The sequence below is a fragment of the Onthophagus taurus genome, chromosome 5 (genome assembly GCF_036711975.1).
Source record: "Onthophagus taurus isolate NC chromosome 5, IU_Otau_3.0, whole genome shotgun sequence".
Taxonomy (NCBI): Eukaryota; Metazoa; Arthropoda; class Insecta; order Coleoptera; family Scarabaeidae; genus Onthophagus; species Onthophagus taurus.
In genome coordinates, this window is record NC_091970.1 from 12,630,242 (window position 1) to 12,702,330 (window position 72,089).

At 35.7% G+C, this 72,089-nt stretch overlaps 2 protein-coding genes across 2 annotated transcripts; one reads left to right on the plus strand and one right to left on the minus strand.

The window, feature by feature from the left end:
• The first annotated feature begins 17,399 nt into the window (after positions 1–17,399).
• LOC139429815 (uncharacterized) lies at positions 17,400–48,676 on the plus strand. Its single transcript, XM_071196032.1, has 6 exons — positions 17,400–17,462; positions 19,553–19,813; positions 39,394–39,645; positions 40,657–41,251; positions 44,000–44,121; positions 48,551–48,676. The coding sequence occupies exons 1-6, from the start codon at positions 17,400–17,402 to the stop codon at positions 48,674–48,676; spliced, it is 1,419 nt and encodes a 472-aa protein (XP_071052133.1).
• Positions 48,677–64,968: 16,292 nt separating this feature from the next.
• On the minus strand, positions 64,969–65,616 carry LOC111416214 (uncharacterized). The gene has a single exon (XM_023048180.2). It carries the CDS (start codon positions 65,614–65,616, stop codon positions 64,969–64,971), a length of 648 nt encoding a protein of 215 aa, XP_022903948.2.
• Between the last annotated feature and the right edge of the window lie 6,473 nt (positions 65,617–72,089).

Sequence of the window (72,089 nt, forward strand, 5' to 3'; positions counted from 1 at the left end):
TGTTTTATGGCATCACATGGAGGAATCACCATCAACAGTAAATTTCTCTCTGCCAGACGTTTAGTCTCTCCTGCAAAACGGGTTATAATATCAAATGTTTCTCCCTCATTGCTTCATGATATTATTCAAGAGAAATTAAAATCTATTGGTCTCCAACTTGTGTCGCCAATCAGTTTTATTGGTGCTGGTATTAACAGACCTGAGTATCGGCATATTCAGAGTTTTCGCCGACAAGTTTACATTGGTTTAGAAAATGATACTCCTCTACCTAGTTCAGTTTTAATAGAACATCAAGAAAATATCTTTAGACTTTTCTTAGCAACTGATGAAATCAGATGTTTTGTTTGTAAAAAAGTGGGACATATTGCCAATAAGTGTCCTAATAAAATGGATGAGCAACATTCTATTATTACTACAGCTGATGTTCATAATGCAATGGAACAGCTTGAAAATACACTAGTCGTATAGTACTACTGAAGATAATGTTGTAGTACATAAAATGGATATAGTAACCTCAGCAGAGGACAGGAAAAGAAAAGTATCTTCGTCTACTAGTTCGGTTTTATCTATGGGTGAAGTATCTAGAGTTTCTCCGGAGAAAAAAATAGAATTTCTAAAACCGCTTCCGAAAAAACATAAGACAATCATAAATGACAAGCTAACTGATGACAATGAGATGTTTTTGGAATTCAAAGATTTATTTAGGGATGATATGTTTATTTCCTATGATAATTTTTGTCAATTCATAAGGAACTGTAAGGGTAGACAGGATATTTCTAATATTGTCAATCATTACTGTCAAGATCCGGCATCTCTACATGATTTGTTAATTATGGTTATCCGATCTGTGAAAACTAATGTATTGAAAGGTCGCTTGAAACGTTTGATCAAAAAGGTTAGAGCATGTGGTTTAACACCTAACATTGACCTCTCAGACTGTTCCCAAGAGGGTTCTTCTTCGGAAGCTTCAACTTACTAACTAATCGTTTTCTATTATCCTGTATTATCTAATTTTTTATTTTCTTATCAATGGCAAACATAATTCAATGGAACTGTAATGGCCTTATCCATCATTACTGTGATTTGAAGTTGTTGTTAAATCGATATTCCCCTGTATGCATTTGCTTGCAAGAAACCCATCTTCATCCTGGGCAGCCCTATTCCATCAAAGGATACTCTAGTTATAGGAAAGATTTTCCAAAAATTCTAAGAGCTAGTGGTGGTGTTGCTATCCTAGTTAATGAATCCATGAAGGCTGTTTCCATCAATTTATCAAGTAATATACAAGCGGTTGCAGTTCGTTTAGTAGTACCTTTTAACATTACTATATGTAATGTATACTTGCCTGAATTTGATTGGCAATTGCATGACTTACGTAACCTTATACAACAACTGCCACCTCCATTCTGTATTGTGGGTGATTTTAATGCTCATAGTCCCCTATGGGGATCTAATCGTACAGACGCCCGTGGTGCTATTATAGAAAGACTACTTGAGGATGACAATTTGGTTATTTTGAACACTGGTTCAATGACGCACCTCTCCGCGCGGTCTAGTTCCTTCTCAGCTATAGATTCGTCAATTGTCTCTCCCCAGATTGCTACACTTTTTACGTGGGAGGTAATAAATGATTTGCATAACAGTGATCACTTTCCAATAAGACTATTCACTACTGACTTTCCATATACCGATGCATGTTTTCAGCGTAAATGGTGTACTAAAAAAGCTAATTGGAAGTTATATCAGATGTCCATTAGAACGTCATCTGCTTCGGAAGCAATCGATAATGATATTGAATCCTTTTGTGCAATGATACTAGAGGCAGCCGAAAGATCAATTCCACGCTCATCAGGTATTCCTTTAAAGAAAGCTGTTCCCTGGTGGAATAAGGATGTAGCAATAGCAATTCGTAATAAAAAATCCGCCTTTAATTTGTTCCGTAGACATCCCACAGAAGAAAATCTTATCCACTTTAAAAAGCTAAGAGCGGTTGCTAGACGACAGATACTTGAAAGTAAAAGAAATTCATGGAATAACTATGTATCTTCCATAACTTCCAATACTCCAAGCTCACAGATATGGAAAATGGTAAAAAGTATTAATAATAGTGCATCCTTTTTTTCTATTAAATATCTCATGGAAGACAATGTTCTTGTATCATCTGTTGACAACATAACAGAATTACTCGCTAACACTTTTGCTGCTACTAGTTCTACTAATAATTATGATCCTAAATTCCTAACAACCAAAAGACAGAAAGAGACTCCTCTTGATTTCTGTACCAATGAACATTTCGATTATAATTCGCCATTCAATATGTGTGAGCTAAACCGTGTCCTGAATAAACCGAAACGATCATCTGCCGGACCTGATAATATTCCATATGAATTCCTTACCAATTTAACATGCGATGCAAAAACGTTCTTGTTAAATCTATATAATCGTATTTGGAGTAGTGGCACTTATCCTAATAACTGGAAAAAGGCCATAGTAGTTCCGTTGCTTAAAGAAAATAAAGACCCCACATTATCTAACAGTTACCGTCCTATAAGCTTAACGTGTTGCATTGGTAAAATACTAGAGAAAATGGTGAGCTATAGGTTGATGCATATAGTAGAACAGGAAAACCTACTTTCTAACTTCCAATTTGGATACAGACAAGGTCGCTCCACAATTGATAGTATTGTTTTGCTTGAGAATGCTATTCAGGAAGCCTTTCTACAAAAACAGGTTTTGGTAGCGGTGTTTTTTGACTTAGAAAAAGCATATGACATGACATGGCGCCATGGAATAATGATTCAATTGCACAGCTGGGGTTTACGTGGCATTTTGCCTATGTTTATTCAATCATTTCTTTCGGACCGTTCCTTTTGTGTCAGAGTAGGGAATGGGATCTCATCGGAGCATTTGTTGGAAAATGGCGTTCCTCAGGGTTCTACTTTAAGCGTGGCCCTTTTTCTCATTGCTATGAATGGTGTAATATCCAATCTTAACCCAGAAATAGGAAGATCTTTATACGTGGATGACCTTTGTATATATTTGAAAGGATCCACAGCACAACAACTTAATAATTCACTTCAGCCTGCCATCAACACTATATTAGAGAACACTATATCGATTGGTTATAAGGTATCTGTGCAAAAAACAAAGTGTGTTCTATTCTCTAGACGATATCGTCATCAAGAAAATCCTTCTTTGCATTTACAAAGTATCCGTATTGGTGTTGTTCCTGAAATTAAATTCTTAGGGATTATATTCGATGCCAAGTTACGATGGCAGAGCCATATTCAGTACATTATTTCGCGTTGTCGGAAATCATTAAATCTACTGCGCGTTTTATCTGGTACAAGGTGGGGGGCTGATACTACAGTGCTGAAGATGTTGTATAAAAGTGTGATATTGCCTGTTATTGATTATGGTAGTGTGGTGTATTCCTCTGCAAGAATAACCGTACTCAAAAAACTTAATGTAATACACAATCTGGCAATACGGTACATACTTGGGGCTTTTCCCACTAGTCCGGTTCATAGTTTGTATTGTGAGTCTGGTATTGCTCCTCTTCACCATCGGCGTAATTGGCAAATTCTTAATTATTTTGTAAAAAAACGCATACAACCTGAGCACCCAATCTCTATATTGTTTTCCCAACAGCCACCTGTCTACAGATTAACAGCCACAAGACCGGCAATAGTAAGAGCCAAAGAACTGCTGGGAACTTTAGATTTTACGACTTTCTTTATGCAGTATCGAATTTACTCCTTGGCAGTTAAATAAACCCGTTTTCAATTTAAATCTTACATGTTATGCTAAAGAGAGTACACCACGGGAATTACTTAGAGCTGAATTTAGAAATATAATCAATGCCTATGATGATGCTGTTTTTATTTATACTGATGGTTCCAAAAAGGAGAGTGGGGTTGGTTGCGCGTTTGTGGTTGGGGATAGTGATTATTCATGGAGCTTACAGAGTTTTGCGTCTATCTTCTTTGCGGAGTTGTATGCCATCTTCCAGGCTCTGTTATTCATCCGTATGAGTCATAATGGAAATAACTTTGTCATAGTTACAGACTCGTTGAGTGCTCTTAAATCATTACAAGCAATGTGTCCAAATGAACCGATGGTACGGATGGTTGGAGAATTGTTACATGTTATCTTGCTTTCTGGAAAACAGATCGTATTTATATGGGTGCCCGGTCATATCGGCATTGAGGGTAATGAAAGGGCAGATAAAGCAGCAGGACACGGGGTTGACGGTAACAGTGTTGACGTCAGTGTATGTCGTCATAAGGATGTCATAAGGCATCTTAAATCGCTGGTATATAACAAGTGGCAGAATGACTGGCAACACAATGAAAGTTTTCTACGCCGTATCAAACCCTTAATAAAACCTTGGAATCAGCCCATTATCTTCAATAGATTACAACAGGTGAAACTAGCGAGATTACATATAGGACATACACAACTAACTTCCGGTTATTTGTTAAAACGAGAACCAAGACCTGTATGTTTGGGCTGCGAAGTTCATCTCACGGTAATGCATATCCTGCTAGACTGTGAATTATATGCCAACGAGAGACAATTACATAATATCTCATGTCTGGATGATGCATACGCGAATCCTGTTAATTTGATTGAATTTTTTAAGTGCATTGATTTGTTCCATCAATTATAAATACGGTGAGCGCTAAAGATCTTCGCTATCGAAGCGCTTCTAATATCAATAATAATAATAATAATTGAAAGTTTTGGAAGATACCAAAAAGTAGAAAAAGACAACTTGTTCATCAAATTTTCATATTTTCGTATTTTTCTTGTTATTGACGCATCTGAGAGCAAAAATGCAAGAGAGCAATATTGTTAAGAATAAAATTTGCAACAACTTTTGATCAAAAACATTTTCTATAACATGCTCCGATTCCGAAGTGTTACCACTACCTACTTAAAACAACGAAATTCATTAAATTTTCCATAACTTCCTTCGTATTGAACAGCAAAGCGAAAGGTACTGTCCTCTAGAATATGGTGATATTATTCAGTCAGAGTCAGGGGAAATTATGAATGGTCAGTGGCGAGCTGAACCAATGTCACTGCAAAATATAGGATGGGTTGGAAGCAACAATGCGGCAAGAAGGTTCCAGAAGAACAGAGACTTGTGCGAATATTTTAACGGTGGAAGTGCCATGTTGGAACTGTAACATGGCAATATGACCATGTATCGCGCGTTAGACCTTATATTAATAAAGTATTCTCTATTAATTTTGAGTCAATTTGGTCCGCATTTGACTCCATTGAAATAATTGCCGAAACAATAACGCACAACAACCTTAATACAATAAAATACAAAACGCGCAAGCAAACGTAACGTGCGCATGCGTCACGTTACGACCAATTGTTTTAGCTTTAAGAAGTTAAAAGTTGGACAACTCTTGGGACTAGGACCAAAACCATTTTAGTCGTAAGGTGATGCATGAACAGTACCACTATAACACAATACCTTAACTTTTCACTCTTACGACTATGCCAACAACTACGACTAAAACACGTTGCATGAACCCACCTTAAACAACTTCATCCAAATGTTGAAGTAATATTTCTACCGCCGAATACAACTTCATTACTTCAACCACTAGATCAAGGTATTATATCTACGTTTAAATCTTATTACATAAGAACATCTTTGCAATGGATTTTGAATAAAGTTGAAGATGATTTTTACAATGTCAAGCAGGCTTGGAAACGCTTTACAATTTTGGACTGTATTAATCACATATCTTCATCCATTAAGGAATTAAAACCATCAACATTGAATAGTTGTTGGAAAAATCTATGGCCAGAGGCAGTTGAAAAGGATAACTTCATTGATGCAGATCATAAGAAGTATTAGATGCAGTTGTAGAAGTTGCTGAGTCTGTAGGAGGGGAAGGTTTTGACGACATGAATGTCGAAGATTACTGCTACAAGAAGAAATTGATATGGTAAGTTTGCTAGAAATGGCATCAGAAACAAACACAACTGATTTTGCTGATGATGACGATGAAAATAATACAGAGCAAGATGTTACTGTTATTTCAAACGATTTTACTGTAAAAGGTATAAAAAAAGGCCTAGATATTGGAAAGATATTTTGTCAGTGAGGATCCTTCCACTGAAAGAAGCACAAAATTTAAAAGAGAACTTCACAAATGCTTGGCTCCATACAACGAAATTTTTAAAGATCTGTCAGCCAACAAGAAACAACTCAAAATAACAGATTTTTCGCAAAAAAGAAATAATGAAACATCATTCTCTGCTGAACAAGGAGCAGAGGATACCAAAAAGAAAACGCCCTCGCGTGATTAGTAGTGATGACGAAGACATGTAGTATGTAATAATAATATTATGTTAACATTAATCTTTTTGTAAACTTGCTTTAGTAAGTAAATTTAATACTCCTTTATTTATTAATTAAACTAGTTTATTTATTTTTTAATTGCGAAACCTAATCCTATTTTTTGTATTAATTTTTGGTTCGTAAGTTTTTGTGTTAATTTTAAAAGATTTATCGACTGTTAAAATCCTGCTACAAAAAACCCGTGCGACGATAGCAACAAACTTTTACCCGTAATTTCCTATCTACTTTCTTAGCTGATATCTTCCTTATTATTAGAGATAGCGAAAAACTAAACGCACTACTTGAAAGCTTGAATCTTTCTCTATCTAAAACCGGGTTTTCGACTACCGATAAGATCAATCGATTGATATTAAGATCAATAAAAAATGAAGAACACCGCTGTACTTAAAATAGCTCAAAATTACCAAACTTCAAGGCCTTGTGCAATTGTTATGAAACCGAATTTCAGAAAACTGTTGTCACAGTCAGAAAGGGCGCTCCTTCAGCTATCTTAATCCGGGTTTTCGTCGGTCAATATCTATCGGCGTCATGCTTAAATCACTCTTAATAATTTTCTGAATCCAATGGTTCCGTTTTATTCTAATTAACCCGTCTAATGCTAGAAAAATCTAAATTCCGCCAAAAATACCAAATTACGTGATTTATGTGCAAATAAAGTTCATCAAAATGACGGAATTTAGATTTTTCTAACATTAGACGGGTTAATTAAAATAAAACGGAACTCTCATAGCACACTTAAATGGAAAATTAAACATTAAATTTTAAAAAATATTGACGTTTGAAATGTCACTTATGTGGTACCATTGGATTCAGAAAATTATTCAGATTTCAAAAATGTAATGATACAGGTTGTTCCATTTAAAAATCTAAAGTTAGTGTCACTTCCGTCGAAACAGGAATTGAAAAAAAAATTAATTGTATGTCAAAAAGTGTCTCTTATCATGTGTATAGGATGTCCCAAATTTGAATCAATTATCTTCAAAACTAAAGGACATACGGGGGGTGTACCATAATCCTGTTACACCCGGTAGATCTTCTGCAGGACAGAAGGTTTCCTCAACAGATCCAAAGCACTAAGAGGAAAAAAGTGAGCGTGCTACCTGGTAGAAGCATTTCGGTTTCGGATATTCAACCAGAAGCGATCGCTGGACCAAGTCAAGTCACGAAAATTTCTTCAGAAAAGGCAAGACGAAGAATTTCTTATGACTCTGAGTTCTCCTACAATATTTTCATTTTTTTCGGAGGATTACTGTGACCTTGATGAGGAAGTTGGCGTGGAAGGTCTGACAATACCATGCAATGACAACACGAAGAATTGAACATATTAATAACGGAAACTTTGTTTTATTTTTATATGAAAAGCAAGTTTACCCAGGACAAGTTATTCAAATTAAATTAAAGAATAACATGAAATCATTTAAGATTAAATCTCTTGAAAAAAGTGGACGAAATCAATGGAAGTGGCCTTCGTCTGAAGATATCCTTTGGTATGAAGCTGAAGACATTTTAGAGGTTATTAATATACCGCAGCTCTCCAAGAGAGTATAAATAATTACACATAATAATAATTATACAATATATAATATATATATGTATATATGTATAATAATTACAATAAATATAATTAAGTTGTTTTACCTACCTATTTGGTTTGTTTATTTTATATCCTCAAAGAGTTCATTTTGTTTTCTTATTCCAACATTTAATTACTTTTGTTATGTAAACAATAAAAATGTTATTTTCTTGCACATTTTTGTTGTTTTTTTTACTACCATGGGCCCTAAAATTATTAAACTATTATTAAAATTAGAGCACCTTTATTCTAAAAAAATTGCATTTTTCAAATTACGATAAATTTAGTTTTTGGCCTGCTGAAAGTACTATCAGTGGCATATCTTCTGCTGTAAAAACAAATAAATATCTTTCTCCTATCGAAAGTTGCAGGGTCCTAAAATTTGAAAGTGGACCAATGCCACCCAAGTTTACGGTATTTGTTTTAGGTGGCTTTTTTGTAGCCCACAACCGGGTTGGGGTTCAATGAAGGACGTTCTCGCTGCCTCTTTGGCCAGCTTGTCCGCCTTCTCATTGCCCTCAATGTTTCTGTGACCTGGAATTCACCATACAGTAGCATTATTGTTCCTAGCGAGTTCACTCAGGTCACTGGTAGGCCTGAATTACCTTTACAGCGGCCCAGCTGTCTGTGCAAATGTTTATGGACGCACCTTTCTGTCCCTTTTGTAGTTTTGTAGTTCAAGCGGTGCAGAAGTTTATAGCAAGAACTTCTACTTAAAAAATGGTTGTGTCCGAGCTGAGGGGCAATTTAGTGCAGCTATTTGGTCCACTAATGCCCATGCCTACTCCTGACCCAACTGTCTTTGAATCATCGGTGTACCAGGCAACGGCTCCTCTTTTTAGTTGTTCTTCGTCCAATCTGAGTGAAGAGCCTATTTTCAGTGATAAGGCACGTAAAGCTGCCTCCTATTGTATATACAGGGCGTTTCTGTAAGTAGTGGCATAATTTTAATCACAAATACTAGAGTCAAAATATTGACGATTCGTGTAAAAATTTTTTTTTTTTTAATGGCTAAGATATGGGCCTTCAAAGTTAAGAAATTTTTAAACAGAAAGATAAAATTTCGTAAACAATGCAATGTTATCATGAGAAATCGTTTAAGATCACTTTTGAAAATATGCAAACACGGGATCAATGCTATACAGAGTGTTGACAAAGGTTATTTCCTTAAAAGTTTTTCATTGTGTCATAAACCATTAAATTTTCCAACTGATTCTGAAAGCCTATTTCATTCTGAAATTCTTACAAATTTTTGATTAGACGCATCATTTTCGAGTCTTTTTGTGAATACACAAAAAGATTTAAATTCGTTTAAAAGAAATCTGTCAATCTTCAGTACAATTATTCTTCAGCATTTCTCAAATCAATGGTTATCTGTAAAAAGTAGTTTTTTCTAAAAACGTAGCATGAACAGATGATCAGCAATTTTAAATTCTTGTACCCTCGACAAAGGGATGGATATAATTGCTGTTCAGGACATGCCAAGACGTACCTTTGGATATTCTGAAATTTCTAAACTGTTGCTATCAACAGTACTAGTAACACTACGATTTGCCACAAAATCCAAAACGTTTTCTTCTATTTGGGGTGTACGAACTGACCTAAGATTCTCGTTATTTACGTACTTCTGTCTTGAATTTCTTGTCTCACGTAAATGTCTTTCGATACTTAGAAATGTTTTTCTATCAGGTTGTCTTTACTTACAATTTGTTTCCATAGGCACCTACGATTAATGAAAACAATCCAAAATCGAGGTTGTATCTTTTTGCAAATATCTCGAAAGCGATGCGTCTAATCAAAAATTTCTAAGTGTGAAAATAATTTTAAAATGAAATAAGCTTTTAGAATTAGTTGAAAAATTGGAATCATATTAACCAACAATATTCAATGGTATGGCATAACAGTTTACACTTTCTGAGATACCGTATTTTTTCGAATCTAATCCGCACCCTTTTTACAAATTTTGTATGCTCTAAAATCAAATGCGGATTACAATCGGATGTGGATTACATTGGAAAACCAACTTTTTTTACCATCATTGCATTTTTAAAATCGGGGTGCGGATTAGATTCGAGTGCGGATAAGATTCGAGAAAATACGGTACTTCTCATTCATTCAACTATGTTTAATAAGATATCGCCTTGAAGTTTAATATTCGTTAGTTGATATGATGGTTCTCGCCATCAGGACCGGCAGATTTAAATGGTGAGAACGACTGTATGGCCCAGCCAACTCTGGTTTTAGTCACCACAAGATTAGCTAGCCTCCAGTCCTCTACCGTTGTATTCCATACAGGTTCTTCTTCCCATATCCGGTTGTTGGTAAAAGTTTCTTTCGGAACACCAAAAGAATTTTTTTGTTTTGCAGCTCAGATTTAAGCTTTGTTGTGCCGTTTTAATTTCAATATCTATTGACAAAAGAAAAAGGTCAAGTTTCCGTGACGGGTCATCATGGAAACACCATAATTTTTTAGGAACATCTATGACTAAGGTCATCTATAACTAAGGTTTTTTTGTCTAACGATTCCGTCAGCGTAAGACTACTTGGTTTGACATCATGAATATGTTACGTTGATACTTTGATCCTGATATAGTTAGTTGTAATTGATATCATGTTAAAACAATGCTCTTCAGAACATTGCAACATCCCATCAAGTGTTGAGTGTTGACCAGGTCCAAATCAACAGTTACTCATACTTGTCTTCTTGACGTGGCAAAGTCAGCTCCTTTATTTACTAGAATATTTAAATGTAGAAACAGGATCAGTTTGATATCACTGAGTCTTGGAGAAGCTCACCAAAAATTGCGCTTGTGGCACATCTTGAATGGATACTTCAGCTCGAAATAAATCTTTCGTTCCCTTAATCAATTGTACGCTGTGTCGCTGGAGATTATTGACTTCATGATGTTCCAAAAGCCAACAAACAAAGTTTTGACGCTTTAATTTTTGAACCAATACATCATTTTTTATTGGGACCTAAATTTAGATTTCATTTATTTATAATAACATGATAAAACTTGAACAACCAAAGCTAAATAAGAAACGACATCAACGAAGAGAACATCATTGTGCTTCAACGTCTATATAAATGGGTAAATGTTACGTTAACGCGATAATAAACTAGGAATTAATTAAAATAGCTTTGAGTTGATGATGCTTGACTAGTTTCATATAATTTTTATTTGAAACTCTCAGTTGATTTTTTTAATGAAAATTCTATTTTATACAGATTATTATTTAGAATTTACGTGTTATCTCTTTTTAATCGTTTTCTCTCTGTTTATCTCTTTGTCTCGCTTTATAGCTCGTAATCTCTCACGAAGATCTCTCGCTTCGGCGTCGTTTCGATTAATTTTCAATTATCCCACAGCCCCAGTTAATTATCTCTCTCGGAGTTGGATTCTTTTTCATCTCTTTGTAAGGTTTTTATCTCCGTTTTTTAATCTGAACTCCGCCCCGAAATTGGAAATTCTTAAGAAGATCTTCATATAAAAAGAATGTTATTAAAAAAAAGGAAGTAATATTAAAATTAAAAGAAACAAGATTTTTATAATTTTAAATAATTTTATATTTTCTTTGTTTGTTTACTCATTAACTCGTTCATTCCCAGCACCAACATGGACAGTGAGATATACTGAGGGGCGAAGAATACCAGGTATGTTTGATCGGATTACTTAATTAACCATCAATATTTTTAGGGCGAAACGAGGAGTATTGAAGCAAATGGGTCAATCATTACTATTTGTTAATTAGCTATATCTAATTATCTTAAGTACTCTTAGAGCAAAAGTGGTGAAATTTGTCAAGAGAATACAAAGAGGTTGATATACTAATTATGACCGATAAGCTATTAAGTGAAATTGTCGATCATTGGCGGCAAGGTAATCTTAAATCTCGGTATTCATTAATTTTAATAGCACCCCGACAATCATCTCGCCAACAAGAAATTCCTCTTCACTTGAAAGAGAGAACACGTGAAGTGATAGAATGGTGCAAAATTAAGTAAATAAATTTAACAATTTTAAATAATGTCTAAATGAATAATAAAAGGAATTAAAGATGCTTATCAAAAACGTGTAGTAATTATTCAGCAGGTGTAGCACTCTATAACTGCAAAGAAAGGCAGTCTAATGCCATAGGAATCCAACCATAAAGTAATCCAACTCTATGGCAAGGAAACCTGAAAGCTACTCAAGCCCAAAGTACTCCAACTCCAAAGGAAGCCGATCCATTGCCAAAAGCAGTAACCCATCTGCAAATAAACTCAAACCAACCCTAAAAGAAATCAATCATAAAGTAATCCAATTCCATGGTAAGCAAACCTGAAAGATACTCAAGTCCAAAGGATTCCAACTCCAAAACAAACCAATCCATCTCCAAAGAAAGTCAACCAATCCATCAATTAATCCAACTTCGCAGCTAACAAACCAGAAAGTTACTAAAACTCAAAATATCCCAATTCCAGCGATAGCCAATACATCTTCATAGGAACTCACCAACACAGTAATACACCTTAATAGAAAATTAACCCAATTACAATGAAACTTAACCATAAAGTAATCCAACTCCACAGCAAGCAAACCTGAAAGTTACCCAAGCCTAAAGTAACTTAATTCCAGAGGAAGCCAATACATCTCCGAAAGAAGCTCATCCATTCTAAAGGAACACATCCGCAAAAGTAACGCATCTCTAAAGACAGTCAACTAAATTTGAAATGCATCACCATAAAATAATCACCATAAGTCACCCGATCGGGACCCAACCTTAAAGTAATTTAACTCCACAGTTGCAAATCTAAAAGCTACTCAAACTCAAAGTAACATAAATCCAAACAGAGTCAAACCATCTCCAAAGGAACTCGTCACGAAAGTAATGCATTTCTAATGAAAGCCAACCTAACTTTTCTTCTTCTTTAGGTGCCCGATTCGGAGGTTGGCAATCATCAAGGCAATTCTAACTTTTGAGACCACGGATCTGAATAGGTGCAGCCAAACCACTTCCGAAGGAACTTCAGCCAGGAATTACGTCTTCATCCTATAGACCTCTTTCCCAGAATTTTTCCCTGCATAATGATTTGCAAAAGTTGGTACTTCCCTCGCATGACATGGGCCATATACATATAAAAACTTCCTCTGTTTGCTTATCAGTACTATCTATCGTCACTTTCTCTATCCATGAAATCTTTAATATTCGTCGCTATATCCATGTCTCAAATGCCTCCAGTCTTTTCACATCAATCGTCTTAAGTGTCATTCACCTCATCATTCTCACTCTCAACTCCAGACTCAGATCCCGACAACAAAAAAGTTTCTTCATTCCATTAAACGTGCTTCTAGCTCGTTCAGTTCTAATGCGCACCTAGTAATGCGTCTAGATATATGAATTCTTTTGCTCTTTCTATAGGTTGACCTGTTACATATATCTTATTATTGTTTCTTGTTGTTTTTGTAATAATCATGTACTTTGTTCAACTTATTCTATTAACAAATTGTTTATTAGCGTGCCGTTGATATTAATGTTTAAGCACTTTACCAAGTGCTTTATTTATTATGTCCTTGTAGAACCCTTCTTTGAATTTCTATTTCATCAGATTCATCAGGATATTTCATCAGGTTCTTCAACAAAGTTTCTATGAGTAGGTAGTGTTGAACCCTTTCGCGACTTCCCTTTTGTCGCCCATATCAGGTTTCAAGAAATAAATGGACTCAATATGGCATAAGGGTCGCCAAAGGCTCCTCATTTCTTTTTATTTATTAACACGTTGGCTGCCACCATACAACCAATTAAGTAATTCCCTAGGGGATGTTGTAAAAAAAATGGTACATACACTAGAGTTTCTTTTTTACATGTAAATGGTATACCTATATGAGGGTAGAAAGCAAAAAAAATTGAGTTCACCGGTGATCCTCATGGCATTGCAGTAACAACTGTTTTACTTTAGTGCTATGAGGATCACCAGGATTACCCAAGTGCAATTGGGTTACAAAACACATATACTTGTCACAAACATGACATCTTGTGGAAACTAATTTTCCTTGTTTTTGTGCCACTGAACGTCCTTCTTTTGCAGCTTCTGCGTAATAATTTATACATCTTCTTCTTTTCGCCGATTGTTGTTATCCTTTTCTTCACTTTGCACTAAGCTGTGCTTCAGGGAATCTGAACGTTTTGGTGTAACGTCATTCTTTTCAATACTTAACATCTCAAGCACAAGCTGCTCCCTGAATGAGGCAATAAAAATTTTCCTTTTGTGAAAATGATTGTAAATGACTACAGCAGTATTCAATAGAACCTCAAAAGCTACTTTGTACCATCTGATAGTTTTTCTCAAGGGCGTAAAATAACTTGACATTTGGTCTGAAAGGTCTATCCCTTGCTTGCCCTTGTTGTATTCTAAAACAGCAACTGGTTTACAAACTTCCTCTCCCAACCTGTTTTTTCGTCCAGTTGTCATCTTTTCCAAAGTATGTTTTGTGCTAGGAAGTAAACATCGCGTTTGTCCTTCCACTTTCCAACAACAATTCCTTCCGAATTTTGTTTACCAAACACTTCTCCTTTTTTTAGTTTTTTGTCATGATATCCTTTGGTAAGTTCTTCCTGTTCTTCCTTGGGCTACCTAATAAATCGGTATCTCTTTGTAAAAGTGAAATTGCCAATGGCACTGATGTATAAAAGTTATTGACTACTATAAGCCTTCCTTCAGATAAATATGGCTCTGCAAGTTCCATAACTTCTCTTTCAGCAAGTCCAGCAGACTGCAGTCCAGTAACTATTTGTCCAGAATACAGTGATATGCTCAATGTATAACCAATTGGATTGCACAACTTGACCATTTTCACTCTATATTTCTGGCTTTTGTTGGGAATGTACTGTCTGAATAATAATCGGCCATGAAAAGGAATCAATGTTTCATCAACAGCTATCAGTTCTCCAGGCACATATTCGACATTGAATCGTTCCTTCATCATGTCAATTAGATTTCTAACTTTGTATAACCTATCTCTTTTGTTAGCCGGCGAATTATCAGCAAAATGAACGAATCTCAGCAATAGTTGAAATCTATTTCTGCTCATTACTTTTGGAATGACACAATTTTTGTATAAAATGCTGGTGGACCAATAATCAGCTATTTTAGGATACTTTATAAATCTCTTATAAAGAAAGACAGCAAAAAACTCAAAACTTTTGCGTCAAAAAACTTCCGGTATATCTGCATGGCAGTTACACTTTCTTGTTTTTATGTATCAATGTCATAAATTTTGTATGATTCTGAGCCTAAAAACTGTATATGAAGCGGTAATTTGTCCACACGTATCTCTCTCCATTCTTCTGTTTCCTCTTGCACAGCTTCCTCTTGAACTGACGTTTCAGGATCCACTTCATCCCCAGATTCCGATGACTCATCATCAACCTCAAATTCCGAGCAGGATGATGAGAAGAAGCTTTTTTCAGAATCATCATTACTCTCAAATGCGGCTGCAAGTTCATGTTCTTTCAATTTTTTAGTCTAGTTACACCACTGGGCCCAGGTATAGAATCCATGATGAAATTTGTAATATTATAAATAAATTTTAATTATCACTTCAGCACTTGGTCGATATAAATAAGAGAAAGTGAAGAAAACATTCAGGAACTAACCTCAAAACTGGTTTCGACTTGAGGATCCACTGTGATCCTCGTGGCATATTAGTGAAATTTTTCTGTGGAACAGCGGTGATGGCAGCCAACGTGCAGCAAATTTGACTCTGGGACATATTATCCCACCACTGTTTTGAATACTTTGAATACATATGTCCCAACAATTGCAAACGCTTTATTCAAAAACAAAATATTTCTATTACTTACAAACTAATGAAATATTATATATGGAACGGTATTCTGCAGCGACCATCTATGGCATCTTCTACGAGAAGTTTCGTCTACCGGCAAATGATCGCCGATATTTAGAAGGTGTCTTGCTGTAGCAGAAGGTCGTCCTAATCCTCTCTTTCTAACAACTTTCGCGTTTTCTTTTCCTTTTCCAATCAATTCCTCAGCCAAATCAATTAGAAGTGGGAGTACAGATTCCTTCCTATGGTGAACTTCATTGTATATTATGCAAGCATTTATAATGGAAGTCATGAGCAGCTTGTAAAACACCTTACGACACCATTTTCCGAAATCGATTTCATTTTCGGCAATCGTATATAGTGATAAGCTGATCGGACAGATCAACTCTTCACAACATTCTAAAGAAACTTTTTCGCCATTTTTTAATTTACGGTTCACTGAAGAAAATTCGTTCTTATGGCAATTGCGGAGGACTAGGACTTCCTTTGTGTGTTGCCAAAAACAAGCTAATATTCCAGATCCAGTACCAATAACTTTGACATCTCCTCGGGACAACTTTTCTCTATGATTTGGCATATTTTTCATATTTTGTATGCCAGTTCCCACAGTTGCAAATGTCAGATCATAAAGCAACCTTACTGAGGTAGAAAATCGGTCGAAGGAGACAAACACATCTTCATCACGCGGTATAAATCCCAGTAGTTTGTTTACTACCCGCTCTCGTAGTGTAGATGCTTGAGTACCTAAAGTATCCTTACCGACATATATATCAAAGTTGTAGACGAATGTTGTTTTCGAATCAAAAAGTTGCCAAATTTTTATTCCCCATTTCATGGGATTTAGTACCAATTCGTCTATACTTATATGTGAGCATATACTTCGAGCTGATTGAAACCTTTGCCTTAAGCATTCGACCAACTCATCGACATAGTACGTCTTGCTGGGGTTTTCTGTCTTTTCGGGTTTAGCGAAGTACATTTTAGAAAGGAGATATGTACAATGATCGCGGCTTGTCGCTTTTTTCATACAATTATTTCCCATGCTCGTCTTATTGGACCATTAGTCATGAAATGTTGGTTAGTGATTGTAGCTCATCACTAGCATACACCATGTTACTATGATCTCAGAGGCATCTGTTGCGGCACATTGTCTCCGATTTTTCGCATTCTCAATGTTGATTCGTTTATTTGTATTTTCAACAATGTACTTACAAGAATAAACTTTTTGGAAATAGTTGCAAAAAGCAATCAAGTTTGGATGAACTCCTATTCAGCTTTGCTAATACAATTGCATTCAGTGTACCATACCATCGTTATTCTTGTTATTTGGTTGGGGCTCTTCATCCGAATCGGGAGAGGAATTTGAAAAACTATTTGATGAACTTGATCTTCACTATGATCGTTGTTATTTTTTGGTCGTTTGGCTAGCATTTCTTCTTCAGAAGGATCAAAATCTGCATCCGAGTCATCACTACAATGAAAAGGATCCACATCTTCTTCGGAAAGATTGTCGATTTCTTCCTCCAACTCTTTCTGGATTATATATTTTTTAGGCATTCTGCAGGATAAAGAAAAGTTTTTGCACTTCAGCACTACTGGGACAGATATGACCAGTGTCACATTTTTTAGCGAAATTCAAAAGCCTTACTGTAGTCTACAAAACACACATGTAAGTCTTGATTCATATCTAAGCATCCCTGTGACAGAATGTTGAGTGCGAACAATGCCTCACTCGTTCCCAAGCCTTTTTGGAATCCAAATTATGTATTACCAATGTCTGCATTAGATTTTCCGAATATTCTGTTATCGATAACCTTCAGTAGGATTTTCAACGTGTGACTCATGAGGCTTATTGTGCGGTAGTCAGAGCAATACTTGACACATTTACTTTTTGGAAGAGTTATCAACGTTGACATAAGTCATTTGGTGTTATTCCCGATCTACCAATATGTGGATCTGGTAGATGGTCTGGACCCGACGCTTTTCTGTTCTTTAATGTGTTCAGTGCATGAACCACTTCTTTCTTGATTATGTCTGGTCCCAGTTCTTCTATTTTAGTATTTTCAAGGTTTTCAAGATTGATTCGCTGTCTATCATCTTTAAAAACTTGCTCAACATAGTTGTTCCATGTTTCTATTTTCTGAACTATTTCTGTGATTATTCTACCATTGTTGTCGTACAATGCTTTGACTTGTGGGCGCTTACTGGTATCAGCAAGTTCTTTTAACTGCGTGCTTAGCTTGCAGCTGCTCAATCTCTTTACATTTTTGATTATCTGTTGTATTTCTTTATATCTTTGCTCATATTTACCTTAAAAGCTTCTCAAGTAAATCTGATAGCTATTCAAACCCAAAGTACCCAAACTCCAAAGTAAGCCAACAATAAAGCAACTTAACCACAGTGTCTTTTAATTAAAAAGTAAACAAACCTCAAATACTAAATAGTGCATCCCCAAAGTAGTTCAACTTTAGAACACCACAACTATAAAGTAACCAATTTCACAAGAAGACAATACCACCCGAAAAACTTAACCCAACTCATTGTTATTCAATCTTGAGACGTGGTTAGGTTAGGTTGCTTTGGGGTCTCAAACCAATCACAAACCACGCCAGCCAAACTCAAAGCAAGCTCCGATGTAAAGGCCTGGTTACACAGTGCGAGCTAGCATCCGAGCTGGCCTGGTCAGTTACTGCAGTGCAGCTACTCGCACCGTGTGTCCGCATCATACGAGTTAATGTCATGTGCAAGTTGGTCAGTGTGGCACTGATGACATCTATAAACCATCCATCAAATGGTTTGATGCCATGGATTCCATTATTAAAATAATTAATCTAAAAGAAAAACAAACAACAAGTAATCCGGTACAAGTGATTTATTATTATATAATATTTTATTTCTAATCACACAATCATATTATTTTGCCAAGTAACTGCTCCCTCATTATTGAAGTAATTTTTATATTTCTGTCGTATTTTCTCTATTATTGTTTTCGATCTATTATTGATCCGCAAGCGATGGATGGTTTGTAATTCATCAATTTCTGACTTCCACTGCCCCAAATTGATTTGAAAGTTCACGATGTCTTCATAATCTGTCGTTCCTGGTGGTGTATAGGTTCTTGATGCAATAATACGTAACCAGTTGTGTAACGTACATGTGCATAAGACGATCTTTATCGCAGTGTCTTCTTTAACTTTAATTGGTGTTCCCAAAATACGAAAACGAGATGCTAGAATGCCAAACCCATTCTCAACGATTCTTCTTGCTCTGCTCAATCTATAATTATAAATCTTTTCTTTTATAGTTGGTGTATGTTTGTAGGGCTTTAGTAAGTACGGCCTTAAAGGGAAGGCATCATCTCCAACTAGAACCCCATTTTCAGGTAACAATAAGTTGTTTTCCAGATAAGGATACAAAGAGCAGTTTTGGAATACCCCACCATCTGCATTACGACCATATGAGCCGATATCTACGTATCTAAAACAATAATCGTGATCCACGACGGCCATAAGAACTATACTGTTTGTTCCTTTGTAATTATAGTATTCACTACCACAATTTGGTGGGGCTTGAATTGTTATGTGTTTCCCATCAATAGCTCCACAGCAACTTGGGAAATTCCACCTCGAATGGAATCCTACTTGTATATCTTGCCATTCCTCCCTATTCGGTATCTGAAAAGTGAAATAGTATGGTTAATTGTCATTTGGCTTAAAATAGTAATGTTAATTCAAAATAAAAGAGTATTGTTAATTTCAGAAACCACATCATGTATCAACATCAGGGAACGAATTGTTTCAAGAATCTTCAGAAACTATTAACGAGGATCATGATACTAGTGGCAATAGCAACAACACCGTTCAAATACAACCAATAAAGCCACCAAAAAAACCAAGATTAAAGATGAAATTATCACCAGAAGGGTCTGAAATTCAAGCAGCCGTGAATGAACTCAAGGAATTAAATCAATGTTTAACAATGTCTGCCCCGAGTCCAAAAGAACCGGAAGATGAATGTGATGTAATTGGAAGACATGTAGCACTGCAGCTCAGACAGTTATCACCAATTAATAGAATTGATGCGATGGATGAAATACACGCATTACTCTCTAGATACCGTAAGACAGCCCCTTTCTATGCTAGAAATGTGTATACTCCTTCTAATTATTACAGTTCTGAATCCGTTCCATCACCACAGTCTTCAGTGTCTGCGCACTGTACACAATTGGAACAACCCTCGCAATCCATACTCGCAAGTGATGTACTTGCTGCATATTACTAGGTTCATTTCTAATACATGCAAAAAACATTAACAAATCAGTTGTAAATTTTTTAGACTTTCATTTATAGCATTACACACTTCTGGTATTATTTTAATTATGGATGCTTTTGAAATTCTGAAAAATATCGACAACAATCTATACGATATTCCAGAAGAAAGGTATACTAGGGTTATCTTCAACTTTACTCTCGCAGGGATAGTATCCCTCATGTGTGTATCTTCACGTTGAATTTTTGGAGCAATTAAATTTAAGAGTACTTCCACTTGTGTAGGTGTCACTTTCATAACTGCTTTATATTCTCGGGGATCTTCATTATATAGTTCTTTAAATATAGTATGCGTTGCCCCTTTCCTTTGCATCCAATTCCTGACCCTAATCGTTCTGTTTTTCTTCTTTTTTTGTATAGCACTATCAGCTCGAATCATTTCAGCGCAAAGTATTTTTGTAACCGCTTTTATTACGGTATGAACCGTGATCAGTCGTGTATTTTGCGACAACATTGCACGAGACCTAAAAGCTACTGAAAAGATGCGAGTACACACGTGCAGTAGCTGTCAAGCCAGCAACTTGTGTGACCGGACGAGGTGAGTCGAGCTACTGTCATGCGAGTACATAGGTGCAGTAGCTGCCCACTGTCAGGTCAGCAACTCGTATTGTGTAACCAGGCCTTAACTCAACCACACAGTCACTCCAAGCTTTAAAGCAGTCTTCTTAAACACGAAGTTATCTGACCCTGAAGATATAAGTTCATTATTTAGAATTATAAAAAATTACTTACTTCTTATTGATTTTTCAATATTTGATTTGATTTAGAAATAAGCATGCAAATGAATTACTATTACTTACATTTTCTAAACGAAAGAACAACTTAACCTTAACCATCTTAAGGGTTGAATAGGGTCGTTAAGTATTTTTTTTTTATTGGCTTATTCGAAAGTTTTTTAAAATTGATTGACCCTATATTTTTAGTTTTTGATTCTGAAGCTTAGTTTTTCCAAAAAATAATAATAAAGTTTGAAACTACAGGGCGCGAACTCCAAAGTACGTCACTCAGATTTGAGCGTACGATTGGAGCGTATAAAAATCAATAAAATTCTTGAAGAGAGACAATGCTGCGAATCTTATATGCGCTAGAAGAAAACAGAGAAAACGGGAGCGAACGTAACGTCTGTGATTTCTTTCTTCTTACTTAAAACGTCATCTGGAGTCGGGGGTTTAAACTTTTACATTAATTATTGCAAAAATTAAACAATTTTCGAACGTGAAAACCTAATCCGTCTAATTTAATTTAGATTATCGATTTTTTGAAAGACGGTCTTTCTAATCGATTGACCTTAACGGCCCTATTCAATACGTTTAGATTAGTATTAGAAGATTTGACGTTATTATAATATTATTAATTTATTCTTGTATAACTAGTTCTTGTTATAACTTAAATAATAAAGGAAACTTAAAAACCTTGATACTATATATTATTTTTCGATTTCCTGCCTCTTCTTAGTATTGTAAACAATTTTTTTTATTTCATTAATATTCTTTATTACAATCTTAAAAACTTGAAAATCATAACGATATACAGTGCCATTGAAAAATAAAACAAGAAAATGTTAACGCAATTAAAAAAAAGAAAAGAAAAAAGAAACTGACTGTGTTGCGGTTAGGATACTAATAATAATAATAAAGTCGTTTATCCACGGCGAGTTAACTCCGTCTTATGTTCGCGGCCGGCTCGCTAGATGGCGTTCGATACAAACACACGGAGCGGGACAAGACCGTTTATTGTTAATTATATTATATAGAGTGTAGTTATGGTGAGGTAATAAAAGACGTCTACGACGACAACAAAACAACGTACGACAAGCAAAAAAGAAAACCGGTAATAATAAAAAACGTGAGGAGGTAGAATGATGTGGTGGGGGAAAATGGAAAAGAAATTAGTTGAATGTGGTTCATGAAAAATATTACATATATAAATAAGTAATTATAATTCAATAGATTTTAATAACTTCGAGCGGCTCCCAATTTATGTCAGTAGATTTTTATTAATACAAATGATCTCGAGGCTCTTTGAAATGTTACATCCAAAACTGTACTTACTCCAAGAAATATCGACTAATGTACAAAGGTCCAATCAATATGGAGTTCGTCAGAGACCCAAGAACAAAAACTTAACAATCTTTCGTTTATATTATTAGTTATGTTAGGTATTAGACAAACTAAAAAATAAAGGAAAAATAAATTTGACAAAAATATCATATTCCAGCAATGGCCAAAGTTTCTTATTTTTCAGCGCAGTCATTGCAGACTGGTTTTGTATACTGTAGACAAACTGGCTTTTTGCAAGTAAGACACAAGTATTTTGTCATTCTATGTTTCTTTGAAGGACACAAGTAGCAAATTTTACGTTTTTTTAGAATCAGATCATACGTCTTGGGTTCTTCTGCAGCTAGGACTGCAAGTATTCTACCAATAGTACGTCATCGTCAAACGCCGTCTCATGTGATCCTCTACCAATTGCTTGGCTAGCTGCATTCCAAAATACTTTTTTCTTTAATGGTCGGATTATCTCTATAACATTGGTGTAAGATATATGAATTTATCACAGAAATGTCTAGTAGGCGAAAAAAAAATGCTAAAAGTCATCTTCGAGTGCGACGACTTGAGGTGCTTTTCGAACACTTTTCGTCTAGAGAATCTAGTCCGCCTTTATTTTCATTGTAGTAGGAAACTATTTCCGGTTTCTGTACTAATGGATCATCAAATCGTCTGTTATGCATGGATGATATTAGTATCGTGGCTTTTCCAATTTTATCAACATATGAAATCAATGTGCATTCTTCCTTGAATCCATACAGTATTGAGTTAGCTGCTCTTTTCTTATTGGGTTTTCCATAACAGATCAACTACTTGTATGGAAGAGTACCAATTGTCAGCTGTAATATTACGATTGCTGTTAAGAATTGGTTTCGCTAAACGTAACACAGCTTGAGTAGGCTTTAGTAACCTCTTCTCTTCACCATTGAGACCAAAACTATCAGAACCTTTTCCCGTATAGATGTATGTGTTATATAGATAACTGTTTCGTGCATCGGGTAAGGCATAGTATTTTCAGACCGTACTTTGCCGGTTTATTAGGTATGTACACTTTGAAGCGGCACCTTCCTCGGAAGCTTACAAGCATATCATCTATAGTAACAGACTGTCCAAGTCCATAAACATTTTGACAATTTTCTACAAATGTGTTGAAAATAAATGAAATTGCTGCAACCGGATCGTTCTTCTTCCGCTCTCCCCTGTTCTGAGAATTGTCGAATCGTATAGCCGTCAAAAGAACAGCAAATCTCTTCTTACTCATGACTGCTCTAAATATTTCTCTTCCACTTCCGTCCGTTGCGAATATACGGTCTATATTTTCATGACTCGAATTGAATATCGCCGTATACACTAGAGGCCCCAAAAATGCCTTCAGCTCAGTGATATCTGCGTCTGTCACATGATGTCTGGATTGTACAGAATATCTCTCACGAATTGAACTTAGTTCTTGGTTGGTGTGCTGTAGAATATGTTTTAACATTTTGTTATCGAAAAGCAAATTCCAGATTGGCAATGGATTCGCAGCATCACAGAGATTACGTACTTTTGATTTTAGAATCGGAATTTTTGTTATAAAACTTCCGACGTACACCATCTATACCGATTTTTGCCATATACATACTTTTTGTTCACATTATCTACAATATTTACACTTTCATCTATGAAGTCCTCGCTAGCAGACAGTTCTAAATCGCTATCCTGCTCTAATTCATTTAGGTTGTCTTCCGATACGTTATCTATGTCATTGTCTGTAGTATTTTCCTACCATTTTAAAAGAGCTTTATCAAAATAAGGATCTTCACAAACTACTCGGTTTGAAGATCCGGCCACATTTCGGTAAATTTACCACTAACAAAAAAGTTACGCAAATCGACCGACGTAGTCTGAGGGACTATTACCTATATCTTACCAGTTATAACTTTTAAGCCGATATTACAATCACGACACAAATTTGTATACTAATGATGCTCAGAGAGGTGGAGGATTAGACGGAAGGACAGGTTTGTACACGCTTTTAGTAACCGCTGAGAAACAAGTATTTTAATCGCGTAGTCTGCTAGATTACACCAGACCAGTTAAGGGTTAATGTCCAAATTGTAAACAGTTGGTCCTGGATATGGAATATCCGGAGCAGAAAATAGCTATAGAAATTTATAAAGCAAGGATTGATAATGGATGGGTTGTAAGTCATGCAAATGAATTGCAGCAGAGCAAAGGTGATGATGAGTGAGGTGTTCGAGACCGAGAAGGTATGGATGTTTCAGTCTTATCGGTTTAGGAGCCATATCAATCATGGAAATGTTAGAGAGCTGGGACTGGATTGTAAGGTATTAAATGTGAATGGGAAATATTTTGTCGTAATACCAGCAAAAAGCTAAAATTTAATGATGACTTCAACTTCTAACAAAATTTGATAAAATCAAACATATTATTATTAATTAACGTTAAGGCAGAAGTACATACAAAAAAATTTATTGGCGATTGAGTCAAATGTATTGTTTGGAATGTTGAACCTCAGATAAGTAACACTAGAGAAGTGCCATACGGCGATTTTCTTGAAACTTGGCACACAAGTAGAGTATGGAAAAATATTCGACACATATATTGTCATTTCTTCTCAAATTGTGAAAAATTTTTAAAAATTTAACTAATGAGTTGTAACAACTACCCCTAACAGTAACGAATCATGGAAACTCATCACTACAAGTAGGAGTGCATGTAAAAACTTTCTACAAAGTAGACAATATTGCCGTATTTGCAACAAAATCAGGCAAATTAACATCTGATCTTGCCATTAATTGGTTCAAACACGTGTTTTTACCAAAGACCCAGGAAAACTCTGTTCTTTTGTTAGATTCTTGGACTGGCCAGACTGAAAGAAAATTTGACAATATTGATAAAGACTATAAAAACATCCAAATTTTTACGATTCAAGCTGGAACAACTGAATTCATTCACAAAATACAGTCAAAATACAGTCTTTAATACACAATCAGTTTTTCTCTCCGAGATTTAAGAATATATTTCGATACAGTGAAAGTGTGGGTATATTGCAGAAAAACCCGAGAAATGCGAAAGTCCTGCAGACTTGTGTTTCAAAAACTGCAATAACTTGTGTGATCTCTGCAATGATATTGCAATAATTAAATATGCTTGGTGTTTGACATCAATGTGCATGCAGCACTTGTTTGCGGTAACAAATGACAACTCTCGACGTTACTGTCTGTACTAATTTAAAAGCATAGGTCATAAAGCACCCCAATGAGACAGCAACCCTATCACGTCCACGTCGTTCATCCTGGGTAGCGCTAACAATAAGAAAGATTTGGTTGTTATATGCATCACTACTTGTGATGCATAATTAAGGTAATTTTGATATCAACCGTTTTCTAGAAATCCGCCTTAAAATTATCCTAACTTCTCACATTTTTAAAATTTTTTCGCAACATCAGACGCGGACATCAGATTCGTCATCAGCGACCCCAAAAACCCTTAGTGACATTATTTCTACCCTTAAATGGCGATCGGGCACATATGGCATATGTATATAATATTTTTCCATACACCACCTGTATGCCAGGTTTCAAGAAAATCGCCGTGTTGCACTTCCCTAGTGTTAATTGTGAGTAAGAAAAACTAGAATCTGAGCTCTGAGGCAAAGAAACTTGTGAGAGTATTGAGACTTAGTCTCAACGTTGGATGTAATAACAGGAATTTCAATCGGAAGCTAATATTGACACAGCGGTTAATTTTTGAAGTGATGATATAAGTTTGTGAACTACTTCCAATGCAATACAAGCAATACAGGTTTTTGGCTGGAATGGCGATGGATGTTTTTTCTTCGTCCTCGAATATTGGCGATCATCCTGGATATGATTACACCATTTAAGGTTGCTCTGAATAATACGGTGGTAATTTTTGAGATCCATGTCCTTAAATTTTTAAGCCATGATATCCTCCTTCTTCCTGGTCATCTTCTTCGATCTTCGATCTGTTTCTCATAATATGTCTAATATATTCCAGTTTTCATCTCTTGATGATGTTTAACACTTCACTTCACTTCATCACTGTCCTGATAGTTACTCTATCCACCCATGAGATCCGCAGTCTTCTATAGAACCAGATTTCGAAACCTTCGAATGAAATAATTTGTATTCTTCGAGTCTGATTTTGACATCGATGCTGAGTTTATGACTCTCAAACAGTTTAGCCATGTGGTTGAAGGTAACTCTTGCTTTCTCTATGCTGCACCTTATCTTATGAGAATAGTCCCAATCCTAACACCCTCTCTATTGGTGTGTTGGTAATCGTACTTTTCAAGTGTCCTTAATTATCATGAACTTGGTCCTATTAACTACTCGTCGCTTATTTGTTCACTAGTTCTTCTAAGCTTTTACGGCTGTCAATGAATATCATGGTATCGTCGGTGTATCGAATATTGTTCAAATGCTCTTCATTCGCTAATATTCGTATGTTGGCTGATTACAAGTGGAGAAAGAATGTAGCTCTGCCTAACGCCTCGGCAAATTTTGATTGCGCCATTGTGTTTTTTTTGCATTAATCGGAATGGTAGCTGACTAGTTCCAGTAGAGGTTCCGTATAATTCCAAGATCCTTGTCGTTCACCCCCATTAGCTCCTAAACTTCCATCACCTTTTCGTTGTTGTACCTTGTCGCACGCCTTACTGTAGCCAACGAAGTAGGTGGAAACGTCTCAGTAGCGCTGAAATAACACTTGTAGGCAGAAATGAGTATCTGATATTCTTTCTTCGCATCGTTTGCATGTGTCTCGATGGATCTTTTCCTTCTCTTAGAATGTGGAGGGTGACTTTCACTTTATCTGTGACGATACTGGGTCTAGATTCAATCTGAACTCCTCTTTTGTCGGAAATCTAACCTCTTTCGTTTGTCATCACTAACTTTTCTTTGTATGTACCTCTTTATAATTTTGTATATAGGTGGATTATTTGTTTGCTTCCTTTATTCTCCCATAAGCATGAAGGTTTCCCCCGACATCCATGATCTGTATTTCCTTCCATGATCCTTGAGGTATTTGTCTGACAAAAAATGTCGGTTCCCTTCTTCACTTCTTCCTCTATCCGTAGCACTTATCATTGATGTCTTTCACTTGTCATTGATTCGTTGATCTCTTGATTTCCTTTGTAATGTGTTTGATACAGGATTATTCCAATAAGGGGGTGGTCCGTCCTGTTGGAATGTTAAATCTCTACAATCTGTAGTGAGTTGTGGAAACAACCACAACCGCAACATATGCAGTTAACTTTCTATGACAAACATACATACATACAATTGGACATGAATTTCCAGTGTTCCAGAAATGTACAGCTTCATCGCTGAATATTAATTTAGCACTGAAATTTTCATTTGCCAATGATTCCTGCATTTGGATACAACATTTCAGACGACGGATATGATAGTCCCACGTTAAGTGTTGCAGGAGCTGCGTACGGTGCAGTTTGAAACGTAAGTGTCGCAAAATGCGCAAATACGCAAATACGCAAAATTGGTCGTCGCAAAATCTATTCAACAGTTTGCTTTGATATTCCTAGCTCGAAGCTTGCTCCAGATGTAGATTTCTGTAAAGTCTGTACAGCAATGTCCAACTAGTAGTCTTATATTGCCGATACCATCGCAAAATGCTCTGTTTATAAGGTGGATCTTTTCCATACTGTCTTCTAAAAGCGCGTTGTACTGTTGCAACGGACGGACGTATATTTTAAGACAAAAACTTTTTTGCTGCTTTGTCATATTGTAAAATATATGCAGATAGTGATCTTAAGCTATCGCCAGAGGCAAACAATAAATCGTGGGGAGTTTGCGAATATTTGGATATATCGTTCATGTCTGTAGGTAAAGTAGTTTAGATTGCGTTTTAAAAACGAAGGAATCTTTTGTACTAAATTTTGGACTTATTTCTTACTATATTCTCCCACAAATCCATTGTGGTCCGACTGTGTATCGGCATTCGGGCGCGTTTTCACACTTGCGAAGCTGTTTATATATCTTTGATTCGCCAAAATATAGTCTATCTGGTTAAGGCAGATATTATCAGCTCCATTGTCTCGGACGTCCACGTGTATAGTCGTCTATCTGGCTACTTGCAAAAACTACTCACCAGGTCATGCTCATCCCTTAATATGATATATACAAGCTACGCTACAGTTTGCTTATATTGAATTTATATTAAATCTAAATCGGTAAGTGTTGCTTAGTAATACTTAACGGCCTTGTGATGTTATCAATATACCGGACAGTATGAAATAAATATAACAAGGAAGCTTCAAGTTGAGTATGAAGGAAGCATCGATGAGGAATGGGAATCATTTAGAGAAAAATGAAGCCTATACAAAAATGTAAGACAGGACCAGGGAAACAGAAGATTATAAGTAAGACACTTCGGAACGCATAGAAGGAAGAAGAGGGATAGCTTTAACAGGAAATTCCAGAAAATAGAGACTCTCAGGTGGTAATCAGAAAATTACCAGAAAATTCTACTAGAAAATAAAAAGTAGTCTAAGAGAATTTAAACCAAAAATAGCAATGCGTAGGGATGAACATGGAAATATTCTTTCGAAACAAGACAAGATAATTTACCGGTGGCTGGAACACTATACAAATAGATTGCTAGATGATAATACCCAGATAATACCCAAGGAAGTATTAATGGCAATAGAGAGAACGAGAAACTGAATAATCAAGGAAGAAGGAGATAGGTTGAGCAGGTCTTACGAGAACTGGCAAAGAATATATGGAAAAGACAACAGCTCCTTCAAGTATGGAATCTAGGAATTATAGTACCTATACATAAAAAGGGCGACTATCTCCAATGTGCTAATCACAAAGCCATGCACTTTGTATATAAATTACTATCGAACATTACCTATATGTGAAAGATATCAGCACCTATTAGTGCGATTTCTGCAGCTAACTGGAAAAGGCAATGGAATATAACATAGAAACGTACCATTTATTTGTAATTTTAAAAGCGGCTATGGTTCTATCTCTAGGATATATCTAATCAGAGCAATGTCAGATCTCAAGATCTGACAACGCACCTTATTTCATTAATTATAGAAACACTCAAGGTGAAAACTATGGGTAGGGTGCAGAATGAAGCTATGATGTATCTGTCTGTTCAACATGGTACTCTAGATAGCCATAAGAGACTCGGGAGTTAACATAAGAGGGATTATAGTGAACAAAAGCGTCCAGATCTTGTCGTTCGCGGATGATGTTGACATAATTGCTAGGACGAGAAGGGATATGGTAGAAGCCTTTAATCTCATAGAAAGACCAACAACGAAAACTGGACTAAAGATAATTCGAGGTAGGACACGTAATTCGCAGAGATTAGGAATATGACGTGTTGAAACGAAGGGTAAATCTGACAGCCTATCAAAAAGTCTCAATATGGCCAAGTCTTGGGGTATGGCACTGAGTCGAGGGTCCTTTTTTATATTATAGAGGGATGAGGAAATCTGCTATCAAACACTCGACCTTAGTTCTTGTGCGGTTGCATAGTAGCAAGAAAAGTAACACCTGCTATTATGCCATTTTCCCACCTCTTCTTTGCCGCTCGTGATTTGTCCGAAGAGCCTACTTAGCGCATTCCAGTTTACCTCTCCGCTCAACATAATTCTTCTGGCATTTACCACGCTGAGCATCTCCTCATATTCTCTGCAGCACTCATTTCATCAAACTCTTTGTACAACGGTATCTGTTTACTCACTTCCCTTTCTTTTTTAGGTATGTCCCGAAGACCCCGTGACCAGTAAGCCTCTGTGTCGTGTGATAATTTACTTTCCCCGCCTCTCTATTAACTCAGGCATCAAAAGTCCGGTATCATTATTCTCGTTAATAAAAACCGTTATACTGAAGATTTCCCCTCTTATAAACACGACTTCGTGCCTACACCAGCAAATCTAACGACAACATCACAACAATCATCTAAACCCCCACTGCTATGCCTATGCATAATCTTTTGTTAACCCTTTGTTGCAGTTTTCTGTGTTGGTCTACAACCCACCGATATCACCGCGCTTGCAATCAGCCTCCTTACATTGGCACGCGATCACCCATTCTTTGGAATCAGTCTTATATGTACCCCCAGGTACTTCACTGCCCCTTTATCTTCTATCTTGGAACCGTTTATGTCAATTCTCAATTGCCTAATTCTCCTCCTATCTTCCTGTAGCACCAGCTCCGTCTAGGCTTCGGCCACTCTAAGTTCCATCGTCTTCAGCCCCTCAATCACTCACCTCACCGCCAATGCATCTCTGTTCTCTTTTAGGCCCTATTGTTCCCCTTTACCACGATTACCAGGTCACCACCAGATTGACAACCGATTCCATTCTGATAATAAAGATTTCGTTGTAGAAAACATTCCATAAGGTCGGACCGAACACAGACTCCTCGGCTACAACACACTTCGGCCACTTAGATATGACAGCGCTGCTGATATGATTTTCAATGTCTAATGGTATCAGTATGTAATTATCTCGATGGGCATAGCTCTTCTCCTTTATTTCTTCTACAATCACCATGACTGTTTATGCTTAAGGTAGATCTACCCTTTCTGAAGCTGTATTGCTCAAGTAATAAGTTCTTTTCTTCGATCCCTATATGCATTCTATCTCTTAGTATAACTTCTAGAACTTTGCCCATCGAATTACACAAACATAAGTAGAAGGAGACGTGGGTTCTGTCACAGAGGGATGAGAGGTTATTAGGCACCTTTGAGAGGAAAATACTATGCCATATATACAAAGCAGTTGTATAAGTTTTTGTTATTAAAACATATAGCATATGTGGGGGTTGCTACAGCAGTGTTCAAAAATGGAGAATAACGCAGAAGATATAACTTAGCATACAAAGATGTTTGCCAAAACAAACTCCAAATAAGGCACAAGAACAAGTCATAGGAGTGACCCAAGACAAAATACCTGGACCAGGTGGAGGACTACACCAAAACTCTTGGGTTCATCAATTGGAGAAGGATGTCTTGTAACATGTCGGAAGGGCGGAATATGCTGGAGCAGACGAAGACCCACAGAGAGTTGTCAGTTGATGATGATGATGAAGCAATGGAGGAGAACATGTTTAGGGCGTTGTGGATATTTGCGAGTACGTTGCAGCTGGAAACGTCCAGTTCTGCTTCTGGGTTAATTTCGACATCTGGAAAAATGGTCTGCACATACACTGTGTTAATTAATTATCGTACCCGACGACATTATTGCAATTATGCAACCACTATCACAGTATTACTATTGCAATACGCGATTTGCGATATTGGTTGCATACTTAATTAATTAACACACTGTAGTCTTCAACGAGGTGTCCAATATGTTGTTAATTGTTGTGTTGTGGTAACACAACATGTTTCGTCTACTCCTTTGTTTGACAATTACGAAACATGTTTATATTCAAGACAATATGAACTCACCAATCTTTTTGTCGAGCTAATTTTTTATTAAATTTAAACATTTTTTTCTGGTAGAAAACTCCTATAAGTATAGTCTTTTTATTTTAATTCTTAAAATTCGTTCAATTTTCTTCAACAGCATCGCGTTTAATCTTCTTCGAACCTTTTAACCTTTTACAAATCGATTCCGATCGAAATTATTACAAACAGACAATTTATTATCTCGTTAATTTAAACGCCTCTCTCTTTTCGTCCTTTTCTTCTTCTTCTTCCAACTACCTCTTCTTCTTCATCTTCTTGTTCTTCGACGTCGCCTCTCTCAGGGAGAAGACCAATTACGATTAATATCGGCGCGGAAACGCCTCCGTTAAAAGAGAAACGGCCATTTTCAAAACGACCCAACCATTAATTGAGCCGTTTTTGCCGCTGCTCATATAAAATCGTGAACAATAAATTTTATTCTTCTTCAAAAATCAAAAAAAAAACAAAATTTTTTGTAAATTTTTTAAGGTTAACTTGAATAAAAAAGAATTAAATGTTGAACGAGATTTTTAAAGAATCTAGTTGGTTGTGTTAGAAAAAAAGAAGAAATTATTAAAGCTAAGTAGATTAAGCGAAAGATGGCGTTATGTTGAAAGAGTAAGAGGAAGAAGGAGAATGAAAAGAAGAAGAAAAAGAGGTAGACAATTTACGAGTGACCGCTCAATTTAGCTGTCAAAGTGTGGCCGAGGCGAGATTATTAAGATGTCGCTGCCGCTGCGAAACGTTAAAACGAACGAAACGACCGTCAGATGGCGCGCGCGCGTTCTCTCTCTCAACGTAACCTTAAAGTTATGGAATGTTAACTGTAAAGCAAAAAATTATTAAAATGAATCGAAATAAAAAAAATCTAAATACAAAGAGTGTTTAAAAAGTGAGCAATAACAAATAAACATACAGAGTGTTTAATAAAAAAATATATAAACCCAACACCTACTAAAAAAGACGAATCGTTGACCGATTAATCTTCTCATTGAAAATCGACGATGATAAATCGAAGGAATAAGCGCGTTAAAATCACCATTAAAATGATTATTAACCGTTCACGACTCTGCCCGTTTAATAATAATCATCGTAATAATAATAATAAACGCGTTTTCTCTCGTTTTAATAGAAATTAATGTCTGGTTATTAATCAAAATCGCAAAACCTTCCTCTCTTTTCTCTTTACGTTTATTTCACTATTTTTCTCTCTCTCCCTCTTTCGATCTCGCCGGGGTTCGGCTCGGTTCGATTTTATATTAATCTTAATACGAGATACAAACGACGATAAATTGAAGTTTGCGCGCTTGTTCAAACTCGATCGTCGATCATTTCGACAGGTTTAAAACTTTAAGCAACTTAAAGTTAAGAGATTGACTTAGTTGAATGATATTTTTAATTCTTTCAACGTTTTTCTTCTAAGAAAATCAATCTTAAAGAATTTCCACGAAACACTTTTAAAATTCTTTTTTTTAACTTCTTCTCCTCTCCAAAGAGAGTCTAAAACACGTCGTCATTCATTAAGACGTCTTAATACGTTTTAACTACGTTCGTCTCGTTTTACGATCGTTTTAGCTTCGGTCGGTTCTTTGGCACGCTTTGAGACGTCTTTGAGTCGATTATGAGTTGCTTTCGAGACGCTCAACGCTCCAAGAACCGAAGAAATCGCGATTTTCGAGCCGTAAAAATTTGCTTTTTTTTCATTTTTATGAGTTAGCTTGAATTATGCAATGTTGAAAGGAAAAAAATGTTTTGTTGTTAAATTGAATTTGAAAAGCTTAGAACATCGAGAATATATTTACGTTTCAGAAGAAACTTCAACTTATATCAGCGTTTCTTATTCCGATTTTAGTTTTTGAGTTATGTTGCAGGTTTATAATGAAGACTACGAATTTTGATATTTTGGTGATTTATGCATTATACCAAAAGAGTGGTCATTTCTAGATTAGAAATTGTTATGGATTCTGATTGTTGTGTTTATTATGAACAAATTTTACCTCTAAAGTTTTATTATTCCGATTTCAGTTTTTGAGTTATGCTGCAACTATACCATGAAGACTAAGCATTTGGTATTTTGGTGATTTTTATATTATACCAAAAGAGCGGTTATTTCTAGATTGCAAATTGTTATTTGTTGTGATTTTTGTGTTTATTATGAACAGTTTTCACCTATAAAGTTTTGTTATTCCGATTTTAGTTTTTGAGTTATGTTGCAGCTTTATAATGAAGACTACGCATTTTGATATTTTGGTGATTTTTGCATTATACCAGAAGAGCGATCTTTTCTAGATTGGAAATTGTTATGGATTGTGATTGTTGTGTTTATTATGAACAAATTTTACCTATAAAGTTTTATTATTCCGATTTCAGTTTTTGAGTTATGCTGCAACTATACCATGAAGACTACGCATTTGGTATTTTGGTGATTTTTTATATTATACCAAAAGAGCGGTCATTTCTAGATTGCAAATTGTTATTTGTTGTGATTTTTGTGTTTATTATGAACAATTTTCATTTCACAAAAGAGTGGTCATTTCTAGATTGGAAATTGTTATGGATACTGATTGTTGTGTTTACTATGAACAAATTTGGCCTATAAAGTTTTATTATTCCGATTTTAAGATTTTAAGACTACGCATTTTGATATTTTGGTGATTTTTGCATTATACCTAAAGAGTAGTAACTTCTAGAATGAAAATTTTTATAGATTGTGATTATTGCGTTTATTATGAACAAATTTTACCTATAAAGTTTTATTTTTCCGATTTTAGTTTTTGAGTTATGCTACAGTTTTATAATGAAGACTGCACACTTTGATATTTTGATTTATACCAAAAAAGTGGTCATTTCTGGATTGGAAATTGTTATGGATTGTGATTGTTGTGTTTACTGTGAACAAATTTGGCCTATAAAGATTTATTATTCCGATTTTAGTGCTACCTAAAGAATAGCAATTTCTAGGTTGGAAATTGTTATGGATTGCGATTTTTGCGTTTATTATGAACGATTTTGTGCAGGTTTATGTATCACAGTCGGTTGTCTGTGTTAGATTGATACCTTGATGCTGTTTCCGAAATATGGCGTAAAATTGACATGTTAAATTAACCTGACTATTTCATTCCTAACGTTAACAGCCAATAAGAATTCGGAGTTTTCCGTCAATTACGAATATTTCAGCGGTTGTTTGATATTTAATTAATTTCGAGACATCCATGAATGTTTCCATAACAATCAATGTAATTTATTAAAAAAATATAAAAATAATTCTAAAAATATGTATGTACAGGTGTCCCGTTAAGCGTACGGAGCGGCTGTATCTCTAGAACGGTAAGGCCTAGAGGTTTGGGAAAAAAATCATTATAAGCAAAGTGGGCAGGAGAAATTGCTGGAAATTATTTTGAAGTTCGTAATTCGACCGCTAGGGGGCATAACTGCCATAGAGAAACATAAAATTCCCGCTATCTCAGAAAGTTAGATGATGAGCTATAACTTTGACAACATCATTTAGTAGCTTGGATAATACCGCATCGCTTTTGTTTTGCAATATTTTTCATATCTGTCATAATAAGGGAGGGGGAGGCCAATGCGTTTTCAAATGTTTACATTGTAATATCTCCTGGACCATTGAACCGATTTGCATATTTTTGGTCTTGTTTGAAAGAGCATTTCATGCTCTTTTAAAAGATATTTTTAGTAAGACCGCTTGGTTTAAAACAAATAAGCTAGAGGGCGTTATCTGCAGCGGTTACATATTTTTGTGATTTTTGAAAAAAAGTTAAATGGAACGGTACTATTTACTTCACAGACCGTTAATCACCATAAAATTTGCTAAATATTAGTGAAAACCGCATCTCGATATCTCCATCCATTCTCGAATTATAAAAGAAAATGTTAAAAATTCGTATATCTTAATCGGATCAAGTTACCTTAGGAAACAAATAAGAGATAACAAAAATGTTATTATCTAGAACCTTCCTTCACACTTTATCCAAGCTTAGAACTGCTTCAAAACTACTTTTGAGGCGTGTTGAAAAGCCAACGGATCAATGAAACATCAACAATGATAATAAAACAAAATAAACCGAAACACTTAGAATAACTTAAATTTTTGGCAAAAATAGCTCACTAATGTTCGAAATGCCTTCCATAAACCTCAATGCATTTATTTAATCTAGTTTCGACGAAAAAAAAGCGCTGCTAAGTCTCTTCCCTGGACACGTTTTTACTGGTATTTAGTGTTTTGTCATATTTTCCCTGGTTATTGGTTTTTCTTGAAAAGTCAGGTCATTTAGTCTACCCAATAGATAAAGGGCTGAAAGCAATGTGGGTTTTGCTCGAACCAAGAATGCATATTATGCAAGTTTACATCAGCTTGTGGACAGATACTTCATGCATCCATAGCATTTGTGATAAAAGGTTTGGATTTGCCCAAATCATATTTAAAAGTCAATGGTAATAGTTCAGTCTGTTATCATAATCGGTATCTGTTAAGGCCTGATGTAAAACAACGTGGTGGAGATATTATTCTCTTGAGAACTCTTGTGGACAATTGTTTTCGGAGTTCCCAGATTATGTGGGATCACATGGCGCACCAATATGATTTACGAATTCATAGAGACGTCTGAATGAGCTACACGTTGCCAGTTTTCCGTAATCTTAAAAACACTTCTAGAGAAAAATGTCTTTCTTTGTCGTAATAGCATTGCACATTTTTGCCATGCAATTGCATCGTATTCGAAACATTGAAAATAAATCATCATACGCTCTATCATACGCTTCTGCGTTAGTAAATGACATGTTTACAGTTACCATGATAATGTGATTTGTTTTTCTCGATGAGGTAACTGGATCCGATTGATGGCACTCGAGTTTTTAACATTTTCTTCTATAACTCGAGAACGGGTGGCGATATCGAGATGCGGTTTTCACTAAAATTTAGCAAATTTTAAGGTGACTAAGGGTGTGTGAAGTAAATTGTATCGTTCCATTTAACTTTTCTTCAAAAATCACAAAAATATGTAATCGCTGCAGATAACGTCCTCTAGCTCATTTGTTTTAAAGCAGACGGTCTTACTGACAATATCTTTAAAAAGAGCATAAAATGCTCTTTCAAACAACACCGAAAACATTCAAATCGGTTGAATGGTCTAGGAGATATTAAAATGTAAACATATGAAAACGTATTGGCCTCCCCCTCCCTTATTATGACAGATATGAGCAATATCGCAAAACAAAAGCGATGCGGTATTATCCAAGCTATTAAATGATGGTGTCAAAGTTATAGCTCATCGTCTAAGTTTCTGAGTTACGCCCCCTAGCGGTCGAATTACGAACTTCAAAATAATTTCTAGCTATTTCTCTTGGTCACTTTGCTTATAAGGATTTTTTTCCCAAACCTCTTGGCCTTACCGTTCTAGAGATACAGCCGCTCCGTACGCTTAACGGGACACCCTGTACATATACAACACGACAATCGAAAATACTCGAATCTCGACGTATTGCCTTAAAAATTCAGGCAATACGTTTCGTATTATCGACTATTTTCGATCGTCTTGTTGTATAATATATGAACATTTGATTTTAATACAACACTTGATTTGAACGTATCGTTTCAACTGAAAACGAGGAAACATGTTTAGAATATTGACTAAAGTGGATGGTTAATAGAGGTTTTCCTAGAAATAATTAGAATGTGATCCCTGAACAAGCAAATGATAATATTCCAATTGAATCAATCTCTGATCACTATCAAAGTCTGAAAGTACATATAATTGCAAATGTTGCCATAAACCCAAATGATTAACTTTCGTTAAGCGATGAAAATATCGCATCGCGTTTAGTCAAATCAATTAACCGATCTGAGGTGGTCAAATCATTTTATTTCTCACCCCATTACAAGAGAGTATTACACATAGAAACAGAACGACAGAACGAATAGGAAAGAAGATAGCTTAATGAGCAAAGGAAGACGACAATCACAAAAAAGATACTAAACTGAAATGTTTTGCTTGCAGAAAAACGTCTCAAACTAAGACTAACTTTGGAATGTAACCATAGTTTCCATAAGAAATACGTTTCAAAGTCTCTTCGAATTTATATTGCTGATGACGATGATACTTACTTATGAACAACAATAATGATCCCTGCAATAACAGTAAGACAAAAAACAACAGAAAGGCGACAAAGTACAACTTGAAGGATTGAATAATGGTGAAAAAATAGATATTTTATATAATGAGTACATACATAAATGAAAAGAAGAAACTATATTCCAAATAAGCACATTGTGTGTACATTATCAAGTTTCAGCAGTAATTAAATTAACAAATGTACAATGACTGTACTTTTTTGTAATAAATAATTAAAAATGTAATTGGTGGTTTCAGTATTATCTACGAAATCAGAAAAGTGACTACATTGTGTAAACAGTGCATTATTTTTTAAGAAAGAATCATCTAAGAAAAGCCCTTAACTATCCAATAACTGTATAATTTACCCAGAACAACGCTTTATACTTAGGACCTTTATAATGAAGACTACTATATTTTCTTTTGGATGTGTAAATTTCTTTTTAAATACAATTTTTCAAGAGACTTATATTCGAGTTTTACATTCAACAAAAAATATTTTTCCATATTCCAACATCTTTCAATTTCAAACCCCAAAAAAATCTTACTTTATCCACATTTCTTCGATTTTTAATTCTTTTTTGATTCCCCGCGTTTTCTCCTTTTTAGATTCCCGACTGAAGATGAATTTTTTTTGGGTCTAATCGAGGTAGACACCCGCCGGGTCGGCTTCGCAGGGTTCCGTAAAAGGTGTTGGGCACCTCGTTGGGTCATAAATCATCGACTTTATTACGACCCGAAGCGGTCCAGGTGCGGTTCGGCGTTCACGTTTTGTGTATAAAGTTCTCTTCTATCCTCTAGTTGAAGTTAAGTGAGAGGTAGATGAAGAAAATTACAAGAATTTCTTCGGAAATGATGTCTTTCTGAGTCTATTTATGATAACTAAGACACGATTTTTATGTTAAGGTAAACTTAAATACCTTTATTTTAAATGTATGTGTTATATTTAATTTACTGTTCACAACGTAACTAAGCTAGATAAAATAAAGTTAAACTATTTCACTCAGCATCTAAAAAGAGAAATAAACCAATTAAAAAATTCTATCAATACATACCCAGACTACTCAAGATCTACTCCCTTTGGAAAGTAACAAAGAGATTAAAATGTCTTATTATGCAGATTCCTCCAGTAAGAACTGAAAATAAAAAATGGGCAAGAAGCAGTCAACAAAAAGGTGATCTGTTTGCAAACCACCTTGAAAAAAACCTAGCGGAATGACGAAGGGAATATGCAACCTACTTCTCCAAGGAAGATAGCCAAACTGATTAAAGAGAGCACTAACCCAAACAAGAAAAAGAAAGAGAAATACCATAAAATCTCCCTGGGTAAGCTATAGTTAGTAAAACTGACAAATATGTGTAACTAATACCTCAATCAGATTACGCAATGTCTGGAAAGTACCTGGCAAGCCATCATAAGATGTTACATGATTTAGACCTCTTTATTAGCAGTATTACCAAAGTTATTTGAAAAATTGGATACTTAACCCATTAGTCAGAAGAAAATAAAATCAAACAATTAACGAAAGAATGGCACTGCGAACACTAAGAGCAAAAACAGACACCATCAAATGTATGAAGTTAGATCTCCAGGATATCCTAGTAAGTGTCGATGAGGACTGTTTATTTACCAGAGTACCAGTCAAAGATGTAGTGGATGGTGTTCGCCAGAAACTCCGGACTTCCAAGACCACTTGAACTTGAAACATCTCACAATCAAATTTACCATCGAACAGGAAGCTGCTAAACAGTTACATTTCTTACATGTTTTGATCACTAAGAAGACAGATGGAAGACAACAGAAGAAAGAAAGTATATACGACGAGAGGAATTTAGAGAATGAACTCCAGCGAGCCACCAAACAACGCAAGAAGAAAAAAGACAGAGTAAGTAATGCACCAGTGAGATTTATCTGCCTCCTTTATGTTTCAAGTCAAGTCAAGTTTCAAGACGACGTGGTTTGCTAGGTGCCTGAAGAAGAACGACATCATGGCACAATACGATACAGTCAGCAAAATTCGGAACGGTCTTCGGATAGCTAAAAACAAAGTAAGGGATCGAGAGTTTATCGGCTATCATGCAGTTATGGAAAGTATTGCGTTGGACAACTAGACGTAACATCAAGTGCCGTATCAAGGACTATAAGACGAATGTCCGACTGAATAAGATCCAGCAGTCAGGAGTAGCAGAGTATTGTCACAATACGGGACACACAAGATAAGATGTACAGATAAGATATTAGATGACAAAGGAGATAGAGACCCATCGACATAGGAACAACATGAATAAAGAAGACAGCTGAGAACTTAGTCACACATGGAAAACGGTAGTTAACACGTCAAAGCCTCTCCATCTCAAAATCTTATCTACCAAAATAATTCGTAGAAATACTACAATTCTAGATTACAGATAGATTCTTTCGACAAAAGAAGAGAAGAATAAGCTCAAAAAAACCTTATTCTGAGTTAAAAGAAATCAAGGCTGGAGTACCGCAGGGAAGCATATAGGGAACATATTCTATAATTGCTGTACACCTGTCATATTCTCTAACCAGAAAATAATACAATAGCCACATGTGCAGACGACATGGCTATATTGGCAGTTGGAAACAATAATCAAGAAATCAAACTAAAATTAGAACTAAAACTAGAACTAACATTAGAAACTTTCGGGTTTTGCCGTGCGTCTTTTAAGAAAAGGTTTGACGTTTCTGATGCCATATTGCAACCTTCTTCAGAAACTGGTTCGAACTAACGAGATCGAAATATTTATGGGGAGGATATCAACAAATTCCAGAAGACCCGTGACACGCACATCAAGAAGTTCGAATCTCTGGAACGCCGGACACAAAAGAAGAAAAGTAATAGCTTACCAGTAGAAACAATCGTCATTAACAGATCGAATGTCTCACTAACGAAAGACGAAACCTCTGTGCTCGCCGAAGGATTGAACTACGCAATCGCCCCAAGAAGGTCCCAAACGAGGAAATCATCTGCGAAGTGGAAGCAGCTGTACGAGGGATGCCCGCACTGAAAGCCGATGAGATCCGACAAGAAGTTGCGAGAGTACTGAAGTCAGCAAAACCACCGAAATCCAACTTGACAGTTGGTGAAAAGACGGCACTCCGATCTATTAAAGAAAAGTCAGAAATCGTCGTGTTACCAGCAAACAAGGGGAATGGCACCGTTGTTATTGACAGGAAAGAATACGACGACAAAATGATGAACCTACTGAACCCAGCCACCTACAGGAAGATCAAGAAGGACCCCATAGACAGAATCGTAAGAAAAATGAAGGAACTGATAAAATCCACAGGAATTCCAGCAGAACAGCAGAAAGGTTTGTTTGTGCAGGCGCCGGTACCACCAAGAATCTACGGACTACCGAAGATTCACAAACCAGACGTCCCCCTCCGCCCTATCGTCAGCGCCATCAACTCCCCAACATATCAGCTGGCCAAACATCTTGCAAAGATTCTGTCCCCCTTTACAGGTAACACGGAATCGTATGTCAGGGATTCTACACATTTTGTGGAATCGGTAAAAGGTATAAAGCTGGATGCTGCACAGGAAAAAATATAGAGTAAAAATCAACTCTAAAACATGGTTCAGATCGGTCCAATATATTTAGAGTTATTTTTTTGCACTATATAGTGTGGTGAATAGATTAAAATTTTACACTAAATAGTGAAAGATGGTGTTTATTAAATAGTGTAAAATCGTTACTCTATAACAGTGTATTATATGTAATCTAACTAGATGTTGTCGTGACTCTAATTAGATACGTTTCTAATCTAATCAGTGTAAAATTACTAGGGCACGGAACTTTTGTAACGGAACGATACGATTTACCCCCTCCACTTGTTCTTCTAGAAAATAAGTCGGTGGCGTCAAGTCAACTCACCTCATCGGTTGTTGTTGACGACCGGCAATCGGTTTATTACACGTCATTGTCAACTGTCAGTACGATTTGAAAATATTAAAAAAAAAAATATATTTTATAAAAATATTGCTATTAACGTATATTGAAACAACCATCCCTAAATTTTCATCTGTAAATGACGTTCTAGTTGACGTTAAAATGTGTTTGTACCTAGAAAATGATCTTTCAACATCACAACTTGTAAGTGGAGCATAAATAAAATACTGAGCTATTGAACCATATTTTTCCTTAAAAGTTAAAGGTACATTGTTTTCGACAATTTGTTGAACAATTTTCAAATCCGAACAACAATTTTACCACAAAGGGAAACTAAAAACAATTCTTAAAAAAAAAACTATAATACGAACTCAAACAGAACTCCAAATTCCAACTTAAGGTAACTAAAAAAAGATAAATAGCAAATTTGACGAAATTATGCGGATGAAAAGCGTCAAATACTGCACATTTGAACAACAGTGAAATCGTACGAATCGTACTGACGGTTGACAATGTTGACATTGATGCGCAATAAAAACTGATCGTCGGTCGTCAATAACAACCGATCAGGTGAGTTGACTTGACGCCACCGACTCATTTTCTAAGAGAACAAGTGGAGGGGGTAAATCGTATCGTACCGTTACAAAAGTTCCGGGCCCTAAAAATTACCACTGTAAATTATTAACGATTCGTTCTAATTTTACTCTAGTGACAAAATATCACTAAATAGTGTGTATCTTTCACTTATTAGTGTTAATTTTTAATAGGAAGTATAGAATATTTTTAGGAAGGTTTTAGGTTTGTAATAAAAATCAAAATTATAAAATATTTGTTTTTATTTTCACTTGTAATATATTGTTATATCTTAAATTTAAAAAAATTAAATTCTTTTTATATAACCATACTTAATCCATTTTAAAGTTTCCACCGAGTCACCATGAAAACTGCATCAAATGAGTCTTCTATAAGTTTTCTATATGTATAGTTGTACATACTTAAAAATCTTCGCAAGGAACTCGTACGTAAAATCTTCCGGAAGTTCCACTAATTTCACAACACGAATGTTTGGCAAACATAATTAAAATAAAAATAATCGTTCTTTCTTTTTATATCGCGTAAATCAGGTCTCGAGTTCCGACTCGTTTAGTAAATGACCGTTAAATTTTAGCTATATCACACCACATGTTAATCACGTGGTACCGACGAGTAATCCCGAGCAAAATAGTGCGATGCCTACGAAGTACCTGAAGGAAAAGTACAGTTTACACGTCTTGTGTAAAATTTAATGTTTTATATATTACATAACTTCACTAACATAAGTAAAAAAGAACTCTCCTTTAGCGAACTGTAAAAACTACTCTATTAAGTGAATAATATATGAACTCTATATTAATATTAAATATAGTGTACATTAGAGTTATTTTTACCATGTGATATTACAATTTTTACTCTAATTCTTTTTACCAACTACTCTAAAATTTTTACACGACACGATTTTTTCCTGTGTAGAAAAAGGACTTCTTGTTATAGTGTGGACTGTTAAACATTTTAGGGCATATTTGTTCGGGAAAAAATTTATTATTTATACAGACCACAAACCTTTAATTTACTTATTTGGCATGACGAAGCCATCAAGTTGATTAACAAAATTCAGATTAGCATTAGAGTAGTATGATTTTGACATTGAATATGTAAAAGGAAATGATAATGTCGTTGCTGACGCTCTAAATTCAAATGATTTGAAAAAATATTAATAATAAATTATTTGTTATAACGCGTTCGATGACAAAACAATTACCTAAAATGGAACTATTAAAAACTATTCCAACAGACAGGTTTGATCACCCTAGTTTTGTGGAATTGTTAAAAGAACCTATACGGTCAATTCGGTTGCAACCATTAATTGATAATAAATTTAATATTACTATGAATAATGATTTTGACAATTTACATAAATCAGTTATCTTTATCATTAGCAAACTTAGCTGCGTTAATGAAAGATCTGAAAATTGTTTGTAAAAAGTTTAATACTCGCGAAATGTGTATACTTAAAAATGAAACAACAAAACAATTTATAAAAGACATGTCAAACATGAAATATAAACTAAAAGAAATTGAAATTAAAATATCTGTTATATGAGATGTTGAACATATACAAAATAAAGAAACGCAACAACTGATTATTAATGATTTTCACAAGCTTCCAACGGGAGGACAACATTAAAAAGTACTATTCATTAGATTCATTAAAAATAAAAATGCGATGATTGTCAAAGACACAAGCATTCATTACCAAATAAAAAACTTTTATCGATATTGTAGGTCCTTTAAACACTGATAATAACGACAATAGATACATACTCACAAAACAATGTGATTTAATGAAATTTGGAGAAGCTTATCCTTTAAAAAATAAAGATGCTTTAACAGTATCTGAGGCTTATGTAAAACATTTCATTTTAAGATATGGAACTCACTGGTGCTCACTGATCAAGGTTCATGAGTAATACATTTCAAGAAGTATGTAAACTACTTGAAACTACCATGAAACTTTAGGTGCCATAGAAAATACACATAGACATCTTGTGGCATATTTGAAAATTCAGTTACATAATTATCCTGATTCATGGAGCAATTGGATTCAGTATTGGTGCTTTTCTTACAATAATACAGTACATACAGAAACCAAATTCAATCCATATGAATTAGTTTTCGGAAAGAATAGCTTAATACCTTTAAATGTGACCAACGATGTCGAACCGATATATAATTTTGAAAATTATGCGTTAGAACTAAAGTACAGATTTCAAATAGCATGTACAGAAGCTCGCAATAATTTAATTGATTCAAAAATAAATAGGAAAGAAAGATATGACAAAAAATGTATAAAAATTGATTATGCAGCAGAGTTGGGTAGTATCTGGATACTTTTTTGAGTATCCGATGCTCTGTATCCGGATACTTTTCAAATTTTGTATCTGGAACCGGTATCCGTGACTAAATCTGAAAGGTATCCGGATACTTGTTTCGGTGTTCGGATAGGGTCAATGCGCCTGTTTTCGACCAATTAACGAGAAAATTAACGATAAGGGTAAATATAACACAGAAAAAATGTTTAAATACTATTCACTTTTTTTAATGACAATATTTAGGGTTTAATAAATAATTTAGAATATTGTTTATGTTATAAAATTTATTTAAATAATACTTATTAACAATTGTTTAAAAAGTGCAATTTTAACCGATTTTCGACCACCACGTATAATTGTCGACCATTTTTATACTAGTTCTCGACCACTCTAAGGAGCCTTGATTTGTGAGTTGTTTTTGGGAGACTTTTTTGAAATAAAATGTAAGATATGCGATTATTAAGTTTTTATTAGAAAATAAATTAAAAACCTTTTACTATATGAAAATGAAACTAAAAATTTTAACTAATATTAGGATAACAACATATAAACTAAATGAACGACACGAACAAACAAGTAATTGAACGATTTATTTCAAAAATAAAAACAAATACTGCATGTCAAAAAAAATATTAATAAATTAAATATTATCGAGGAATCTCAAAATCTTTTTTTATAATACGCTGGTTTTGAACAAAAACCCTTCAACTTACAGCTTAACATAAGTTACATTTGTACTCTTTGGTTACAATGATATCATAAGATAAATCATGGAAACTAGTACATTTTTTATGATACCATTTATCACAAAAATCACAACTTATGTTTAACTCGTCTTCATCTTCTGTGTCACTATTTAAAATTTCACTACAAAGAGAACATGCTATTTTCATTTGATTTTTTAGAGTTTGAGTAGTATCTCTAAGTACGTTGTTAGTATTTCGTTTTTTATCTGTCTTTTCTTTTAATCGTTTTCTAGTGTCTTTTCTTTGCTGAATATCCATGGCTTTCTGTCTTTTTTCTTCATCTTTTCTTCTGTAATATTCTCTCCATCTATCACTCGAAATTGCGCTTGGCGCTCTTTCCGTTTTACTTCTATTTGAATTACAGCTTTTTTGTATAGGATCTGGGTATACCAAATGATTATCAAACGCTTTCTCAAGTGATGAAGTGAGTCTATTTGTGCTAATTCAAGAATTCAAGGATTTTTACATCAGCAGACTTATCATTAGGTGTATTTTCTTGATAATCTTTTTCTTGAAACATGGGACCATCTAATTTGCCGTTTTCTTGCTGTAATTTATTGGAATTTCATGTAGTTCTTTTTCTTGAACAATATTCGTATTAATGTCAGATGTAGTATCAATAACATATAATTCTCTTACTTCGTTTTCTTGAATCTTATCACCGTCAATATCAGATATTACATCGAAATGTTCATGATCTATGCAATTTAAAAAGGAAGTTGCATGAGAAGTAGAGAAGCTAACATTGGGCATGTTAGCTAAACTATCTTGATCACCATTGTGACTAACTAGGGGAACTACTAATGTGTTACTCTTGTTGGTATATCTTCACTGTTTGATCTTCGATTTTGTTTTTTTTAATGCTCCCTATTGTATTCGTCACACATTTAGTATAATCTACTGCGTTTGGGTTGGGTTGGGTTGAATTCTGCCGTGTCAGTAAGTATTGTACTGAACACTTTACAAAAATTAATTTTTGTAACACACAAATTAATGTTTTCAGGTCTATTCTGCCATCTTCGAACAGCGTTTTTCCAATCGGCCTGTAATGGTTTAAATATATATTTACATCGGCCGGCTGGATAATATGAGTGGTGTTCGGTGGCAGACTGTACAAAACTATTTTATTTTCATGACACCATTGGCTTATAGCCATAGTTAAGTGGCACTTGTGACCATCCACAAATAATTCTAAGTCTTCGTATATTTTCAATATATTCAAAAAAAAAAACATCTGATGTCATCCATCCTTTTTCGGATCTTCCTAGCGTCCAATCACTAGGCATATTTTCCACTAATGCCCTCGGAGGTCTGACGTATGGGAAAAGTGCTAGAGGTGGAGCAAGTTCCCCATTAGCATTAAAAACTATTAAAACAGTGATGTTGTCTTTTTCATTGCCTTGTTGAATAGTGTATAAGTTTTTGAAACATTTTGGACCTAATACTTTGCCAGTTTTTGGGCATCAGGAAAAGCCGGATTCATTCCATTAAATATGCGACGTGGATTGCTCAGTGACAATGGCTCTAGCTTTATTGATGACCTCCGCTTGTCTCAGCGATATTTCTGGGTTTCTCTTAAGGAAGTTTAAAACCATTTTTGTTTTGGCGTACCGTCTTTAAAGATATTCAGTTTCGAATCGACTGTAATTATTTTTCTTACTGTATCCAGCAACATCTCTTTCTTTATTGGAAATCCACATTTAGCAAGATTAATGACCCAATTTTTTATTCGTTCCTCTCCTTCTATTGTCAGCAGTGGTGGTGGTGCTGTTTTCCTCAAATGTTCTAGGACTCATGTGGTAAGTGTATCGAGCACTGTGGTTTTCAGGACATTAAAATGTCTACATGCTTCACAAATTTTCATTCTTTTTTCCCTAATTTCTTGTAATGCGTTTTTCAAATCTTGTTCTGTGTATTGGAAAATTTTTCTGGTTTTATTTTTGTTTATGGGTATAATTATTTGTGTAGTTTGTTCTTTTTTTTTATTCTTTTTAAGTGTTTTGGTGGGTGCCACTACAAATAAGACACTCTTGAGAACTTTAATTTTTACGGATTAAGTAGCATTTATGTTTCTGCTGGAACTTCTCTGCTGGAATTTATGGAAATTTTTTTTTTCTTGTAGGTATATGGATCCAAAAAGCTCGTCATTTTGTCGTCGTATTTGTTAGGATTCCTACAGTTTAAGAGAAGTTCTACTTTACAGACAAAACGTCAACTAAAAGAAGAAGAGAAAAAAAAAACACGAACAAGAAGAAGTTCTACGCACAAAATGTATTTTAAAGAAAAGGAAGTTTAATTAATTCATCCGATCAGTATTCTGTCCTGTCCATGATTGCGGTGACATGAATTCAAGCAACTACGGAATTCAATTCTTTGGTTAGCGCTGTAGTTTCCTCGTCTGTTAATTGAGCACTTGATCGGATGATGATCGTTTCAATTGGTAAATCTTTTTATTATACTTTTTTTTACAATTTGTTGGTTAAAAGTAGCAAAGTTTAAGCTCTTTTCCTAAAAAAATTAAAATCGTTATTAAAAAACTAAACAAGACTTAATACGACATAAACAAGACAAAAACATGACGCGTAACATAGTCGTAATAAGACTTGAAACCTCCAGTTTAAACGACTTTTTAATTTTTTAATTTGACTGCGAACAGAAAATAAATAATTTAAATGGAAATTTATTATTCCGAGGGAAAAAAACTTCAAGGGTCGATTTATTAACGTCTCGGAAATGTTTTAAAGACCTTCTTAAAACCATCCAACCATTTTGAGACGTTGAAAAGGGTCTAATTGTTACTATTCGAAAAATAAAAACATCTTTTATTTATATTTACTATCAAAATTATTTAATGTAAAATTTTGAATAAAATATCCCTAAAAAAAACTTCCAAAAAAGACTCAGGTGGTGTTTCGTTTTTAAATCGATTTATTAACGTCTCGGAAGTGTTTTAAAGACCGTTTTAAAACTGTCCAGTGGCATCATGACGCGTTGAAAAGGGTCTAATTATGTTAATGGTGCTAATTTTGGGTCGTAAAAACATCGTAACCAGGTTGTACAGGTATCATTTTCGATTTAAAAACGTTTATTTCCGGGAAAAACTGACAATGAGCAGATGGTAAATTTAATAAAGTTCTCAAATTTAATCAGAAATTTAAATTTATACGTATTTATCACGATTGGATGCGATTTTTGCTTTTATTTTTGTTGTGTTTTAGGTGGTTAATATAACTTTTGAACGAGCTCGTTTAGTTGTTTTTGGTGTTTTTGGTGCTTTGGGAATTTGTTTTAGGGGTAGATTCGAAATTAAAACGCGTATTTTAGATTTAATTGAGTTTGTGTAACATTATAAACGAGATTTGAACGTTTAATTCGGTTTTAATCGGTTTAACTTTAATTAAAAACAAAATAAAAAATTTAAATTTATCATTTTTTTAAATAAAACTAAAAATGTGTCATCAATAAACACACTAATTGTATTCTCGTGTTCATTTCGTTCTTCGGTTTCGTGTTCAAATTGAAACTTTACCCCGATTTTCTTCACGATTGAGTCATTATCGCGATATAATCTTGTATTCCGCTCCGATTGAAATCGACAAAGTCACGCGAATTCTAAAATAAAAAGAAAAAAACCTTTTTTCGTTTTATTCCATAAGAAAAGTAAAAACCCCCGAAAACTAAACTAAATAACGTAACTGAATCGAAGTCGGTGAAGTTAATAAAAGGCCAAATCTATAGTGAAGATGTTCGAAAATTCGTGTGGAAACGTTCAATTATGGATCGGAAAAGCCGGTTATTTAAACGATTCTTGTCTCGAATCTTGACGTCTTTATTGACGGTAATAATACGGCAACGATTCGACTTCCTGGTGCCGTAATTTTCAGGTTTGCGATCTTCAAAGTTCGAGAGATGGATCGAAATTTAAATTCAGCTTCGGGGGCTCACGTGAAAAACGTAACTTAACACGAGAATCGAAAAAGATCGATCGGTTTTGTACGAGTGGGAAATTAAAAAAAAAAGAATACTTCCGGTTTATTTATGGGTGTTAAGGGGTGTTTTATATCTTAATGAAAGGTTGGAATGTTTTCTTTAAAATGGTGCATAATAAGAGGGGTGTTTAATTACTAAAATGTTGGGAAAAAAATTAATATTAAAATACTGGGTGTTTCAGAATTGCAGAGCACTTTAATTTTAGGGATGTATTCTTCAGCACAAAATAAACAAAAAAGTTCATATAAACATATGTCCCAATTAATTTATTACCGAGATATACACTGTGTACATAAAGTATGGAGTCAATTCGATACAAAATCGGGGGACATTCTTAGAATATCGTATTTTTTGAGATAAAATTGAAATGTACAGGATGTCCCAAAATTGAGACACCATGCCAAAGCTAACATTTTTAGTTAGAAACCCCATTTTTTGTTGAATTTATGGATTCTACGCTAAATCTTGAGTATTTTTCATGTATATTACGTATATTATGTCGACAAAAATTCGAGAGATATTCTTAGAAAAAAAAAAGGCTTACACATCTCTGTTATCCATGCCTAAGTTGGCATTCTTAAATAGGAACCCCCATTTTTTGTAGCATTTATGGATTTTACGTTAAATTCTGAGTATTTTTCATGTAGTATACCCTATTATTGTTATTGCTACCGGACTGAGGGGAGCAGCCCCTTTCGTTACCACGACCTATAGGATCTATTGTAACTTTAGCCCTCCAAAAGTTTAGGGTAGAAAAAAATGTAGGTCATTGATGAACCTTAGTATTGCCCTGAGGTCTTGAACCTTTATGTCGGTAGGTGTCAAGAGAGTTTCACCGAAAATTGTGATGCAATTGTACAGTATATGTTCAGCTGTTCGTCGTTGCAAAGTCGACAAGTTTGATCCCCAGCTTGTCCAATGTGGAAGAGGTGGTATATTAGGGGCACATGTCCGGTTAGGTAACCTGAGTGTTATCATACTCTTCGCTTGTCTGTGACCTGGAATTTCTTTCCAGCGTAAGTTTTAGGTGTCTTTTTTGTAGTTCACAACCAGGTTGGGGTCCAAGGAAGGGCGTTTTCGCTGCCTCTTTGGCCAGCTTGTCCGCCTTCTCATTGCTCTCAATGTTTCTGTGACCAGGAACTCACCATAGAGTAACACCATAGCCCCTAGCAAGTTTTCTCAGATTGCTGGTACACCCTCTGATCAGTGCGGAGTCATACGTGTAAGCCTGAATTGCCTTTAGGGCGGTCCGACTGTCTGTGAAAATGTTTATAGATGCACCTTTTTGTCCCTTCTGTAGGTTCAAAGCGGTGCAGAAGTTTATAGCAAGAACTTCTGTTTGGAAAATTGTTAAGTCTGAGCTGAGGGGCAATTTGATGTAGCTATTTGGTCCACTGATACCCATACCTACTCCAGATCTAACTGTCTTTGAAGCATCGGTGTACCAGGCTAGGGCTCCTCTTTTTAGTTGAGGCTCACCCTTCACCCAATCATCCCTGCTTCTAAATATGACTTTATACGGCTGGTTGATATTGTATTCTGTCGGTATAAGGTCCGTTTTAATTTCAATCAGGTGATTATTTCCAGGTGTCCTCTGAGGTTACCCTGCATCAACTTGAGTGAAGAAACTGTTTTCAGTGATAAGGCACTTAAGGCTGCCTCCTTTTGTATATATAAATGGAGCGGTGTGAGACCAAGTAGGGCTTCTAAAGCAGCCGTCGGACAGGATCTCATTGCACCTGTTATGTTAAGACATGCAAACCGCTGGATTTGTGCCAGCTGTCGTTGTGCTGTCTTATGTTTTGTTCTTGGTCACCAAACCAATGAGGCCTACGTAGCAATAATTAGACATTATTGCTACGTAGGCCCAATGAGCCATTCGTGGTTTGAGACCCCAGTTCCTTCCTAGGAGCCTGCGGCAGCTCTGTTATCCATGCCTAAGTTGGCATTCTTAAATAGGAACCCCCATTTTTTGTAGCATTTATGGATTTTACGTTAAATTCTGAGTATTTTTCATGTAGTATACCCTATTATTGTTATTGCTACCGGACTGAGGGGAGCAGCCCCTTTCGTTACCACGACCTATAGGATCTATTGTAACTTTAGCCCTCCAAAAGTTTAGGGTAGAAAAAAATGTAGGTCATTGATGAACCTTAGTATTGCCCTGAGGTCTTGAACCTTTATGTCGGTAGGTGTCAAGAGAGTTTCACCGAAAATTGTGATGCAATTGTACAGTATATGTTCAGCTGTTCGTCGTTGCAAAGTCGACAAGTTTGATCCCCAGCTTGTCCAATGTGGAAGAGGTGGTATATTAGGGGCACATGTCCGGTTAGGTAACCTGAGTGTTATCATACTCTTCGCTTGTCTGTGACCTGGAATTTCTTTCCAGCGTAAGTTTTAGGTGTCTTTTTTGTAGTTCACAACCAGGTTGGGGTCCAAGGAAGGGCGTTTTCGCTGCCTCTTTGGCCAGCTTGTCCGCCTTCTCATTGCTCTCAATGTTTCTGTGACCAGGAACTCACCATAGAGTAACACCATAGCCCCTAGCAAGTTTTCTCAGATTGCTGGTACACCCTCTGATCAGTGCGGAGTCATACGTGTAAGCCTGAATTGCCTTTAGGGCGGTCCGACTGTCTGTGAAAATGTTTATAGATGCACCTTTTTGTCCCTTCTGTAGGTTCAAAGCGGTGCAGAAGTTTATAGCAAGAACTTCTGTTTGGAAAATTGTTAAGTCTGAGCTGAGGGGCAATTTGATGTAGCTATTTGGTCCACTGATACCCATACCTACTCCAGATCTAACTGTCTTTGAAGCATCGGTGTACCAGGCTAGGGCTCCTCTTTTTAGTTGAGGCTCACCCTTCACCCAATCATCCCTGCTTCTAAATATGACTTTATACGGCTGGTTGATATTGTATTCTGTCGGTATAAGGTCCGTTTTAATTTCAATCAGGTGATTATTTCCAGGTGTCCTCTGAGGTTACCCTGCATCAACTTGAGTGAAGAAACTGTTTTCAGTGATAAGGCACTTAAGGCTGCCTCCTTTTGTATATATAAATGGAGCGGTGTGAGACCAAGTAGGGCTTCTAAAGCAGCCGTCGGACAGGATCTCATTGCACCTGTTATGTTAAGACATGCAAACCGCTGGATTTGTGCCAGCTGTCGTTGTGCTGTCTTATGTTTTGTTCTTGGTCACCAAACCAATGAGGCCTACGTAGCAATAATTAGACATTATTGCTACGTAGGCCCAATGAGCCATTCGTGGTTTGAGACCCCAGTTCCTTCCTAGGAGCCTGCGGCAGCTCTGAGGCCATGATGGCCTTTTTCCACACCTTGTCTAAGTGTGAGTTCCAGTTTAGTTTACTGTCTAGTATTACCCCTAGGTATATAACCTTTGTTTTGAGGTATTTTCAATGTTTAAGAAATATTTGATTTTATTTTCGAAATCGCCGCAGTTTCATTTCGTTTACCTGTTTCTGTCTTGGCATGTGTTTTTTCATACAAGTTTTAAAGGTCATCCATTTTAGTGTTATTTTGTACATCGTTTGTGTAAGAACTTATGTGGTTTTGTCTTTTTACAGTTTATTTATTTATATATTGTATTTTAAAGTGTAATTTCACATTTTTTAAAATGTTATTTATATGCTCTTTGTGATGTTTGATTTTATTTTTTATTGACCGTAAGTTCTATAAGAATTTTAACTTTTAATTATTAAATTGTAATTAAAATATAATTGTAGATTCGGCTGAAGATGACTAAGTAAAACTAGTCGAAACCGGTTCCGTTAAAATAAATTGAATTTGCAAGATAAGAAGTTATATTTATTTGTTTATTATTTTAATATTGAGGTTAATAGTTCCGCTTTCAATGGAGGGTGCTTTTATTTGTATTTCGATTTTATTTGGATTGATGCTGAGCCCATTGCTTCTACACCAAATACTGGTGAGTAGTAGGGCTTTCTGCATTAGTTGAGTTATTGTATCAATTTACCTCGTGATTGCCAGGTCATCAGCATACTCCTGAATCTTGAATCTATTTTTAGTTAAGATGTTCATTAAGTCATCAACTACCAGGCACCATACTAGAGGTGATAGCACACCCCGTGGGGACATCCTCTTAGCGCTTTTATAGTCAGCGACTCGCCTCCCAGACTGGCTGTGATCTGCCGACTGTTCAACATGGCTATACACCATTTGATTGTAGACGGATGTATATCTTTTACGTTTAGAGCCTTCTCCATGGATTCATAGGAGGTGTTATCAAAAGCACCCTCTATGACAATGAAAGCACATAGGGCTATCTCTTTGATTACAATTGGCTCCTCTAAAGTGCTAGTCAAAGCATGGAGAGCAGTAATTGTTGATTTTGCTTTCTGGTAAGCATGTTGGCTAGGGTGGAGTGGATTAGAGACAAGCACTCCATTCCTAAAGTATTGGTCGATTACCTTTTCCATCCCTTTGAGGAGAAATGAAGTTAGGCTAATTGGTCTGTATACCAGATCTTCTAAGCCTTTTTATAGAAAAATAGGCAGAATTCCATCTCCTCCAGGCGATTTTAGGGGCTTGAAATTAGAAATAGCCCACCTTACTCTGTTGGGTGTAAAAATGTTCCCAGCTATGCTGCGAACCCTACCTGATGGACGGGTTATGTCCATTACTTCAGGGTAGGCATCTGCGTGGGAGCAGATTTTTGAGAAAGAGAAGTGTGTACTCAGTAGGAGCTCCAACGATTTCTTAGCATCCTCAGTGTATTTACCGTCTTGTTTGCATAGGTGGCCTAGATCAGTGTTGTGATCTTTTGCCAAGATCTTATGCAGACGAGCAACTGTAGGTGTATTGTCTATGCCTTCACAGAAGTTACGCCAGGTTTTTTTTTTTGACTTTACGGATAGCCAAGTTATATTCCGTTATGGCTTTCCTATAGATGTCAATATACTATAGGAAATATAATCTATAGATGGTCATGTTTGCTCGAGTTTGGCATGCCTGACTTTATTATATAGTCTTCTAACCATGACTCGCTGTTTTTCAAGGTCCTTATTCCACCAAGGTACATTGAAATGACAGTTCAAAATATAATATTTTTTTATAAAAAAATTAAGTTACCATAATACTGATAGGGCTTTGATTTTGTCCATTGTTATATTCGTTTCTATAGTAACTTTACTTTAATTTATTTAATAAACAACATTCCAATAATCTTAAAATGCGTTTATCGACAATACAAAGAATTGAAATTTTTATGATGATTTTGGTAGATATGATGATTTGGTAGATTTTGGCGATAGAGCGCGAACTCAACGCGAGATGTGTGTTTTATTTAATAACAAGTATCCCGACAGACCAATAAACCAGTCAGTAGTCAGCAAAATTAAGAGGAATTTTCGAGATACTGGTTCTGTAGAACATTAACCAAGAAAAGGGCGTCCAGTAAATAACGGGGAGAGAAATCTAAATATTTTACTAGCTTTAGAAGAAAATCCACATATCAGCATTCGTCAAGATAGTCGCATCTATAACACCCCTCCTTCATCTGTACATAAGGTTTTACGATTAGAGAAGTGGTATCGTTATAAAATACAACTAGTACATGAATTAAATGAAGACGATCCGGACCGATGAATGCAATTTTGTCAAACCATAATGGATATGTGCCATAGATTCCCTCGTCATGTTGAAAACATTTTGTTCTCAGATTAATCAACCTTTACATTAACCAGACAAGTTAATAGACAAAACTGTCGCTATTGGGCAAAGAAAGTCCCAGATGGAAGAGAGAACAACACACTCAGTATTCTGAAAAAATTAATGGGCAGGAATTATAAACAATAAAATTATTGAGCCTTCCTTTTTGAAGAAACATTGAACGGACCACGATATTTTGATTTTTTACAACATCTAATCCCCAATTTAATAAATTTATTTCCTAGTGCTAATGACCTGAAGGTACATGATGAAGTTGATGCAAGATGGTGCACCACCGCAATATTCAGTTCAGGTTAGGCAATATCTGGATGTGGTAGCATTTCCCAGTAGATGGATTGGAAGGCGTCACTTCAGTGGCCACCAAGATACCCCGATCTCAATCCGTTGGATTATTTTTTATGGGGTCATCTTAAAAATGTTGTGTACAAAACTAAACCTGAACAATCGCATATTGTTTTTTGCATGACAGATGATTAAATATCTACTATTAAATTTCTACTACGATTTTCTAGTGCTGTACAAAGAATTTAATTTTTTATTATTTATCATGGAAGACACTTCTTACTTTTGTTCTTACTTGTCTTCTCATCTTGCCACTGATTATTTAAACAGAGCATATGGTAACCGATGGATTGGCCAAAACGGATCTGTGAAATGGCCACCACGGTCTCCTGATCTAGCACCGTTAGATTATTGTGTGTGGGGCTGGATGAAATCTATGGTTTACTCTACGTCTATGAGCACCCAAGAAGAACTCAGAAATCGCATCGTGGAAGCCGCAGAAATTATCAATGACCGTCCTGATGCTATAAGACTTTCCACTGCACATCTGAAACATCCTGTATACACACAAAAAAAAGGAAATAAATAAAAAATCTTCACAATTGAGGGGGATATGGGAATGAGATAAAATGATTTTTGATGGAAATTAATTCTAGTTTCAGTGTGGTTTCAATTATTCCTTAGTTTTCAAAAACCTAGTATCTTTTATTCAAAAGGTGTAGGCGGCAGTATAGGATGCCGATTCCTGAGCTGTCCAAAACTCTGAGAAATGTCCACAGTTTATTCAATCCGCACTAACAAATCCTACCTCCGCAATGCAATGCTCCCGCTAATATATGTAATATGTATGTATTGGTAATGCAGTCACTGTGATAGGTACGAGTTTCGATCGCCTTAAAACTGGAACAAATCGACTAAGGAATGGACTCCTACAGAAGGGTCCCTCATTCTCCAGGTTAGGTTAACTACATAGTTATTAAGCCTGAATAATTGCGGCAACTGCGGCAAAGCAACGTGATCGTGATCTTTAGAACATGTATTATCTTGACGTTGAAGAAATCTGGTGCTCAAACATTCCTGCTCACATATTTAATAAATATAAAATAGCACTAGCAGCAATATAGGATGTAAAATGGCTAGGAAAATCTGCTATGGATAGCAACATGTTACCCATTGCATAACCGAAGAGTCAGCAACAAACGGTTTGAAGGAGGTACAGCATTATTACTAAAATTTTGATGAATTTTACATTAAATAATAGCAATCAACAAATTACTTACGTCATGGATGGAGGTTATATTACATCTTCTATTTGATTCAATAGGTGATGAAAACTTTTTTTCGAGAGACGAAATCTCGTCATAAATTCAACATCTGAATGTATATTTAAATGGTCAACTCTACTCCTTATTATTCTTTTGCTTCTTATAGGAAATAATTCATTAATTTCTTCAAAAATTTGTTCTTCATCTCCAATATCGAAGACACAGGCGGCGCTACTGGGGGGTGCAAGAGGTGCGAGAGGTCGCATGCGACGGATTTTAACTATCGACGGACCTATACCAATGCATATCTGGCCAGTCAATTGCCAAGAAATTGGCTGCAGAATACCAATACTACTTGCAGAAGACTAAATACTTCCTATAGAGGACAAATACTACCTATACAATACTAGAAACTGCTTAAAAAGACAGATATCGTCTATAGAAACCTAAGTACTGCTACCAATAGACTACAAATTGGTTGCAGAATACCAATAATACTTGTAGAAGACTAAATACTGCCAGCAAAAGGCTAAAAACTCCTTGCGGAAGACAAATACTACCTATACAATACTAGAAACTGTTTGCAGAAGATAGATATTGTTTATAGAAGGCTAGGTACTGCTACCAATAGAAAAGGAATTGGTTTCAGAATACTAATACTGCTTGCAGAAGACTAAATACTTCCTATAGACGATCAAAAATTCCTTGCGGAAGACAAATACTACCTATGCAATACTAGAAACTGCTTAAAAAGATAGATATTGTTTATACAAGGCTAGGTACTGCTATCAATAGACTACAAATTGGTTCCAGAATACTAATACTGCTTGTAGAAAATTAAATATTGCTGGCAGAAAGCTAAATACTGCCAGACAATTTTACAAGCTCATTTATGGCGGTAGTTTTTCAGTTTCTGTTGATGTAATTTTTTGATTTTGAGTCCCATAAACATGGGTACATTCTATATAGGTTTATAAATTTTTTCCAAAAATCTTTTTCGGCCAACGATGCCATTTCGATGGACGTTGGAAATAAACTAAAGCGATATTTTCCCTACTTTGCCTTTTTTAATATTTTCTCCAACAATATCTTATCTTTCTTTTGCAGTATTTAGACCTGTCAGCAGTAGCTACTCTTCAGAAAGCAGTATTTAGTGTTCCAGACGCTGTATTTAGACCTGTCTTCAGTATCTAGTCTTCAGAAAGCAGTATTTAGTCTTCTAGAAGCAGTATCTAGTCTTCTGCCAAAGTTATGTATGTTTTCTCCAAAATATTTTATCTTTCTTTTGCAGTATTTAGACCCGTTAGCAGTATCTACTCTTCAGAAAGCAGTATTTAGTCTTCTAGAAGCAGTATCTAGTCTTCTGCCAAAGTTATGTATGTTTTCTCCAAAATATTTTATCTTTCTTTTGCAGTATTTAGACCTGGTAGCAGTATCTAGTCTTCAGAAAGCAGTATTTAGTCTCCACAAAACAATTTTAGTCTTTAGAAAGTAGTATTTAGTGTTCCAGATGCTGTATTTAGACCTGTCCGCAGTATCTAGTCTTCAGAAAGCAGTATTTAATCTTCCAGAGCAGTATCTAGTCTTCAGAAAGCAGTATTTAGTTTTTTAGAAGCATTAGATCTTTTTGGGAGCCTCTTGTTATCTATACGGATCTTGTACCACCCGATACCTCATTTCTGCAGCTATTACTTTGCTTTTGTGCTTATCCTGCATTGGCAAAGTTTCCATATTAGTGATTTCCTGTCCTGTGCAATAACAAGACAAGTTCATTGGTTTCTTGTTCATATTCTTTGCATTCTTTTATTGAACACAAGTATTGCCATGAAAAATCATGTTTGGTTTATAATCAATTTTTTGTTTTCTCCGAACAGTAATTTCAGACTTCATGTGGACTTTGAACAATGTAATTCCTGTTTTTTGCTGAAGTCTAGTTTATAACTATTGCAATTTCAGACTTTTTCTTGCAAATTAATCTTCTGACCAGAGTATTCCCGACTATTCCCTTAAGTTTGGTTTTCCACCAGTATAATTCTTAAATTTTTGCTGAAGTATGGATTATGATTATTCCAGTCTTTTTTAAGCTTATTTATATTTCTTTGATTAATACTATGCATTTTTTAATTTTTTTAAATTAAAATGAATTTTTAATTTTTGGCCCGCATTTTGGGCGCTCCCTCCCCGTATTCTGCCCAAAATGCTTGGGGGGGGGGCACTCACCCTGGCGCTTCATTTCCTAGCGCCGGCACTGATCGAAGAAATTATCCATGATGATTTTATCTAATGTTAATTATTAATAGTTTTTTATTTAAGTTTATATTACTTTTCTTGTTTTAACCGAAATAGTAAAACGCTCAAATTTTATACGTCAGTATAAATTCTATTTGAGGTTAGGTATCCGCAGTTATCCCTTAGATAGCAACTTATCCGACACCCAATCCACGGGTTACAGGTATTTTAAAAGTTATCCGTTGGATAACGGTATCTTGTGATGGGCACTGGGTAAATACCCGGCGGGTAGGTATTTCTAAAATGGGTATTTATCCGGGTATTTACCACGGCCCAGGGTAAATACCCAAACAGTGGGTATAAAAGTGATACCAGTAAAAATATATCAGATTCCAAAAAAAATGAAGAGGAAGATGATGAGGACGTTGAAGACGAGGAATTGTCAACACTCAAAGACGTATTATCAACCAATTTAACGTTCAACATTTAAACGAATCTGTCGTAATTTAGATTAGATCAAGTTATTATGATTATTATCATCAAGCAGCCCTCTGCGTCCATTGTTGGACATCTCTCCTATTCTGTTCCATTTGATTCTATTCTGTGCTGTCTAAAATAGTCTGAATTCAATTGTTGGTCATTCTTTTGACGTCTACTTAGTCTATTCGCTCGCGGTCTCCATTCAAGCAACCGTTTTGTCCACTGCTCATTCTTCATTCGCGCGACATGACCCGCCCAGTTCCACTTAACCTTTGCCACAATGTTGATCACATCATTTACGCCAGTTCTTCTTCATAGGTCTTCATTTCGTATGTAGTACCTCAGAGTTAGAACCAGGATCGACCTCTAAATCTATCTTTGCGTTACTTGAATCGTCCTGGAAGTGGCTACCGTTATGTTAAAGTTTCGGAGCCTTATGTCATAACCGGAAACACGCATTCATTGAAAGCCTTTCTTGGCCTTTTCTCTTGAAGATGTCTCTAAGTTTCCCGTAGGCTGCCCATACGAATGTGATCTTTCTGTTTAGTTCACTTGTTTGATTATCTCTCGATACACGAACCTCATAGCCAAGATATACATAGCTGTCAACCCTCTCAATCTCATTATCCCCAATATTGATGTTAGAGTTGGGAACAAGATTTGTCATAAATTTTGATTTCTCCACGTTGATATTTAGCCCGACTCTTGCACACACCTCCTTTAAGTCGTTCAGCATTAGTTTAATCTCTCCAAGGCTATTCGATTTAAGAACTATATCGTCCACGTAGCGCAAATTACTTAAGCATTTGCAATCAATGTTTATATCTTTTTGGGTGCAAACCAGTTATTTAAGCAACTGGTTTGCACTCTGAGGACTGTGATGAACAATTTGGGTTTAATAGTGTATCCCCTTGTTTTACTCTCTTCAGTACTTTCATTTTACCGTCATTGTAGCATTCTTGTAGATGTTATAAATAAGTTTGGTATATCGATAATCGACTCTGCATTCTTGAAGTGCTTGCAAAACTGCAATCAACTCAATTTAAATTAAATTTTATAAATACCTCTAAATACCCATCTTGGGTATATATCCAGGAAATTTACCCTTGAAAATAAATACCCGGGTATTTAACAACGCTGGGTATCTATAAGATAAATACAGTGATAGTAACCAATTTTTAAGCTATCCGATAGATAATGCTATCAGAGACTTTAACTATGAGTGGTAGTAGTGGGCCTAAATCTAACATAAATTTATGGAAACTAAGAAATAATTTGAGGAAATTATTAATTTAATTTATTATTAAGTATTATTATATTGCAAATGATTGCAAGATGTAAATATTGTACCACAAAATCGCATCGTATAAAAATATTGATATACATTTGAGATGCTTGACTAAACCATACGGGTGATTTTGCATTCGTGTCTACCTCTATGACAACCCTTTCACAACGATCCTCGTCCTGCTGCCGTCACGCACGGTTTTTACATTTTTATTACGATTAGTCGGAGGAAAAATGTCTAAGTGGTTTTTAAATGTAACCCAATTGAATGTTTTAATGTTCAATAAATTTCGCTGTTTATGAGGACTTTATTCGGTTAAAATCCGTTTAATATTTCCAGACACTTTATGTTAATTTACTTTTTAAAACGTTTAGAATCGCTTTGAACGTTTGAAAAAGCCGAAACGATATTATAAATGAAATTGAAAAAAAAGTGAATAAAAAAATGAGAAAATAATAAAACTGAAGTTAAGGTGAAGATGTCCCGCTGTGATCAGGTAGAAACGCCTAACTTTTGAGGGTATCCACCCATCATATTTAATTATCACGTTATTTATCGTTTTTCGTACCTAAACACCTGGTTGGTTTTTTCTTTTTTTATTTTATACTATCCAATATTTTATTAATAAAAAGTTTTTGATCATATTCACATCACATTTACTAAAAAATAAGGAAAACCATTTCGATCGGCCCATTAATAAGGTCTGCTTTAGTGGCCTCTTTGCGTGTTTCGAACTGATTTTGAAATCACCGTCCAAGGGACCGTAGTTGTTGTTCACGTGTCGGACTGTAATCAGCCGGCTTCTGATGGTTATCAGAGACGTTCGGACGGTTTTAACTTCACAATTACACCCCGGGCGAACGTAATAATTCAATTATGGGGATCGCGTGCGATCCGTCGCGACGCCAGACGTCGTCGTAATCGTTACCGAAAGAAAAACGTGCTGGAAAAATAAAGGAAATCTTAAAAATTATCATTTAAAATTTCGCCCCATTTTAATTTATTATAAAGCGAATTAAGTAGCGATTTATATCTCAAATTAAAGATAAAAAAATAAACTTTTTTGAAACTTTGAATAAGATGATCAATAACATCATCATAATAAGTTTATTTGTGTACTTTTTGGCCCAGTACTCAGCATAACTGCTTTTATGCTTTGGTGTTGCCAACAATTTTTAATTCTCGTTAGTGCAGTTATCTTAGCTTCACTACAGTCTTTCCCCATTTAGATTTTTCTTTTGTACTATCTTAATCTACCACTTATCTTAATTAAATCTAGAACTTAAAGTTATATTAAATTGTAATTTATTGGCTTTGCTTCTGTTGCTGTAACAGATATCCTTGGTTTAGTATGCCAATATTCCACACAGCTGCTTATTTTACAATAGAATTCTTTTTTCAGCCATTTCAGTTAATGTTGACAATTGGGTTTAGTTCAAAGAGATATTCAGGCATAATTCTCTTAAGGAGTTACATTCTCTTTTCTAAATTAAGCCGAGATCGCTTGTGGCCGAGCTACTGCCATCCATGCAAAGAAAGATGTTGAACGGAAGAAAGTCATTGGGACGAATGTTACGTAGATAGTGGAGCACATAGATAAAGAGGTCGATGGTTGAGAGTCATATCTGCGACACTGGAAAAAAAAAGAATGGTGACATGAAGAGGCTCAGAACGGAAAGGCAACTTGGGGCTGGTTGTGGTACGGAGACATCGCAAAGCATGATGGAAAGAATGAGGATGGTAGAAGAGGATCTGCAGTTTTTAATAAACACCTGTCTGTTTTGAAAAGCGTAAAGATGTAAAGATATAAAATGGTTGATTTGTAGTTACAAAGTGTCTTGTTGTTTATCACTTTAATGAGAACACCGGTAGAGAGAAGTTTGTGGAGGAAATGCACAAGAGTAATTGAGGGGAGTTGGAAGTAATGTTAGAGGAGGTCAATAAGCAGGTGAAAATTAAATCGTGAGACTGCAAGGATAAGAGAATTTAGTGCTGGTAGCGAGTGTTTCAAGAAAATATACAGGGTGTTTCTGTAAGTCGTGGCATAATTTTAATCACAAATACTAGAGTTAAAATGATGATTCGTATAATAATTTTTGATCTAAAAATAAAAATATTTAAACATTTTGTTAAATATTTTCAATTTGGTTTGTCTTAGAAAGATCAAATTTAAACTAAAACTAGAGCTAACACTAGCACTATCACTAGAACTAACACTAGACCTAGAACTAGAAACTTTCGTTAAGCCGTACGTTTTTTGAAAAAATGTTTGACCTTTCGGATGCCATGTTGCAACCTTCTTCAGAAACAAGTTCGAAGTGATAACACTTTGAACTTGTTTCTGAAGATTTTTCAAAAAACGTAAGGCTTAACCTGAAAGTTTCTAGTTCTAGGTCTAGTGTTAGTTCTAGTGATAGTACTAGTGTTATAGTTCTAGTTTTAGTTTAATTAACACTGGCCGTGAAAGCCTTCGTACTTATAAAATAAAATTTGGCAAAAAATGCAATCTTATCATGAAAAATTGTTTAAGATCACTTCTGAAAGTATGCAACCACAGATCAATGCTATACAGGTGTCCACAAAGGTTATTTACTTAAAACTTTTTTATTATGTCGTTAACCCTTAAAATTTTCAACTGATTCTAAAAGCCTATTTCATTTTAAAATTATTTTCACTCTTAGAAATTTTTAATTAGATGCATCGTTTTAGAGTTATTCCCAAAAAGATACAACCTCGATTTTTAAATGGGCATTAAGTATTGATCTAGTGGTTGCATATTCTCAAAAGAGATCTTAAACAATTTCTCATGATCAAAATTGCACTGTTTACCAAATTTTATCTTTCTAATAGTGAGTTTAGACATGCATGGATTTAGTGGCGCCAATAAAAATTGCATGTGTAAACATCAACTGGCATGCAAGTTGAAATCACGCATGCATGGATCAGAAAAGTTTGCACCCTTCTGAAATTACTGGCGCCAGTGATGAGTCTAAAAACATGTAACCATGACAACATAGATTACTATCCACAAAAATACCAAATTTTTTAATGTCAGATTTAGGTTAAGTTATGACACGATCTTTTCGTCGTTTCTTTTTCTGTATTTCTTTTATCTTTTTTTCCACTAAAAGTTTAGCGACTATTTTGCATGCTTTGGAAAGTTTACTCAACATATTGCACTCTGTGCAATACGCTTTAAAAATGAAACCGGCGTATCACTTATTTTTGTTTTCCCACATGTAGTGTAAACCTTTACTGGCGTGCAAATAGAACTGGCGCCACTAAATCCATGCATGTCTAAACTCACCTTAAGACAAACCATATTGAAAATATTTAAGAAAATGTTTAAAAATGTCTTAAGCTCATATCATAGCCATTTATAGGTTTAGACCAAAAATATTTACACATGATTCGTGTAAATATTTTTGGTCATTTTAACTCTAGTAAGGTACGTTAGGGTAATATGGCCCAGTTTCAGTTCAAATGAGTGCAAAAATGTTTAAATCAGGTTTATTCAGAAAATATTTTGGTAATGTTAAAAATTGGTTCAATACAAAACATTATACTCTTATAAACAATATTAAAATAAACTATATTCGCTTCCACAACAAAAACTTTAGAACCCTCGAATTGGGCCATATTTCCAACCTTAACTGATATATGGCCCTATGGTTAAAGTAACCAAAACGAGTATTAAGCGCATTTAGGGCACAGATAGTCTTCGGTATCTTCTAGCACTAGTCCCGCACAAACTTCATGTACCCAGCAGGTATTACACTGAATACAACGCCGCATGTCTCGTTCGCAGTCCTCCTCGCATAAAACACAATACCCTTCTTCATCGTTCTTATTTTGTTTCTCTTCAATTGGCGGATTTGTCCCCTTTCTAAATAAGTCTGTTTTTAATAGCTGGGCCTTATAATTGACTGCTTTCTTTCGGGGATTTTTCGTCTGCTTAGCAGTTGAAAAGTCTGGAGTCTTTAAAATGTCAGCAAATGATTTTTTCTTTGGACTTTTCTTCGGTACAGAAGCGTTATCCCGGTTAGGCTATTTTACAGTTATGACACTAAGTATCTTTATCTTTGATGTAGCAGAATCGGTTTCTTTGTTGGCATTGGTCCATGAGGAACAACCAGGACTAGGTTCATGTGATGATTTACCTGTAGAAATCGGGCCTCCTTTTTGCTTAAAATGAATCAGTGAGATATCGTCTTCATCATCAAATTGTTTTTTTGGTTCTGCTTCAGTTTCTTACTGTTTGTGTGTAAGAAGTGACTTACTAAAAGCATTTTCTGGGATGACTGATGGGTCGAATGGGTATATCCCTGTTATTCGAAAACCATTTTGGATGTTTGAAATGGACATACATTGTTGCCAGACTTTATTGAAGACAATCTCGAATCTATCCTTCTTTAGAGGTCAGGCAAGGAACATTTGTTGCTTCCCAGTAATTCAGCAGTTCATTGTCCCAATAATGTTCAAAGGATCGGAAAACAGCCCTGTCTAGTGGTTGCAATTCGTGGGTTGTATTTGATGGTAAGCAGTACAAGGACACATCCAACTTTTCCGCTTCTTCAACAATGGAGATATCTAGGTGACAAGAAGTACCATCAATGACTAAAAGAACTCTTCCTGCTGGCTTGAATTTTGCAAAATGTTGTAGCCCAACAATAAATAACTCCCTAGTCATGCTCCCTTTTGCAGATATTTGAACAGTGGAACCAGGGGGAAAGTTGTCTGAGTAGGTATCCTTTTTTCTTAAACCTTTGAAAATAATCATTGGTGGTACCGCTTGTCCCAGTGCGTAGACACAAGCTACCACTGTCACGTTTTCACCATATTCATTGGCTAGTAAATGAATTCGGCCTTCTCCCTTTTCTGCTAAAATCTTGTGAGCATGGTGCAAAGTTAATCTGCATCCCTTTTCATCTAGGTTGTAAATAAATTGAGGCGAATGTTTTAGTTTTAATTCGCGTAAAACGGTATCTAATTTGGAAAACTGATCCTGTACGATGGTTGGGTTCAGTTTTTGAGCTCTAGCGATGCTCATCATCTGCGGCTTCCTCTTGGCGATGTTTGGGTGCCTCTCTAGAAACGACTAAGTAAATCCAGCAAGTTCCTTCTCATTGTTGACTTTGTGGCCGATATTTGCTTCATGACAAAATCGGAAAACGCTTCTACGAACTGTTCTTGGAGTTAATGGGAGTCCCACTCGAGACATCCTTATTATTCTTGATTCTAAGTCTTCTTCCTGTTCCTCATTTAATAAAGGTCTTCGTCCAAGCTTCCTTTTTGCATCCCCAGTTTTGATGTGATTTCTCAAGGTGGTGCGTGGAATACCACAATGTTTTTCAACGTATCGTGGATTATGGCCTTTTCTAATCAATTCTAGTGCTTCTGTACTCTTTGCACACTTTTCCCAGGCTGTAAAAAAATAATAAAAACTCGTAAATTTCATATTCGAATACGGTGGGTAATATGGCCCATTACCGTTTTGTTGTGGGTCATATTTCCGACAAGCACTTCACCGACATTTCGGGTTATAATTTGTGAACAAAATAAACAAAAACTTTTACTGAGGCAAAAATCAGAAGTTAAGGGGCTACAAATTATAGCAATGACGTTTTCTTACCTGATTAGCCGCTTTACCAAAAGTTACACGATCTCAAACACAGTCAAAAGTAATAAGAACACATGTGCTTTCTGTAAATTAAAGTGTAGCAAGGTCACCAATCGCCAAGGTTGGCTATACTGGTTGTCAATAGGCACTACAAACCTAATAGAACCTATCAGGCAGTCACTTGTCAACAGATGGCGCTCAAGAAAAAAATTAGTACGAATGGGCCATATTTTTGTAAGGGCCATATTACCCTAACGTACCTTATTTGTGATTTAAATTATGCCACGACTTACAGGAACACCTTGTTACCTTGTATACAGGCTGTCTCAGCGAGACCGTTCATTAGACGTTTCTGGAGTTCTGGTCAAAATAAAAATTTGAGAATTCTAGCACTTCCGGTTATACCGGAAGTCGCCACCTACTTTATTTTTTTAAATGGAACATCCTGTATATTTTTACATAGTTAGAATTCTCTGTTTTCAAGGTTTATGAATAACTTTACTTTTTGCAATTTGATTCTGCCGTTCTCGAGTTATTCGAATTTTTTTAGAAAAATCTGCTCCAGCAGACATTTGTTCAAAAAATCAGAGAACACTCGATTTTTGAGATGTCAATTTAGGATTCAGAGCATGCTTAAGCAACATGATGGAGTATGTTTGGTGCCGAGAACGGCTGTCTAGATCGTTTGGCCACTTTACTATGGCCAGTGAAATGATTATCAACTGGACTGAGCGTTCTGCATAGTTCCCGAGGAAAAGAGTGATGCCAATAGGTTAGGTGATAAGTGATAACAGTGACCATTGTAGGCAAAAGCGACCGGCCACACGGCAAGGTTAATGCTATTGCGGGGCTGATAAATGCGCAAATAAGAAAAATACCCTTCTACTATGCAATTTTCTGACCCGCTGTACCTTTATCAGTGACAAAGTGACAAAATTTCGACGAAAATCATTTTTTTTTAATAATATTTTAATAATAACATTTTAAAACATTTTAATAATGTCATTTTAGATATTCACATGAAGCAACTTGCTCATACTTGTCTTATTATGCTATTTTAGTAAGAACGCTTTCTTATGGCGCGGCCTGGCTTTTGCCTACAATGGCAAATGTTGGTTGCATCCCTACTGGCATCACTTTATTCGGCGAACACGCAGTCCAGTTGATAACCATGTGCCACTGACTATGGCACGTTGACTTTTTGAAATTTGGAAGTACCATAACTTAATTTTTTTAAATGAGACCCCCATATTGTATCACTTAATCGTCTGCGGCGTCTCATTTTACATCTTTTATACTCCATATGTCCTATACCTAATATTAATAGTTTGGGAAATAATTAGGGTTTTTTAAAAAATGCACACATATCATATCGATATTAACCTAGTGTGCCATGGAAAACAAATGTTTAATGACTTATTGACAAACGTCAAAGTCTGATTTACGTTGTTTGGTGCTTGTGAGTTTAAAACTAGTTAAGATGGATATTAATAACGTAAATAATGTTCATAAACGGTGTTTTTTATAGAGGTGTAGAACTTTAAGTTGGCAACACTTTTTTAACTGGCGGCCATTTTGTCTGCTGTCAAGTGATTTATATTTAGTTTGGTTTGGCATTTCTACATGAATACACTGACGCCTGAACAACGCTTCCAAATTGTGCAAATTTATTTTGAAAATCATGGTTCTGTTCAAAACACGTATCGCGCACTACGTCCATTTTACGGTCAACATAATCGTCCATCAGAGCAATTAATTCGTTTAACTATGGAACGTTTTCGCACCACGTTTACTCTAAATGATAATACGCATCCACAGAGACGTCGTACAGTACGTACAGAAGAAGTCATTGCTGCTGTAGAGCGTAGCATAGAGGAAGACCCGAATCAGTCTATTCGCCATCGTGCACAGGAATTGGATATGTGTCCATCCACTTTATGGAAGATTTTGCGGAAAGATCTTGGTTTGCGTGCTTACAAAATCCAACTCGTGCAAGAATTAAAGCCACACAAGTAACGTAAGTAACGTAAGTAGGACGGTAATCCTCAAGTGTATGTTGAGTCACCGTTACATCCAGAAAAACTGACTGTTTGGAGTGCTTTATGGGCTGGTGGAGTCATTGGTCCGTACTTCTTTAAAAACGATGCTGGTCAGAACGTTACAGTCAATGGTGACCGCTATCGAGCTATGATTACTAACTTTTTCGTTCATCAATTGAATAACCATGATGTGCAGGAGCTGTGGTTTCAACAAGACGGCGCAACATGTCACACAGCTCGTGCCACAATTGATTTATTGATGGAAACGTTTGGTAACCGTTTCATGATTTGGACCCGTGAATTGGCTAGTCTACGCCGATAAGCTCGAAATGTGGGAAAAAGTTATCGAAAATTGGACCTCCAGATTAGACTACGTCCGAGTCAGCCATGGCGGTCATATGCCAGAAGTCATATTTAAATTATAATGTCAGAAGATTATCAAGTTAACAAGTTAATTTCATGTCAATTTGAAAAATTCATCTTTGTTTTATTCCATTTCAAAGTTCTATACCTTTATAAAAAATACCCCTTACAAATGAAGAAATCCTTAATTTATTTTTTGTGCACGGAAAGTGCGACAAAGTTTGTACTGTTATCGATTTTAACTGTTTTTAGTACTAATATTAAGGGACCTAACAGATAATGATTAGCTCACATGTATCAAGTGACGTAAACAAGTTCTGACAAGAACTCACTGAGAAGGCTTGTTTTCCATGGCACACTAGGTTAAATATCCATATGACATGTGTGCCATAGTAAAATGACCAAACGATCTAGACAGCCATTTTCGGCACCAAAACATCCCAAAAATCGAGCGTTCTCTGATTTTTTGAACAAATGTCTGCTCAAGCAGATTTTTGTAGAAAAATTCGAAAATTTCCAGAACGGCCGAATCAAATTGCAAAAAGTAAAGTTATTTATAAACCTTGAAAATAGACAAATATGTAAAAATATACAGGGTGTTTCATTTAAAAAATAAAGTAGGTGGTGACTTCCGGTATAAACGGAAATGCTGGAAATCTCAAAATGTTTTAGTCGAAGAGAACGCAATTGATAATACTTAAATCTGAATTCTCAAATTTTTATTTTGGCCTGAACCTCAGCAACGTCTAATGAACTGTCTCGCTGAGACACCCTGTATAACTAATAGTACTCGTGTATCTCAGGATAGTAAAAACGTTAATGCAGCTTTAGCGGCGTTTCATTAGTAAAGGCATATTACCAAGACCATTCCAGCACATTGCCTCATTTTCTTATTAATGATTATGGGTAAAGTCTTGGAGAAGTTATTGCAGGGAAGGATGGAAAAGTTAAAGGAGAAGAAGAGATGTAAAGGAATTGTAGTTTGAAATGAAGGGTCTAGAAGGAAGCAGTAGAATTATTAAGATATTGGTGCTGGACAGTGAAGAGCCCCGAGATCAGATGTGGAGAAATTCATAACGTGCGGAATTTTGAAATGTCAGATTAGCCGGCCCAGCGTTATTACCTTATTTTCTTGTTGACGGTTATGGATAAGGTCTTGGAGAAGTTAAGAAGGAATAGTAATTTGTTTTTAAATCTAGCAAAGCGACTATGAATGTGTGATTATATGATTATCTGTGAATAGTGTTGGGAATAATGTTACTTTGTAGACATGCGGGGAGAGTACTTGTCAGATCGAGGAAGGCAAAACAACATTAAGGGTATTGAGGATTCGTAGAAAGACGACGTGGTGTCACTAAAGGTCCGTGGAAAATATCATTTTTATGTTACGCCAGATAATTGAAAAGTCCAAATCAAAATACATAAATATCGGAAAATCTTTGGATATCTCCCTCATAATCACCGATATTTCTCAACATCGTCCCTGATATCTTCAATGCTATCCCAGGTATTCCTCAACATTATTTATACATCACTCAATATCAGTCACAAAGTGAACAGAAACGTCCCAGTGTAATAAGCTCTCTTGCATTATGTGTTTTGGGGAGAATTTAATTAAAATGGGTAAAATCCATGTTGCAAGATTAAATTTAAATAATTTAAATGAAACAATACGATAAGAACGAAGGCTTTCACGGCCGATATTAATTAATCTAAAACTAGAATTAACACTAGCACTATCGAATGGAATACGACGACAAGATCAAGAGCCTTTTGGACCCAGCCACCTATAAGAAAATAAAAAAATACCCAACCGAGAAGATAGTCAGGAAGATGAAAGAACTGGTAAAATCCACAGAAATAGCCACAAAAAGCTTATTCGTACAGGCTCCAGTACCACCAAGGATATATGGATTACCCAAAATCCATAAACCAGACGTCCCACTACGCCCTATTGTCAGTGCCATAAATTCTCCCACCTATCAACTAGCAAAACACCATTCCAAGATTCTGTCTCCTTTTACAGGTAAAACAGAGTCATATGTCAGAGATTCCACACATTTTGTAGAATCAATTAGGAGTATGAAGCTAGACCCTCAGGATATGCTGGTAAGTTTTGACGTGGAATCTCTATTCACCAGAGTACCAGTCAAGGATGCCGTGGATGGTCTTCGCCAGAAACTCATCCCGGAGGGTTTGCCCAAGTATGTCCCAGGACTAGTGGAATACTGCCTATCGTCTACATATTTCAGCTGGAAGGGGGAATTCTACGAGCAATGCGAAGGAGCAGCCATGGGATCATCTCTGTCTCCTGTGATAGCCAATTTTTAAATGGAGATGTTTGAAGAGCAGGCGCTAAAGAAGAGTCCTTGGAAACCGAAGCTATGGCTCCGTTACGTCGATGACACTTTCGTGATCTGGCAACATGGAAAAGAGCAACTCCAGGAATTTCTAGACCACCTCAATTCACAGTACCCCATGATAAAATTTACCATGGAAACAGAAAATGCAAAACGGTTGCCATTCCTGGATGTGTTAGTCACTAGGAAAACAGATGGGGGCATGGAACTGGGAGTATATTGAAAGAAGACACATACGAATAGGTACCTGCAAGTTTCATCCCACCACCACCCACAACAGAAGAGGTCCGTGATTCAAGCCTTATTCCAGCGAGCAGAGAGGATATGCGATAAAGAGAACCTAAGAAATGAAGAAAGATTCCTAGAAGATGTGCTGCAGAAGAACGGCTACACAACGAGAGATATCCGACGATCCACCAAAGCACACAAACAGAAGGATGACTCGGTAATGACACAGCTTAGAGTTCGAAAAAACCAAAGTGCTAGCAAGAAACGGACATTACTTCCAAAGATTGACGAGAGAGGCGATAGAGATTCATCGACATGGGAATAACATGAATAGAGAAGATGGCTGGAAACTCAGCCGCACATGGAAGACGTTGGTGAACTCAACGAAGCCTTCTCCACCCGGATTTGACAAAACAACTTAGCTGACAATTAGACACTAATTAGTTATTAATTACCTTTTCATGTATTTATTGTCAAATTTAAAACGATGGCATCCGAAACGTCAAACATTTTTTCAAAAAACGCACGGCTTAACCCGAAAGATTTTAGTTCTAGGTCTAGTGTTAGTTCTTGTGATAGTGGTAGTGTTAGCTCTAGTTTTAGTTTAAAACAATACTATGTTTAATAAAACATCTTTCTTGCTATATTTATTAAATTTCTCGGTACCGGTTTCAACCTAATTTATTAGGTCATCATCAGCCGAATCTACATGAGCAAGAAATCACAATTACAAACATTCCTTAAATAAGTTATCCGATACAAGAATTTAATTAGTTGTTTATTATATCTTTTCTCATATCGATCGGTTGTGAATAACACAAGTCTCGGAATTTAATTAAAAGTGATTAACAGTGTTTCGGTAAACAGTTTCATTAACAGTGTTGACAACATGGTCTACTAAATAGTCTGAGTG

What these genes read in the sequence shown, in the direction of transcription:
- LOC111416214 (XM_023048180.2), bottom strand. Translation starts at nt 65,616, where the DNA reads ATGAGCATCGCTAGAGCTCAAAAACTGAACCCAACCATCGTACAGGAT.
- LOC139429815 (XM_071196032.1), top strand. Translation starts at nt 17,400, where the DNA reads ATGACCAGTGTCACATTTTTTAGCGAAATTCAAAAGCCTTACTGTAGT. An exon ending in AACCGGAAGATGAATGTGAT is followed by an intron (nt 19,814 to 39,393) that starts GTAATTGGAAGA and finishes TTTATTTACCAG; the next exon opens with AGTACCAGTCAAAGATGTAG. An exon ending in GATTCTGTCCCCCTTTACAG is followed by an intron (nt 41,252 to 43,999) that starts GTAACACGGAAT and finishes TCGATATTGTAG; the next exon opens with GTCCTTTAAACACTGATAAT.